Raw genomic sequence first — 60,948 nt, 5'->3', positions numbered from 1 at the left:
ACCGGTCTTGGGCCTCCCCTAGGTCGACTCAGCCTCAAATTATTACCTAGAGCGGTGTGTAAACGTCGCCACTAGAGAGACAAAGGCGGCCGGGCGTGGTGTTGGCCACCCACCCCCTCATGCGCCATGTCGCCCTTCACAGGTGCTCGCTAACAGCACTTGCCCGAACAGTCTTTTAAAGCTATACGGGGGATCTTTGACTTTCATACATATATACAGTATAAAAATAGCATTTGCTTTATAATCCGCGTATCCCTTGAAAAATACTATACGGGGGATCTTTGTCTTGTGTAGGTGTTGCTGGTGTGTTTGTATGGCGAGACCCTGCGTGTGTTGGTGTGTGTGCGTGTGGAGAGAGGCCTCGTGTCCGTGTGGGCGGAGGAAGCGTCACTCACCAGCGTGACCCCCTCTTCGTTGGGGAGGTTGACACAGCTGCCCGAGGCGACGAGCTTTGTGACGTCAGCCAGCATGGACAGGGGCCTCTGATTCCTGAGCTGCCTGAGGGCTCCCACGTCCACTCCTGAGCCGGGTGCGGAGGGGAAGGGAGACGCAAATGAATTTAAAGTAACCAGTCACCAGCCCTACAGCGTTGTGCATCCTTTATTGAGACCCCTGCTGTTGTCCCATCAAGCAGTGGGGGCGCAGGAGTGACATGGGCTGGCTAAGGAGGTTAATGTCAGGGTGCTGAGCCGAGTCAGCACCTCGGGAGCGTCAACCCTGGGGGGTGAAGAAATAAAAATAAATTTAGCCCCCCCCCCACCACGAGCCCCCTTCAGTGGGAAAGAAAATGTTACACTGTCGGATGTTGATTGATGACCGGGGGTGCATTTTTTTAATGCAGATCGCGCGGATGAACGAGTTTATTTTACAGAGAAAAGCCTTTGGATTGGACAGCGACGTTCTGAACCACAAGCCACAATCAGCGCGGGCTCCACCACCTCTCTCTCTCTCTCTCCACGGCAGCGTGGGTCGGTGTTTGTAATTAAATCGCTGGCCACCGTTCCCCCGGGAGTAAGAATGCAGAGAGATGGTGCAGAGAGAGAGAGAGAGTATGACATGCGAGAAGAAGAGAGCGATTCGCCAGCGAGAGGGATCGGTTCGCTACGCGGGGTACGAATCGACTCCGACATCGGGGCGAGTTTCCCCCATTCGTCGATTGTTCAGAGCCGTGAGCTGAGTGACATGAGAGCAGCGACGATGAGAAGGCATTGCTCCCCCGGAATGCATTTGCAAAGCTGTCGCACAATAAAAAAAACAGAAAGAATGAAACTGTGAACCCAGTGCATATGAATTGGTTTACGCACGAGGAATATGAAATAAGAATGCGGTCCATAGACGACAGTATGAAATGTAATTCTGTACTGCGTTAATAATTAAACATTGTAATTTCACGAAGACAAACGTATCGCAAGGCATTAACAGTCATCGTAACGATGGTGATCGCAATCATCATCAGAAATACTATAATGGAGCAAGTGTGAGTTTGTCTGTTACTCAACTACCTGAATTTGTGATATGTTATAGTATTATGAATGGTTAATACGTTGTTTATGTAATTAATTAAACTATTCCTTCATGTTATTGTGTATTCATTTCTTACTCAGAGTAGGAGTTTAGATTTTACTAATTCTTACTTATGAAGCCTAATTTTTAATTAGGCCCGAAGGCCCCCAAGACCTCTGCATGACCTAGGAGATGAGAGCCCGATAATTAAATTCAAAACAAATAACACAACAAAGTTAGGACATTGCACAATTAAAGTGAAACTATCGAACATAGGAGCTATATTCTCTGGCTAAACAAGCGGAACTATAATTGCATCTCCGATTAGCACGGTTGGCTACATACGGTGCGAAAGAAGTTCAACATACATAATATTAATGTTTAATTTTAGACAGGCCAGTCACAGGTAGAAGACAAGACGACAGACAGTCTTGGGCTTTGATCTGAACAGGAACTTTGGGGGTGTGGAATTGGCAGCATCACAACGGGCACGAGGAGAGAATCGCAGTAATTTGAACCAATAAGTTAATCAATATTTGTTGTGATCGGTGCCCATTACGGTTGTGAACCGCAACACCCGGTGGGTGAGTGGACAGGTCAGATCATCGCTGCACCATTCTTCTTTGAACAGCGAGAGCGTGGGTGGGGAAAACCACCATCACTGCTCGCTTAATCATGCTAAATATTAAACATTTACACTTAAAATATTGACCGGACTCTAATGGGAAATTCTTAATTTCCACATATGTAATATTAATAAGCTGAGATAAACAATGAATGAAGTGATGCTGCTGCTACCTCGTAGGTTCTAGTGGGTTGCATTGTCTGGTTCTTGAGTTGTGTTTTCGGGTCGTAACAGGGTACTGTTCAAAAACGATGTCCGACGTTTACATACCTGTCAACCCCTTATCAGTGCCTACCTTACTACAGACCAATTCAGACCGTATTGGTCACCCCATGCCCTTGTAAATCTCAACGTTCATCCTACAAAGTCCCATCACAAGGGAGAAACACAACCAAATAGACATTTTCCCGTATTTAAACGGCTGTATGCCGTATGGACCTGAAAACTCAATTTCCCTGGACAAGAATACGGGTTAACCGTATGGGTTGACAGCCATGCGTTCAGCTCCAGGTACATGGCAGCTTTTTCGGGAGCTCAGTTCCTTGAGGAATTCATTTCCTCACAAGCTCCCAGCGCGTGGAGCGGAACATTCGACATCGTGCCGAACAACACTCGGTGCTAATCTACGAAGAGAAGCCTTTAAATGGCATTGTACGGAAGAGGGGCCATTTCCAGAGAATTCCATTTATGGGGGAGCAGGTGTGAGGGCAACCCTAGATTTCGAGGGCACAACCCCTCGGGTGGTAACAAATAACCCTAAATCTCCACCGGAGCGGTCAGACAGAGACGACTTTGCTCCGAAAGGGAGTGGCAGTTTGGTCTCCACGCAAGGACCTCCCCACCGATGTAAAGAAAAAGCGTAAATGCGGGGAGGGTTTATTGCTTACAGTGACATGCCGTGCAGTCATTGATATGAACTCTATTAACTGCCACGCACATACTGAAACCCATTAACCTTTGTAAATTTCCAGAATGTAAATCTTTGCTCGGGGAAATAATTCAGTGGCTGCGCTGCTCACAAAGAGACGGAAATAAATTACGGGGCCTGCTGTTGGCAGTGGGTGCAGAAGGCACGGCCAGGGATTAATTACTCACTGAATATTTTCCTGGTCGCTGGTAGACCGGAGTGGCTGGCATGGGAATAGTGGCCACAGCAATAGCCACAGGTACATTATACTGGATGTGGTGTGTTGGGTGCAAATATATTTTCCAGGTCGCTGACCCGCACAGAACCCGGCTGAAATGAATCCCTGGGCACAGCTCAGAAAGCACTCACACAAACGTGCCTGCGTGCATCATTAACACTGCTTTACAACAGAACAATATAGTGGGCCGACATGCTGGACAATGGCTGGCTACTCTGATGGAATACTCGCTCACTATCTCACTCACTCGCTCATACACAACACTATAATATGCACTTACGTGCGCTGCCCTTTAGACGGGCCATTGCCCAACATATTCTTACATATATTTTTGTCCATGATAGAGCGATGATAATATGATAATTCATGTGGTGAGTGTTTTTTTATTCATGCTAACAATGTACACGTTTTACTGTGTAAACAAAAGCATTAATAGAAAGTTCATTCATAAAGCCTTTAAAGATTTTTAGGGGAAGTGCTGTGAGTGAGCACCGATGAAGGCCGGAGCGGCACACGAGGGGCGGTGTGGCTCGATGGTGTTTACACACCAGGCCAGCTATAGTACTCACTTAATGCTGAGTCGACCTAGGGGGGAGGCCTTTGACCGGTTCAGATAATCGTCGCCCGATGGTGGCCGGGTATAAAGCTCGCTGTGTGTTGGAGTGCAGTGTGCTAACCATCACCACTGGCCCTCCTCTATCACACACACACACACACTCTCTCGCACTGCTTTCCAAGTACTCCCAGGAATACCAATGTTGGTTTCCATGAAAATAAAAAGGACCAAAGGGAGAGCTGTTTGTTTTCCCTTCCAGCGGAATGCCCCATCAAACAAAGAGGCAATGTTTGGCTCTCGAGCGCTGGGGGAGCTGCTGTTATGGGGGGGGGGGGGGGGCACCTCCATGGACAAATGATGCACTGCAGGCTACGCTGTTTGTGTTTGGCATGTTTATGTACATTAACATCTAATGCTACTCGCGAATGGTCCCGATGTACATTAATCTGCATTAAAACGAAACGATGCACGCGCGCATCGCATGGTTTATTAAAGCTTTCGGAAATTAAACTCCGCGAATTCGCTCGTCAGTAGGTCCATCGCGATGTGGTCACGGTCCAGGCCGTCTCCCCACTCAAGCGAGCAACACCGCGTCGCTCGCCTTTCTTCGAGGCCTCTCACCACAGTGGTGGGAATTCCACATTTCCACACCGAGGAGGCCAGTCCTCTCCATTAGGCTGACAAGCAATTTCTGTAGATCTACTTTTTGTGTTTAGCTTGTTGACCTCCGACCCCCCACCCGCAGCACCACCGATTAGCACGGTTTGCTGCGCATGGTGCGAAATAAGTTCAATTTACTTCGGTGCATTGTAGCGACCAATAGACTCGCAATGATGGCTGGTGATGAGAACATAGACATTTGAAGCTGGAAGAACCCGATGCACTATGAAGAGGCAGGCTATGCTGGCGATGGTGGAAAATTGTAGAGGAAGTTACATTGTACACAGGCATACATAAACGCAATTGTACGTGAAATCGAATAAGACAAAATCATATCGAAATGAGAAACACAGCTATAGTTGTTAAAATTACACAAAGTGTAAATTAGACTTGTGATATCATAACTGTCAAACCATAGTTTGCAACAGTAGTGATGATACAAGATACACAATAATGAATGCATGACTAAAACGATGGATCTATAGCGATTATCGCATATAGTTGGCGACGATGATGACGACGAAGACACAGAGGGTCAAGCAACAACAACAACACGTCCTCGAATCGCGCCGAGCGACGTGGAGGTGAGTAGCGGGGGGTGGGTGGGTGGGTCGCCTGCGGAGCCCACCGTTCTCCTCCAGGTGCCGCAGCAGCAGGTGGCGGCACTGGGTGCCCTCGTGCGTGTAGTCCAGTGCGACATTCCCGTCCACGTCCTGTAGGAGCACGTTGGCTCCGGCCTGCGGGCAGCGGCACGGGAGGAGGGGTGGGGGGTGGCGTTACCGCAGCGCACGGGCCAGTCGCTGCACGTGGCCCGCACCGACGGAGACATTCACGGCAAAGCGATCGTCGTTGTGAGCGGCAGCAGCCACCGTCAATCGACTGTGGGATGAAGGCCTCGCCGTGCTGTCGTCTCTCGCACGACTCTGCAATCGGCGCATCTGCCCTCTTGCACATCCCGAAGACCCTCCAAAGGCCCCTCTCTCTATCTCTCTCTCTGTGTATGTTCACGACGAGTTCGTTGAGAGATTAAAAATCTGCGGTGACGGTAGTGCGGCGACGTGGCCCCGCTGTAGCGAGTTCGGAACTTGTTGCAGAGGTTCATGATTCGAACTCCAGCGGTCGCGATGGTCAATAACTGCAGTTGATATAATCATCGTACGCTGCCCTCTGCTTCACAGTGGACGTTAAATATCCTCTGATGTTATTCGTAAAAGTAGGCCATTGTGTGGCGGTGTCAGGGTCCAAAATTGCCAAATCCTAAAATGGCTCGCAAATTACTCAATCGGGATTATACACGGCAGAAATCATCGCCCCCGAACTGACAGACGAATACCCCAGGTCACTCCTGTGAATGAGACTCATGCTGATTCCTTTAGTTCTCATCTGGTGAAACACCTTGTCCATGAGCAAACATGGAAGAGCATCCTCTGCTAGAACTACTGGACTGATAGACGTGTAAACATGTCATTGTGAGCTGCTGTGGTGGAGCATGTACCATCGTCATCATCATCATCATCATGATCAACTCTCTTTTGGATAAAGCGTTCCCAAAGTCACCGCTATCCTTTATTGTTTCGTAATGCAACACTTCACCTAGCACCTACAGAGACGTTGATTTATTCGGTCCATTTCCCCAGTGGACATCCACTCGCGTACCTTTCTTTGTTTGCCAGTTCGTTATTATTTTTAATCATCACCAGCACTCCTTCAACAGTACGAATGATATCATCAACTTGCGTATTTCCCTTAATGAGCGTGCTCTCCTTTTCTGTCTCCCAACTTCATTACAACTATTCCCCTCTCCATGTTTATTGGTGAAATGTAAAGCCATGCATTTCACCAAATGTCATCAGCATCATCATCATCATCATCATCGTCGTCGTCAGAGTTATGATTTTAAATAGAAATCCGGAGATGGCCACGTGGCTCTGGAAGAACCGAACCAGCACGCCCGAGATTCTGGTTTGCACTGAGGGTGACGATGGTGTTCGGGTGTCAAAACGAACGAACGGAGGTGCCCTACCAAAAGGAGGAGGAGCAGCACGTCCGCGTGGTCGCACGCGGCGGCGGCGTGCAGCGGCGTCCACGAGTCGTCGTCCTGCGCGTTCACGTCCGCCCCGCGCTCCAGCAGCAGCTCCGCCGCCAGCACGTTGTTACTGCGCGCACTCTGGGGACACGGGGGCATGGGGACACGGGGGCACGGGGCATGTGGATACAGGGACACGGGGACACGGGGACACGGGACACGGGGAACGGGGACATGGGACACGGGGAACGGGGACATGGGACACGGGGGCATGGGGATACAGGGGCATGGGGATACAGGGACACGGGAACACGGGGACACGGGGACACGAGACACGGGGAACGGGGACATGGGACACGGGGAACGGGGACATGGGACACGTGGGCATGGGGATACAGGGACATGGGGATACAGGGACACGGGAACACGGGGACACGGGGATACGGGGGCATGGGGATACAGGGACATGGGGACACGGATATACAGAGACGCGGGGGGACATGGAGACAGGGATCCAGGGACATCGGGATACAGGGACATGGGGACACGGAGATTCGGAGACACGGGGGAACATGGGGACACCAGGATAGAGGGAGACTAGGTCAGGGGTATACAGGAACATGGAGACACACCAATTAACAATTGAGTACAACTGTACCAAACTGGGTACAACTGCACACAATTGTAAAATGTGGATTACTCTCCAACAACACACCTGTGGTGCTGAATCAGTAATACATTGACACGTTTGTGCAAGTGTCAACTTTATCAATTGTCTGTGTCGGGTGGAGGAGGGTGCACGACACATTAATTCACGCGATCTGACCCACAACTCAATTATGACTCATGATCTTAGTGAGTGGGAGCCCTGTACGTGCTGTTTCACAAGCTCTTTGGTGGTGAGGGGTCCTGAGAGCCCACACTGGAAGGCTGTGACTGATTTCTATTCAATGTCATTTGTCTCAAAGCCTTTCAAAGCGTGGTCAACCTACGCATAGACTGGCATAAAAATGTGGAATTCCCATGCCTGTCGCGGGCTGCCAATGTTTTGAGTGCAGGGGACAGTTTTATTGTGAAAGTTGAGGCAATGCATGCTGGGTAATGCATATTTAATCCCAACATGCCACTGCCACTGCTCAGAGGTTAAAAATGTTGAGGTGGTGATTATGAAATATTTACATGCCAATGTGTGCGGAAATAAATTGGTTTGTATGAATAATTAAAACCCATATCCTCCACTATTTGAAGGGGCTCTGTAGCAGGAACCTTAGCTTCCTGCTATGGGCAAATATCTGGACAGATGAATCGAGACAAGGGTATGAATAGTTCCAGTGAATAGAAATTGCACCCATCATCATCATCATCATCAGCCATTATCAATCTACCGCTGGATGAAGGCCTACAGTCATCACAATCTGTCAAGCTCCTGCGATGTAATAATGCACCTGGTACTTGCACGTGTGTGCTGATTCCATCGCTCCATCTCTACCTTGAGGCATACCATTCGTTGGCGGCCACTCCATAACCCTTGAGAGCGACTACCATGATTCTTTCTACCAAACGAAGTACATTTTTTGTCTCTGTATTGTCTATCTCACTCGTCAGCCTAAAAGTAGTAGCATTTGTATAAAATTGGCATGATATTAATATCATTCTGACAGGGGCAATTCGAGTGTGCTTGCATTCATTCCACATGTCCAGTTGTGTCTGGCACACACACTGCCCGTTCCCTTCCCAGATTTCTCCGCGCAGAGGGCATCCGTTACCTCGGCACTGTCTGCACGAGCCGTCTAGTTCGCGTTGTCTTTTTAATCAGTCTCCATCATAACGATCTCTCTTGCTTCCACTCTGCCTCGTTTTGTACACTTTCATCAGAGCCAGTCATTCACATTGCATTTCAAGCGACGTGACGCACGCTTACCAAATTATATTACACACATGTAAATTATATTACACACGTGTAAATTCAACATGACGTCGTCTTACTCTCAGATTCATTTCCTCTTTCGAAGCAAAAGTCAAAGTGTTTTCCTGCACGACCGAGCGTTCGCCGGTACGGTCCCTATAGGAGAATCCCCTCTCATCCGTGGCCCTATTACCCGCTAATCATACTCTCCGTGGCCCTATTACTCACTAATCCTATCTACGGTAGCTGTCGGGTTAACGAAATCTACTGTAATCCGCGGCCCTATTTCTTTCCCTTATCTGTGGTTATTCGCCCAGAGTGAATGTAGCAAAGTGGCCTCTTAATGCTCGCAATTTTTGTCAGGGATAAGAGGAGCCGCGTGGCAAATTCATCGCATTCTCAGCGAATATGATCAGGTTATTGCCATAATTGTGAAAAATCGTGGAGAAGTCTTCATCCACAATTCTGGCAGTCGCCACATAATGCTGGTTGCGAGCAACAGCGAAGCGTCATGCTCAAATTGTAAATGCTGTGGATTAGCGCTCCAACACACGGTTTCGTTCACGTGTACCGGGTGGAGGTGTGGTTACGACACGTTTGCATTTATGCAATCAAACACCAAAAAAAACGTTGTCATGAATGAATGTATACTATTTGTACTCTCTGCACTTACGACTCTCCTCTTTTTTGAGCAGAACCATCTCATCGGTGTTTCACCACCCTCTCTACCCACACTCAAAAACGTGTGCTTCATTTTGAAATCTCCATGTATATTGCACTCGTACGAGGCTTATACCTACACTGGAACAGCCCCGCACAAGGAGTCGTCCAATCTGGGGCGCTTTCATGCATTATTACACACAGCAACGTGCATTCTGCAAAGAGCCATTATTGAACAATCCTTTATATAGAATCGCGCGACTGTCAATGAAATGCCACGCGGTAACTCTTATCTCGGCGACCAGAGGAATGACAATGCATTGGCATTACAATCCACGTGATTTGATCAGTGAAAATTAGAAAAATAATAACAGCGCAGTTATTAGCCTTTTCGGCACGTGTTCTTCTTCATCACCGCCCTATTACATTTCTATCCATTACACTTGACCCTGACACTACGGAGGAAATGAAGATCAAATTGAGCCTCATAATGTGTAGTGATTAACTCATTGTCATTATCATCAACAGCCAATATCATCTTTCTCAACAATTACGGCCCGCCTATTGGAGACCACGAGATAGCTATTGTCAGTGGGTTGCCACGATTCACTAAAGCCCAGGACTCACAACGTCATACCTGGCCGCCGTCATCAGGCCGGTAGTGTCATCACGGTTATCGGTCGGATTTAAAACGTTCTGTTCAGCGGCGGCCGCCTGTAATTGTAGTTTGATTGGGGCAGCATGTTCACCCCGTTCCACTCCCACGTTGATGCCACGGGCTGCTGTGTTGGATGATTGGGCGGCTTACAATGATGCCCGGACATTTCGCGCAAAATCGATTCCTCCAATCCCGCCACGGTGCTACCTTTCCCTTGTCCGTTCACGTGCAAATAAAGTAATTGTGCACCCGCACACACTGCCGCTCATTTACGTCTACGTTTGGGTATATTTACGTCCCATGTTTTATAGACAAGACCGCATTCAAGTTAAGATATTTCAAATATCTATATGAAGCAATGACTAAGATTCATCGTGTAGTCTTAACAGACTGCTGGAGCAAGTGCTGTTGGCGGGCACAAATTAAGGCCGCAATGACACACTAGGTGGTGGTTTGCCAGATACCATGCCCGGCGCCTTCTAGTGCTGATGTTCACACACTGCACAAGGTACTCGTTTAAAGCTGAGTCGACCTAAGGGAAGCACAAAACTGGTTCAGATCATTGTCACTGAGCTCACGGTCGGTAACAACCATCGCGAACTCACCGTGTGAAGCAGCGAGTTTCCATTCAGGTTTTTTGCGTTGGGGTTGAAGGAGACTTTAAGCAGCTTCAAAACTGTGGCGAGAGAACACACACAACGTAGCCTACGGTCATCCGACTTGTTCACAGTGAGCAAGCTATTGATGAATTGTAAGGCATATCATCCCATTTTCATATTCTTGGTTCATTCGGTAAAGTCACGTAGATAGAAAATAAAAATGAAAAATAAACCCGACGACAAAACGTCGTGGGTTTTACTTTTTATTTATTAAAATTTTAATATTATCATGAGTCACGCTGATATTTTTGTAAATGCTCTTCATGAGTACAACGTCTAAGTGTTCATCCTCATCTTTGACTATGCTCAATCGACTGCTGGACGAAGGCCCTCCCAGGCCACCGCCAGTACCCTCGGGCAAGCATCCACCTCGCACCTGCAACGTCAACCACTGTGTGGACGCGTTCCATACCTCGTGTCGCGTTCTGCACGCATGAATCCGTCGCGGGTTTTCCCAGAGTTCCAAGGCTCGTTACGTTAAGAAGATTCAAATTAAGATAATTGTCTCATTCCCGAGGAGAAAAATAAAATACAATTTTAATTTTACTAAGTGAACACTCGCATTTCATTGCAAATGGTATTCCTCTATATTTATAATCAATTTCACACATCGACGACTCGCAGATGCTGAGCTTGTAGCAGGGAGGGGGGCATGGTGGCTCTACAGCCACATGTGTGGCCTCTTGGCAAATGGCAATGCCCAGTGCAATTTTACTAAAAATCAGAAGCTGACAGTCCTGCTTAGCGTCAACCACACCCTGGGTGAGAGGCTGCTTGGCGCAGGACAATCACAGAGACACATCAAGAGCTGCCGAGCTGACGCCGCTCACATCCACGTTAATATCACACGCAGACGCGCACGCAGGACGAGAATAAGCCGGGTTCCTACCTCATGTTTTGCTAATGGTAGGTAGCTTCGTAGTCAACGGCTACAAGCACATGACGCACAAAGCGTTGTGGCCAATGAATCGCTTGCTCGCACAACTGCTGGCGGATGGGCCGTCGCTGCAGAGGGCTCTAGAGGGGCCCTCTTCTCGTGGGTACCTGGCCTTCACCTCCACGCTGGTCAGACATCTCGGAAGAGGTGGGTTTACCGAACGTGTTACCCTACTACAGGCGGTGGCGATCGACTAACCGTTGTTGCAGGCAAGGGGAGATTTGAGATTTGGACAGAGGTAGGCATGGGGGGTGGGGGAGATTTAAGAAACGTGCCCCGTTGTGTCGACTGCCACGCCGGGTGACCGAGCCGGCGATCCCTGCTGGCTGATGCAACCGACAAGACAAGCATCCGGTGCTCAGATTAAACCGAACTTTAATTGAGAATAATACGCAAAACAAATCAATGCTGCCATTACCGTGTGAAGTTAATTTAATTGACAAGACAAAGGCTAAGATGGATAATGGAATTTTAAGTCTCGTTTATTAGCTTGCAGACTGGGAAATTAAATTGAGGGCCTGTTTATAGATTATCCAGCAAGCGGAAGACAAAGTGCGTCCCACCAGATTCAAATTCATCTCTAAAAGTGCCCCAACAATGAGACGCTGATTCTTGGCCGAACGCATTGGATTTAAAACGGCGTTTGGCTCTCGCCATCGTTACAATTTCACAATTCTATCGATTGCTTGAAATCCTCAACCTCAAAGTGAACGTTGTGCCCACGTAAAAATGTGTCTAAATTCAATAAACAAACGCTACAATTCTCTGAACACTGATATATAATATGACATTGCAGCCTGCCTGGCAAGCGGCTCAGACATGAGCGACCTTGCTAGGCTGTCACTGTCCAGAAACATTGCTATTGATTGCCGTCTGGATGTCTGGGAAGGCAAACACAATTGTTCAAGTTTATTTGGGGCACCACGGTAAAAGAGAATGCTATTGAATGGCAATCTTAGAGCAATTTAGGAAATTTACACATTTTCATAGGACCAGTCTGAAAGTTGGGGCGATTAGAGAGAAGCGTCTGTTTTGTTTAATGGACGAGGCATTCTGATAAGAAGAAAGTACATTAGTAACGTAGACTGCTTTAGTATACTTAAGGAAAGACTAAAGTTGGCAGCAATTTCTAAAATGTAAGAAACTCGCCCCATTGTTTCTGCTGCCATGCCGGGAGTTAGAATCGATCTGGCGGCCTCTGGTCGCAAGTCCCGTGGTGCTAACCGTACCGTTAGCACGACGGTAGCGTCCACTTGACATGGTTATGGATGATAAAATTAATAATGTAATCAAGATCAACCCGTAGTCTGATCTCACAACCTCGTCGCTTTGGATATCACGTGGAAGGAGCCCCCATCTGCTGCGCAGAGACAAGAACTTGCCAAAAAAAACCTGTAATTACAGAGCGGTCGTTACAATCTAAAAAAAAGACTGCAATTGTATGTCCCAAAAGTGCAGTTTTCAGGCTGTTACGCCCGGAATGCAGCGACCTCTTGACGATCAATGGTGTCACTTTTTCTTACGGCCATTTACAGCACATGATGCCACGCCGTAAATCAAAGAGAAATCACCGCGTGGCCCAAGGAATGAAACCATCGACCTCCTCCCCAACATGGATTGGCTCCGTGGTGAGAATGTACGTGGGACAGCGTGTCCGCGATTGTCCAATCGGCGAGACGTCTGGAAGTTGTGTGCTGTTCCACAATTTTACAGCTGCTATTTCAGGACACGCTTTGCCACCAAATCACCTGGAATGCACCCGATCCCATCAACTTCACCGGGCTGAGCCTGGACGAGTGTTTTCATTGGTGAGCACCGTGCACATACAGTATTGTTGTAGGGTTTGCGGAGCTACGCGGTATGCAGTAGTGCAGATACATGCATTGCTGCGCTGTACTTCTGCGTCTGTGCTGTCTGCCAGCACCAACCAGCGCTGACAGGCGTGGTGCATTGTGGTCAAACAACCTGCCCTCTCCCATGGTACTCATCCAGCAGCGGCGTGCAAATGCACATTCTGCGCAGGGGTTGAGTGAGTTTGATTCACGACTAACGTCAGTTGCTCGTAATAATCTGAAGCGGTCTTGCGCCCGCCCCTTCAATAACCTGCACTGACAGGCGTGGTGAAGTATGGTCAAACACAACGCCCCATTACCGACACGGCGTGGCGAGGTCTTTATTCAGCAACGTACCACACTGCCTTGAGATCCAATGGCCTTGAGATACGATAGCAATACAAAACTGTGGTTGTAATTGCATGCCATTTGTTACACCCCCACCTATTGCATATATCAATAATAATAATACGAAATGAAAACTCTGAACTGCCCTTGATGTAATGCGCACAATGTTGATCTCCAATGTTGTATACTCTATTCCCTATGAATGGAATAAAAATAAATGGACCATAATTTGGTGAGAGGTGGTGTAGGCTTGCATGTCCATCGCTCACGGCCAACACCGGTGAGGATTATCTGAAGCAGTCCCTGGGCGTCCCCTAGGTCGACTCAGCCTCAAATGAGTACCTGGTGCGATGTGTAAACGTCGCCACTGGGGAGACAAAGGCGACCGGGCGTGGTGCTGGCCACCCACCCCCTCGTGTGCCATGCCGGCCTTCATAGGTGCTCGCTAACATCACTTGTTCCAATAGTCTGTTAAGGCTATACCGTGGACCTTTGTCTCTGTATGCGCTCGTGTTCATATATTCCCAATAAACATGCCAACGTTGGGAAAACGTTGGCATGTGGTTGGAACCGTTGGCCCAAGAATACGTGTTCAGTGTGTTTACGTGTGTGTGTTCACGTGGGCGTACTTAAGGCAGTGTGTGTGTGTGTGCTGTATCTGCGTGCGTAATATGTATGTATTTATGCGTAAGTGCATGCGAGTGTGTGCTTGCCTCTGTACGCAATATTTGCATGAACGTGCTTACATGTGTGTGTATGTGTGTGCATGCACATGTTGAAGCGTGCGCGTGTTTGCATCCGTGTCTGCAGAACTCTCCGCCACAGTAAACGTCGAACGTTGGAGCAACGTTGGTGCGACGGTTTCGACTGCATGCCAATGTTGGGCCAACCTTGGCAAATTGCGGGTAACGGTGCATATTGCTCGGCACGATGTCCGACGTTTCACTACACATCCTGGGTGCTTCTTCAGGAACGGAAACGCCCGACGGAATGCCGAACAGCAACGCTGTATCAGCCCCCCAAGTTTTACATTAGGGAGCCCGTGCAGCGCCAAAGGCAAACACGAACGCGGTGGTGCCCGTGAGGATGTGAATTTGGGTGCTTACGGCATGCGTGTGTTTGTGTGCTCAAGCATGCGCCCCATCACACGTGTGTTTGTGTATTGAGTGTGAGCGTGTGTGTGCGTGTGTGCGTGCGTGCGCGTGTGTGTGTGCGCGTGTGCGTGCGTGTGCGCGTGTGCGTGTGCGCGTGTGTGAGCGTGCGTGTGTATGTGCGTGTGTGTGCGTGTATGCGTGTGTGTGCGTGTGTGTGCGCGTGCGCGCGCATGTGCGTGCGTGTGTGTGTGTGTGCGTGTGCGTGTGTGGGCGTGTGTGTGTGCGTGTGTGTGCGTGTGTGCGCGTGTGTGTGCGTGTGTGTGTGTGCGTGTGTGTGCGTGTGTGTGTGCGTGTGTGTGTGTGCGCGTGTGTGTGCGTGTGCGTGTGTGTGCGTGTATGCGCGTGTGTGTGCGTGTGTGTGCGTGCGTGTGTGTGCGCGTGTGTGTGCGTGTGTGTGTGTGCGTCCATGTATTTGGGAGCACAGCGGTTGGCGCATTGCGCTCCGAATCCCGTCCGCGCCAATTCACGTCTCAGCTGCGGTAAACATCGGTCGCGACTATTCAAACCATTCCTGGGCCTCCCCTAGGTCGACTCAGCCTCAAATGAGTACCTGGTACGGTGCGTAAACATCGTCACTGGCGATACAAAGGCGGCCGGGCGTGGTGTTGGCCACCCACCCCCTCGTGTGCCGTGCCGGCCTTCATAGGTGCTGCTCGCAAACAGCACTTGCCCCTGCAGTCTGTCAAGGCTACACGTGGGGCGTCGGGGGTGGGGGGGTCTTCATCCTTGTCGCGTGTTGTAGACACGTGAGCCACCGCACAGTACACAGCAGCAGCCTGCAGAGCCTCGCTGGGGTCCCGCGCCGGTCGACTGCCTCGTCAGCCCGTTGCCGGGACGACGGCGAACGACGGCGGGACGTGGTGGCTAGGGCGCGCGTAATGGCGTGATAAATGAGAAGTGTGACCTTGCAGCGGCAGCAGCAGCGGCTGCAGCAGCAGCATCGGTGGCCTCTGACTGCACTGCACTGGGACTCGGCGAACGCTCCCTTGGAGCTCCACGCCGCGCATCGCCATGGATACCTCCTCCCTCCGCCTCCATCGCCACCACCAATCTCCTCTTCTCCAGGACTTCAAAAAAATATTTTCCGCGTCTTTTTTTTGTATAGAATCATACCTCGACACGTGACAGTATTTGAATTTCAATGAGAGACGGAGTGCGGTAGATGACGAAAGAAGGAATGCCACGGACAAAATCCAGAGAAAGGCAAATGAGAGACACGTGACGTGTAAAACGTGACTGAGTAAACGTGGGCCTGTGTGTGTGGTCGACTCAGCCTCAAATGGGTACCCAGGGGTGGTGTGTAAATATTGCTACTGGAGAGACAAAGGCGGCCGGGCGTGGTATTGGCCACCAACCCCCTCGTGTGCTGTACTGGCCTTCATAGGTGCTCGCTAAGAACACTTGCCTCAACAGTCTGTTAAGGCTATACGGGGGATCTTCATCTTTGTGCAGGACACGTTGACAGAACGTGTGACGGCTGGTGGATGGAGGCTTATGGCTAAATGGAAGTCAAAGATTGAAGAAGTCTCGCTTTAAAGAGGGGGAACCCCCAGGGAGATGGAGCGAGATCATCGTGCGTCCAAGAATGGAACTGGATTGCATTGCAGGGTCCCGAGGGATGATAATGACGACGATGATAACTCGAATAGCCCTCAATCTAGCAGTGGCTCTACTATAGCTGATGATGAACATGGTTTGGATGTCTAGATTTGAAGTTTTCGTGACTGAAGGAATCCATACTCTTTGGCTCTTTCGGTAAAGTCATTATAATCATCAGGTACCTAATGGTGATTGCTTGTGTTGCAATCGAAACGTCGTGATTTAATTTATTTTCTTTTATACCTATGTGACTTTACCGAAAGAACCAAAGAGTGTGATTTGGATGTGTCTAATTCTAACCAAAAATATTGTCCAGGTATAATTATTTTCTTAGCTTTTACTGTGTTTGTTATTATTATAATTGTTGTGCCACTATGAGTAATGGAGCGATGTGATATTTGGCTGGCGTAACACCGTGTGCCAGAGTCACGTGGCGATGGGGAAGCGGCGTAATTTCAGCAACAACAACAAACTAACAACGTCAAGCAATGTCTCTGCAAGCTACATGGCATTTGTTAAGGTCCCAGGGCTGCCAAGGGTTTCAATCTGTTTCTCTGCAAGTTTCTCTCGCCAATGACAAATTGCGTCTGAAATGGCTTTCACCTTGACCCAACGTTTAATTGTAATTCAAATAAATGCCCTCCTCCGTTAGCCTCATTAAAGGTGGACGGTTGAGCTTTCATAATGCACCTACGTTAGCGCAAGTTTTTGCCACACACTCGCTAATTCAGCCACCCAGCAGTAACTTAACAATTACAACATATTTCATATTACGTGAATGGATAGGCCAGTGGAGTGTGTGGTAAGCTTGGGCCCATACAGAGCATTACTAAGGCTTAACCATCCACTTCCAAGTGTCCCTGCGTGCCACCAGTCGCTGAACCTCATCCCCCCTTAAACATTCTCACGGCTCAATTAATACACAGGGCATATCATATCCGAGTGAACGATAGTTTAAAAAATAATTGCTGATGCCCCAACTGCTAACTCGGCATCATCAGATAATTTGTGAACTGAGTTCAGATTCGTCACATTTATAAGCTTTGTTTAAAACTGTGCACTTTCAATTGTTCGTGATGTAACCAAATCGCCCGTTGCGAAAGAGGGCAATGCTACTCCACGTGCCTCGATGGCTTTATTTCATGGGCTGGTTCAATGAGGGAGACGAACGGGCTTGACCGATATTCGAGCTAGAGGGTCAGAGATTGTCCAGAAAGCAGTTGGACTGTAAATGAATGAACAGCCGAAATCAGCGTCTCATATCGGGTTGGTTTAGGTTCAATAATTACAGCCAATTTTGGCAATGTGAATGCTAAATGGATTCTTCTCGTTCACCATAATTTCAAAAAATTAAACACACTCACACGTCCTAAGTTTATCACGATGTGAAGCTTTAAATGTTTCGCAGTTTAAGACAATATAATTGGGGGTTACTTAACCAGATGGTGGCCAACTGAGATTTGTTACGTCTCTTGGTAGACAGACTCGAGTGACAGTAATTGCGTAGAAATGAGTAAACAATATTTTTGTTCTCTTACTATTACATTGCAATTTCCAAATTTGCGGAGTCTGGCTCTGTAGAAAATGATAAAATAGCCTTCCTTTGGATCACATGTTACACATTCAAATCAACCCTTTCAAAATGACTCCACAACTGCCTGGATTTAAATGTCGCAAGCTAAGCTACCTGACGAGGCAACGCTATCAGAATGAAAGTGACACATACTGCTGCTTTACCATTGCCATGGAGACAAATCAAAGATCCCCCGTGTAGCCTTAACAAACTGTAGGGGCAGGTGCTGTTAGCGAGCACCTTTGAAAGCCGGCACGGTACACGAGGGGGTAGGTGACCAGCACCACGTCCAACCGCATTTGTCTCCCCAGTGGCGATGTATACACGCCGCACAAGGTACTCATTTGAGGCTGAATCAACCTAGGGGTGGCCCAACACCGGTTCAGATAATCGTCACTGGTGCTGGCTGTGAACGAGAATCAAACCCATGTCGCCGGGTTCGTGGCGCGGCGCGCTGACCGCGACACCACCGCTCCCGACACACCCACACCACAACACACACCACAATACACACACAACAAAGAAGACAACGATCCTCCGCACAGCCTTGACAGACTGGTGGGTGCAAGTGCTGTTCGCCAGTAGCACCTATGAAGGCCAGCACGGCACACTAGGTGGGGGGGTGTGGGTGTCCAGCTCCACGCACAGGCACACACGTGCGTGACTTCGGGAAGAGAGACGTGACAACAGGGCACGGCCCAGCGCAGCCCCTGTCCGTCACCCACCGGCCAAACGACCCCCAACCGCCCCCACCTCGATCGAACCTCCTCGCTCGCTCGCTCACTGCCCTGCTGTGAAATCCCGGTCGCCGCCTGTCCAAAATCAAAACGCCACGCGTCTACTTAGCAGCGATCTCGATGCTGCAGCGGTCAGCGTGCTCGCGCCCGATCGTCAAGCGCGAGCGTGCGGCGGTGTTGCGTCGGTTCATGGCGAGCCGCATTTGTTCGAGATTTTTGTTGTCGTGAATTTTATTCCACCCCCAGTCGTGTCCTGACTGCGATGTCGGCGTCGCGTCAGGGAGACGTAGCATCGTTTCAGGCCTTTCACAGAGCAGGGTGCACGTCCCTTCGCGTCGCAGAACGGCCCACGGAAGCGGAGATCACAGAGCTACCTCTGAGATCTACGCAAGCAGCAGAGGCCAGCACTTTCACACCTGCTCAGCGTACGAGAGTGAGATCAGACTCACAACAGGCTGAACCTTACATTTTGCAGAGCTATAACAAGCGAGTGGACGGTGGCGCAGTGGTTAGCGCGCTGCGCTACGAACGCGGCGACCTGAGTTTGGCCAACACCGGCGGTGAGTGATATCCGACCGGGTCACGAGTCCCCCCCCCACCCTTCACCAACCAGCACCAACCTCCACTGGCTAGCGTGGTGAAGTATGGTCAATCTACACACGTGATGACACGGGCGTGGTGAAGACATCATACAGCAACAGATTGACGTAAAGCCATACAGAATTTGCGAAAGCGATGGATTTCAATAGGGGTGAATATTTACATATCTTATGTAGATATTTCATTTCATGCTGCTGTGAGAGAGAGAGAGATAACTGTTTCTCCTAAATTTAAATGGATAGGAAGATATATTTAGCTGGAAGGGCTCCCAATCAGAACGCCACATTCAATTAATATCTTTACACTCGTCTTGTCACTTCCATTGATGGGGAATTCACTTCCTCAGCCAAATAATTTGTGAACGTGATCGTTTTTTTTGTTATTGAAAAATGACTGAACACGAACCAATAACACTCATGCAAACAGCGGCCATAACTACAGCCTTTAAAACTGATCGTGAATCATAATCACAGCATCGTCGCATAGGCAAGCCGAACAACAACGCAAGAAAAAAAACAGATTTTTTTTAAGTGAAATTATAGAAAAAAACAAATATACAACGGTGAACGTAAATCAAAATCGGGGCGGAGGGAATTATTACAAAACCGATACAAATGACGGCGCTAAATATCAAAGTGTTTATCAGCAGGTGAGAACCAATTTCACGTCGATTATCTGTTTAACAAAACAATTAAATTGGAATAATATCAGCAATTTAGATTTAATTATCTTCCTGCATTCGCAAATAATGTTTGAAAAAAAATGTAGCAATTGGGTCCATGAATAGGCACAGCGAGGGTGATAGTGCTGTGAAACCAACACACACCAGATCTCAGTGTGCCTAACATTTGCTATCTTGTCATTCAGTGTTGCTGGAAGGTCATCTTTCTTTCAATTTGAAAATTTCAAGGACAATTTTCACGCCCATGAATCTCCCGCACATTTCGGGCCAAGGGCAATCATAGTTTGCCAGTCCCATGTGCATTTTCACAAATTTGCTCAAATCAGGCGTGGTGAGTGGAGCGGAGTTACCCCACCACACACCGAATGCTCCGCGATACTGGGAGCGTAGAAGAGACGAATCGGAGGATCACCCACGCCTGGGCCTCTGTCTGCAGTAAACACCTGCAAGTTCATGATGCAAATGTCAGTGCTTTGTTTCAAGAGGTAATACAACTCAGTAGGAATTCTGGATGATTTCCCCTTCCCTCTAAAGCGAAGCCTGTGGCCAGCGTATAATGTGTGTGCTTTGAATGGTAATTTGAAATTCCAAAGAGGATTCCCCTTCATCTGTGAACCTTTCACCCCGTGCTCTCTCTCGCAGGGACATCACAATAATTAATAATGATTTCAACTTGTAACGCTCCCGCCGCACGCTATCCGCTCACTCGTAACGAGAGACAATGACGCAGAGGCACGAGGAGCAACATAGGAATCGTGGCATCTCGTGTCCGCTGACATTTATACGATCAGCTATTGAGCGTATACATTTTATGATAAAAAAAAATGTTTATCGTATTCGAGTGGGTTGCTTAGGCCAAATTCACATTGAACAAAAGCACACATTTTGCTTTGCGTAATTTGAAACGCGAGAGAGTTAATAAAGAGTCGTGGATGCAGCAACCTCAGTGGCTGAAGAGGTCACGTGACCCAATTACACGCAACTTCTACTTCAGAGTATTCATGTACATCCGTATTGTGAACTTTTTTCGCACCGTACGTAGCCAACCGTGCTGATCGGAGGTTTAGCCATGGCGCGGTGGTGAGCGGCAACGGCCATAAAAACCCAGAGACCTGAGTTTGATGAACGTCTTCTGCTAACATTGGCGGCGAGGGATATCTGGAACCAACCCTGGGCAGCACATTCACTGACCAACGTGGTGAAGTATGGTCAAACACTTCTCCCGGTGACCCGCAAGGCGTGGGTTAGACCCTCACCCTTCAGCGGGGCATATAATGCAGTGTTTGTGCCTATTTGTATAGATGATAATCGGTAGTGTATCGGTTATCGCGAAATACTACGAATCTTGTGACCCGAGTTCGATTCTCGCTCACGCCCAAAATCGGTGACGATTATCTCAACCGATCCTGGGCCTTCCCCTAGGTCGACTCAGCCTCAAATGAGTACTTTGTGCGGTGTGTAAACATCGCCACTGGGGAGACAAAGACGGCCGGTGTTGGCTACCCATTCGTGCCTTTATCGGTGCTGGCTAACAGCACTTGCCCCAACAGTCTGTCGAGGCTATTACGGGGGGCCTGCGTCTATCTCTATATAGATGACGCGCTGCTGCTGCTGTAAACCCATCAGTGAGGTGGCAGGAGGTGCCCCATCTAGCAGCGGTGGCCGCGATGGCAGTCAGTGTGGGCGGCCGGCCGCGGCAACGGCAGTGTTGAAACTCTTTCATTTCTGCTCGATTGTAGAGCACAAAAACCGAGCGCTCGCAGCGTGACCCCCGGGTCGCGGTTTTCCCTTCGCGAGATGCATTCCTGACCCGCATCGGGGGCCTCCACCCTGACCCGAGCTGCCGCGGCACCACAACACCGGGGCTCTGGTTTGACCCAATTCAGACTGTTCAGTATCTCTCTCTCTCTCTGTGTCTCTCCACTGCGCATCATAACGACTACGGAGGCACGCAATTGCTCTTCATCGATTCAGCAATTATGTGACATGGTGGCACAGTGCTTGTGCGTTCTTCCCCTTCGGGTTCTCCGCATTCTTCCCATAGATAACCTGCCCCCATGCAATGTATTTCGTGTCGGCCAAACGTCCTATTGCTAGCAAAAAATCATCCTCAAATTATTGAATTGGAATGATTCAAGGGAACATTTCCTCGACTGTGGAAACCTGACAGGACGGTCATGAAAATGTGTCTTGAGACTCAGGGCTTATTGGGTAAACAAGAACGCTTATACAAAACATTTATCAGGCTTCTACTAAAACCACTAAATAGCATGTGTGGGAATTAATCCGTTATTTTGTAGCCTTTTTCTGTCTGCAGGAATGTATCTTAAGGAGATATTTTTCAACCAGTGCACAGTGCCAGCTATGACATAGATCTGAAGACTGACAAGACGAACAAACACTGAGAAGTACGCAAATAAGCACGGGGAGATGCGCGCCTCGTACCACACTCGCACCACACTCGTACCACACTCGGTCCACACTGAGGGACACTGAAGGGAACACGTGGACTAGGGGGCAGACACACCATCTGAGACATCTTAGCGATGAACACAAACAGGAGGGCACGTGGTGGAATGCCATCCGAGAGACGCAGGACGCGTCCAAGACAACAACGACGTCGACTACGCACTGATGTAACGGTGAGCCAAGTTGAAATTCACTACGAATAATCATAGCACTGCAATGCACTTGCTGTGAGCTGGTTTAATTTGAGTTGCGTTCACAATCGTATCTATCTGCACTTCTAATTAATAGCGCATCTGCCGACGGAGCAGCCAATGGGGGCTGACAGATGGGGCTTATGCCTATAAACATGAAAAGGCATTTGACCGAGATAAAGGAGTTTGCTGACAGTTGGATAAGGCTGTGAACGATGAGATGTCTCTCAAGAATTATTTTGTTAACCCAGGAAAGCCTCTGCTGAACCTCGAGACTTTTTTTACGAGGGTCTCGGCTAAGTTTTTTTTTTCTCTCGCAGAAGGTGGTGATGTTGGTGTGTAACCCCAAATGAGGGATTTAAAGGTAATGTTTCAGCATCGGGATGTTTGGCCAATAGCAATAACATTGTGAGTGTGTTTCTTTTGCTACAGGAAAAAAACAGAAAACTCAGAACTCCCATTCAGGACAGCGGGAGAACATGCAACGCCACATGCAACGCCACATGCACACAAAGACAAAGCTCCCCCGTATAGCCTTAACAGACTGTAGGGGTAAGTGCTGTTAGCGAGCACTTATGAAGGCCGGCACAGTACACAAGGGGTGGGTGGCCAGCACCACACACACCCCACAAGGTACTGATTTGTGGCTGAGTCGACCGAGGGGAGGCCCAGGATCGGTTCAGATAATCGTCACTGGTGTTGACCGTGAGCAGGAATCGAACCCCGGTCGCTAGGTTCACAGCGCAGCACGCTAACCACTACACTACCGCTCCCCACGCACACACTCACTCCCACACTCACACACACACACTCACATACTCACACACACACTCACACACTCACATACACACTCACATACTCACATACTCACACACTCACATACTCACACACATTGCAGAACTGGGGGAGAATTGCACACAGAAAGTCGCCCGAGTCTGTAATCGAACCCAGTTGCTTGTTGCTGTGCGGCACGAGCTTCACCACCACGCCACCACCTTGTCGCCCTCTGGAGTGTCATCTCTCTTTCAATGTGATTTTGCGACGCAATCAACAAATGTAGCCTGCAAGCCTTTAATCGGAATAGGCTTAAGAAGGCTGGGACCAACAAACCTAACAGATTTAACACGCAAAGGTGTGCTGCTCGCAATCGGCAGGGACGCACGGCTCCCACCGTGCGTGCTCACGCCACGTTCACTCGATTTGTTTCCAGCCTGCACGCGTTTTCCCCCGTTGCGATGGGATTTCGCATCACTGGCGGTGTTGCATTTCATTTTTTTTTTCAATGTTGTTTCTTTCTACGTGAGAGCAAATGTGTTGCTGGCGCGGGTTCGTCGCGACTGCGCACTAGAGGCTTCTCCGACGCGCTTTCGGATTCTTGTCTGGCGAAACATTGAGACGAATCGTTTCATCGTGGCCATTGCTCACGGATGCACGTGGGGGGTGTTGCTGTTGTTGCTGTTGCTGTTATTTTACAGCCGTGTATGCGTGCGTGCTTAATTGGCGTCGATCTCCGGCGAGTATAAACCCTCTCGGTGACTGAAAAAAACAACAACTCCAGATGTCTGTGCGATTTTACTACCGTGTCAAATAAAACAAAAAATCATGTTTAGACGCACATGGCCTGGCTTAGTTACTTCGTGAATGATACTAAAACAAGCCCAAATGATGACGCCGATGATGGCTTACAGAGACATTGCCGTGCAGGCGATTTACTGCCATTCACCGTGCCCTCACCTGTGCAGGTAAGTAAATAAATACCAAATCCACACCTATCCTCAATCGTTAGCTGTGGACAGGAATCGAACTCGGGTCGTTGGGCTCACAGCACGATACCGTACCCACTGTACCATCCATCCATGCACCTGCCTTGCAGAAGCAGAATGATCAAGATACAATACGTTGAGATTGCAATCCACAGTTACGTCCAGGAATGGATGTTGTGGGACGTTAATTCCCTTCAAGCCAAACCATCGTCTATGCACAAGTTGGGTGGAAATGCAGCTTCGGAGGTTCGCGTGATTTCACTCCGTCTTCAAAGGGCCCACAGTAACGGCAACAATAAAAACGGAAATGGAACTCATCCTCATGATTCAGGACTCTGGAGGTGGACAGGGTGGCTAAGCGGTTAAAGCTGAATTCCTTGGATTTAATGTGCACAATGAAACGATACCAAAAGGTCTTTAAGTGGCCACTGTGTGGCAGGTGACACGCGGACATCGCCAGAAACCGTCCGTCACCTCCACGCGAACTGCCCAGGCGGGGTAATAAAGTGTGGCCAGTGGCCGTCCGTCTAGACCAGGGGTGGGGAACCTTTTTCTGCCAAGGGCCATTCGGATATTTATAACATAATTCGCGGGCCATACAAAATTATCAACTTAAAAATTTGCATGTTATGTTTGGTCAAACATTTAATTAACTCACCCCTAATGTGATGGCTGGAACTGCTTCTCTTTGGTGAGGCGTGTGATGATGTTAGCTGGTATTGATGATGTTGCTACTCGCAACTGCTTATCCACGTTTGCGCCTAAATGTATTAAATTTCGAGTCCCACCTGCGGTTGCCTTGGCAAGGCAAGACCAAATGATTTCGCGGGTCAGACGTTCTACACCCCTGGTCTCGACCGTCGCTGTGAGCGAGGAGGTATCCACCGTTTCCCATCTCACCACGAAGCTGCACTCCCTCTGGTTACTCCGCCCGGTGCGATCGAGCGCCCCTCTTCGTGCAAAGCGTCGCAGACTCTGACCGATGCGTCCGTTTCGACTCGCGGAGTCTGTGGCGGCGTGAGTGGAGCGGTTTCTAGTTTTGTGTTTCTTCCCCTCGATCGTTGGGTGCATCTCGCGATGCGCCCAAGGGGGCCCCATTCACGGGTGACGCGTTCCCCAGTACTCCATTTGTTTGGGGGGTAAATATGTCGTGGATGAATTTCGGACGGCGATTGATATGCCTCGCGTCATGGGTGCAGTGATTAGCAACGTTGGTGAGATGTTAACTGTCTCGCCTGGTGTACAGGAGGTCGTGGGTTCGATCCCAACCCTGACGCCTGCTGCTGTACATTTGGAGTTTGCGTGTCTCTCTCTCCCCGTGGTCGCGTGGATTTTTCTCCGGGTTTACCCCTCCATATTTAGAAACGCGCGTTTAGACTATTTGGCTGCTGCCATACATTTCCACATGATAAGCCACTTCGTTGAGCTATCATTTGCGATAGAAGGCCTTCCCTGTAAACAAAAATGAAAATAGTTTTTTTAAAGCGTGGCCGCAATCAAAATCGTTTGCTAACCCGATTTTTTTAAAGCACAATCTTTGTGAGCAACGCGCCGGGCAATAAGAACACATTTCCTATTGTCTTGTGATCAGACGGCTACACTGCCTCCCTGTGTGCTGCCTTCACACCTGCGTTGGAATGTTGTTAACCAAATAAACGTAATATAAAGTTACATTAAAAAAAGACAAATCTAATATAGATATTTGTATTTCAGCCTGCAACGCACGAATGCCCGTTTTATCCCAGCGTGTGGCGTGCACGTGAATGCTAATGTGGCCGGCGTCTTTGGCGGCCCTCTGTGTGAGTGTGTGTGCGTGTGTGCGTGTGTGTGCGTGTGTGCGTGTGTGTGCGTGTGTGCGTGCGTGTGTGCGCGCGTGTGTGCGCGCGTGTGTGCGTGCGTGCGTGTGTGCGTGCGTGTGTGCGTGCGTGTGTGCGTGCGTGTGTGCGTACGTGTGTGCGTGCGTGTGTGCGTGCGTGTGTGTGTGCGTGTTTACGTGCGATGTAGCAAAATTGAGGCCCGATGTAGCTAAGCGCCGGGGCCACATTGCGGAATCAGTAAATCACTTAGAGCCACAGAGGAGGCCAGGACACAGGCAGTTAAGCAGAATGATCACCCGAGTGTACGTCGGCTCATTATGCACACGGCGCTCTCACGGTGAAAAAAAAGGCAATTCCGAAACACCTCCATGACTTGAATAATAACAACTACGACGACTACGACGACTACTACTATTATTATTAGAGCAACGCATTGGCTACCTCGGCAGAGATGGCATTGCCTCGTTTGCCCCGCATTTTTTTTGGTAATTAATTAGCGATTAGATTAATTCCAGCATTCACGATTGCACGGTGATTATGAAAAATAAATACCATTTTCAGCGGCGCAGTTATTATGAATGAAAGCGGTGTTTGTTATGATCACGTTCATTATTATCAGTTAAAGACCTCATGAATCATGGGTGCGAGTCTGCATTAAAGTGCTTCGCTGTGTAATGCTGCTCTTTGAAATTGAATGATACTATTGGAAGAAAGTCGTTATCGATGTGTTTAAAAAAAATAGTTTTTCGTGAATAAACGGCGTGGCCCAGATACGTCGGTCCGTAATGGTTGTTGACCCAGTGAACACATCAATTCGGCAGCATTGTCTCAAGACAAGCAACCGCTGGACCGGTTTCCAAGCTCAGTGATCGTCAGCAGAGTGAGGCTCGCTTGAATCAATGCTCGCGAGCTGCCAGACGTTCAAGGCAAGAAGGCTCTCTTGACGCTACGGGATCCGAGTTCGACGCAAATATCTCACAATACATAACTCAACGTAATCACGAACATTGTCGCGCAGTAGACAAACATTTTTTATATAATTATAAAGTTATTTCCACAATTACAAAGTTTTATATACAGTATATACGTTCGTGAAGTTATTAATATCCTCCACGACGACGCCAATGATCACTGACAGCTGAGACAGCTCCTCGTTATCCGGTCACGAGGGGCGGTGCGCCCGAGGGAGCGCGGTTGGTTGCCGAACGAGCGAACGGGCGACCGGGCGACCGAGCAAGTGACTGAGCAAGCAAGCGGCCGAGTGACAGAGCGAGTGACCGACCGAGCGAGCGACCGAGTGACCGATCGAGCGACCGAGCGAGCGACCGAGTGAACGAGCGAGCGAGCGACCTACCGACTGAGCGACCGAGCGAGTGACCGAGCGAGCGAGCGAGCGACCGAGTGACCGATGACCGACTGAGTGACCGAGCGAGCGAGTGACCGACCTAGTGACCGAGCGAGCGAGTGACCGAGTGACCGATGCCCGACTGAGTGACCGAGCGAGCGAGTGACCGACCTAGTGACCGAGCGAGCGAGCGACCGAGTGAACGAGCGAGCGACCTACCGACTGAGCGACCGAGCGAGTGACCGAGCGAGCGAGCGACCGAGTGACCGATGCCCGACTGAGTGACCGAGCGAGCGAGTGACCGACCTAGTGACCGAGCGAGCGAGTGACGTACCCTCCTTATCGTCGTGCTGCAGGATGGCGTCGTGCAGCATCTCCAGGCGGCCGAACGCCGCTCGCGCCACGGTCCGGCGCCCTCCGGCGCTCCTCCCCGTCCTGGGCGCTCCGGCCCCACCTCCGGCCCCACCTCCGGCCCCACCGCCGGCCTCACCCCCGGCCCCACCGCGGCCGCCGTGCCGCCGCAGCTCGCGCTCGCGCTGGTAGTAGGCGTGCAGCTGGGCGCAGCGAGCCCTCCGCACCAGCCGCTGACGCTGGCCCAGCGGCAGGGACTCTAGCAGGCACTGCTCCACGTCCATGTCATAGGAGCGGAAGGCATGGCACAAGCGGTAGCAACCTGGGGCGGGTCACAGCAAAGACAACGGTCCCCACGTGGAGCCTCAGCAGACTGTTGGGTGCGAGTGCTGTTCGCGAGTGGCACCTATGAGAGACCGAGGGCGTGGGTGGCCAGCACCGCGCTCGACCGCCTTTGTCTACCCAGTGCGTGGGTGAATAGGTGGGTAGGTGAGTGAGTGTGTGAGTGGGTGGGTGGGTTGCATGGTGATTGGACACAGTGCTAAGGGATTTAAGAGTCAGTCTGGTAGACCGAGTTCTCAACATGTGCGAAGATCACGGTAACAGTAACCTTGGCATGGAACTTCCTTTACAAATGTAGCCACCAAAACACGTAACGTGCATTAAAAACCCCAAAAATTCCACTATCGATTCTGCTCTCTCTCTGTGTATCGACGGATAACTGTGAAACCCATTTGTTATTTTTCCGTTCGGGCGCAGTGTAAAGTAGTCATCCACACAGAACCACTCGAGACATCGGGGGGTGGGGGGGGGTCTCTCATGGCGCATCACCAGCTGTTCATAGGAGCCGTTCACTCCGCGAACCGCTCCACGGCTGTAGCTACGGGCATCGCCATCACAGCACGAACGAAGCCAGCCGCAGGCACAGGGGTGATAGCACGCGGATTGCAAGCGCAAGGTCGTGAGCTCAAATCCCTGGTGAGAGGTCAGCTCAGCCTTACAACCTTCTGGGGTTGACGGAACGAGTACTGATCTTGCGGGGCAGTTGTCAGCAATTAGTCTGTGTAAAGCCTCACCCCCGGCATAGGAATGTGGAATTTTTAGCACTTGCCCGGGGCTATAAACAGGAGTTGCGCGCTGCTGGACGCTCAATTGAGCGGGGGAACCCACTTGGACTTTTATGATAGTGGGAATAAACTAAATTAAATGCCAAGCCCAATTTATGGGATGGTTCTTTTTGTGCAGCCATTGGTGACGGAGTCTATTTGTGTGAGCTGGCTACAAGGGGGGTGGTGAATTACCGATCCGGCCACCTGGGGCGTGAACCCAGAATCTCAGCGGTACTGAAAACGGCGTCAAGCTCCCCTGAGCTCCCTGACTCAACTTTAGCGGTCAACGCTATTTTCATTATCATAATCTGTCCGTGGGAATTTGTGCAACACTAATTCTGCTTGTTCGTTTACCAAAGTCAAGTATGTCAATGCTCAAAAGCCATCGATGAGCAGATCACTGCGAACGCGCCCGCTCTAAGTCGGATCTCAGCAGAGAAGCTGGGCTGATCATTGTTGGGCAGTTGAACAGAACCCCAGGGCTTGCCAGGTTTTGTAGACGTGGCGCTGTGAGGTGTAACCACGAGATGACAGTGCCGAGTGTTCACCCCTCACACGCGTGGGGATTTCTCTGGGTTCTCCGGCCGTCGTGACTGCAATGGTATTGGCCAAACGTCCAAATGCAGGTCTCGGTCTCTCCTGCGAAAGTGTCTCAAGATTTCAGTGTGGCTTTTCAAGATAAATAATAATTATAGACGTTATTAATAGTGTCTACGACGGTGGAGGGCGCAGGACTGGTCCAGATCTTGCTCACAACTGATGCTAGCCATGGCCCTGGATACAACTCAGCTCGATGGATTCTTTGGGCAGAGTGTTAACCGCTGTGCCACCACTCCACCCCATCCTGCTCGAACCAGCGTTGTGAAGTACGGGGAAACAGCACGCACGGTATTTGGTGACGGGATGCCTTCATCCAGCAGTGGATTGACAAAGGGCCGAAGCAGGATTATCATAAAATGAGGGTGTGAAGTGTTCTTCTCTCTCCATAGGTGCCTCTGAGCCAATGTTTGAATTTTCACATTCCTATGACGAAGGCCAGCTTATCCAGAGGATCCCATGGGGACGATGGGCCACGTCAATTGAACTTTCAATTCACATCCCTCCGCGTAGGAGTTCCGGGTGGTGCTACAGCTCTCCGCTGTGTTTTCGGGCCGTGCCTCGTGCTGTTACGGCAGCTTGTCCAAAATCTTGGCTTCTTCAAGAACTGGAAACATTGGACATCGAGCCAAGCAGCCCCGATTTACGACCCCGGTAAAACGCGGTGACTGCAGCACAACGCGTGCACATTTTGGTTTTACAAACGAGTCATCTATAATGCAACGCTCTTGGGCATTGTTTCACTTGATGCACGTGTATTCGTTGCGTGTGCTTGCTCGCAGATTGCTGGGCCCCGGTAGAATTGCTCCGCACGTGCGTACACCAGTGCTTGTGTTGTCGCGCCAAGGGAATAGAGAGGAGGAGACGTGGGGCATTGATTCCCGGTTATTGAACACTCGCCCATTGCTCTAATCACTTCATCCAGCAATTACGATTGCTCAGATTTTAACAAAATTATACGAAAAAATATATGACGTTACACGTGGCGCAGTCCTTATTAGCACACTGCGTTGTTAACTTGGCGAGCCAACAAATCAGTTGTGATTGACATCTGAAGTGGCTATGAGCCGCCTTTCTCTAATTCACACTGACCAGCAAGGTGAAGTATGGTCAAACAGCCCCCATGAACAACACGGCTTGGGGAGGCCTTCATCCAGCAGGAGATTGACAAGGGGCTAGACATTATTATACTCCAGAATTCACATTGCAGATCATGTCCTTAAATTAGTGAAAACATCGCATCACGTGTGTAATTTCAATGAAGATAATGCAGTGCAGTAAGAAGCAGTTACATAAGGCATAAACTCAAACACGGGACTCTAAACCCTGAACCATAATTTGAACCCTGAAGTTTTGCCCTGACCTTCACCTCCTAATGTGGAACCCTGGAACCGTTGAATGTGAACCCTGAACCTGAACCATAATTTGAACCCTGAAATCTACCCGAACATTCGCTTCTTGAGATGGAACCCTGGTACCGTCGAATGTGAACCCTTGAACCCAGAATCTGTGAAACGAAACGATCAATCTGAATTTTGAACCGTGAATGTTGAGCTCTGAAGCTGGCCGTGGCCTCTCCCTTGCAAGCGAGATGAGTCATCTCAGTGGCCTGTTAACTTAACACGTAGATGGTCGTAGCCAATACAATGACAAGATGTTGCAGGCAAGAGCACGTTCACAAATGGATGACCTTACACTTGATTATAGCTGCACAGGAGACGATTTAGCCAATTCCCACGACAAAACATGGCCCTCTCAGCTGCGTCACACACACACACTTCCCAGTATTATATTCTCCTGCACGAGCAGCGTGTGTTGATTTTCAGATCCGCTGGGAGACTTTCAATGAACGTGGCCCCACTCTCAATGTACAGCGGTGAGTGGGCCGCTACAATCCTATTGATTTATGCTGGAGACACTTCTTTAATTTCAGATAAAACGCATGGAGTTAAACTGAGGAATCTAAGCTATTTTATCCCAGACCCTAATCCCTTTGAGTGACACAGCCACCCGTTTATAATCATAATTAAAGCAACAGTAAACTTTTTTTTTATCAGCTAAGGCCCACTGAGCTACGTAGCTCTTTTTCAGAAGCGACCTGGCTATCACAAATAACAGCTCAACGAAGTGGCTCATCACGTGGACATTTCCAGCAGCCGAATACTCTAAACGCGTGACGTTGATTCTAAATGTGGAGGGAAAACCCGGAGGACACGGAGAAAAATCCACGCGATCACGTGGAGAGAGACACAAACTCCAAATATACAGCAGCAGGCGTCAGGGTCGGGATGGAACTACGACCTCCTGAATACCAGGCGAGGTAGTTAACATCTTGCCACCATAGTAGCGGCAGCAAACAGTAGCAGCCAGCAGCAGCAGCTGATGTTGCGTTGCCAGAGCAGGTGAGTAATCAGTGCTCCCTGTAGGGTGAGCGGTGTGGCCGTGCTGCTGCTGTTGCTGAGGTCAATTCTCCGAGGCCCTCCAGATCAATCACAATGTGGCGATCGCACTCCGTGGCTGCTAGCGGGAGCTGCCGCACCGAAGGGCACTTTGCTGCCAGTGTGCTTGGAGACTTAGTGGGGACGCTCGCCAGCGAAAAGGGAATTCTGCTTTGTGTTCTCTGAAAAGGGGCGAGCAACGGCGTTTAGCCCTTGAGCCATCGGGCCAGAACCGCTTATCGGTACCGGGCAGGGGTGGCAATTGCAAACAATTATTTTCGAAAAGCATGCTATCTGCAGATTACAACTGTGGACGATAGCAAGGTCACCGTGGTAGCATTTTATGGGCTAACGGTCGTTAAAGAAGGGGTTTTGTAGCATGTTTGACGGAGAATATAACTCTGGCGGTGGGGGGGGGACGCTGCCCATGGTGCTGCATAATTGTGGCATTTCCCTCCCCAGGTGGAGCCAACCAGCTGGGTCGTGGGTGAATGGGGGAAGTGGCCCCGGGGACTTTGGGGTCTTGAGCCGTTGCCAGAGCAATCGGCCGACACAGCGGAGACTCACGGGTTCAAATGTGGGTCTCAGAGCCACGAACTAAGTCAGACTTCTCCAACACAGTGCCTGGAGGGAGCTGTGCTCCACCTCCCACTAGAGCACACCCCACAGGCACCTTCCCACTCAGTCTCTGCATCACGACGTTTGGTGCCGAGCTGCCGATTATTTACGATAACCTGACTCGCAATAGCAGCATTCCCTTCGCGCGACGCTTCGAAATTGTTCACGTCCTGGGGCGGACGATTCGGTTCACGAATCGTTCTCGCGTTTAGTCTCGATCGTGACGCGCGGCCGGCACCGCGCGTCTCTCGTCTGTCTGGTTTGTTTTGCCTCGTTAGATTCATGAATTCGATTGCGACGTAATTCGAAAGAACTCTACGCGTCTGCTTCTGGCACGCACAACTTGACGCACGTCTCTCGCGAAGATGGGATTCAAGTGCATTCGAAAGATTTCGACGTTTCTAACGCATGTGTCATTCTCCCTCCTCGCCCCCCCCACCACCGGTGTGACCTCCACAGACTGTTGGGGCGAGAGCTGCTGGCCGTCAGCACCTACGGACACCGTTACCGAGGCACGCGATGTGGCGGTGAGGCCAGCACCATTCTTGGCCGCTTTCTCGCCACCATCGTGATGTTTATATGCTGTGCCACGTGCTCATTTAAAGCAGAGTCCACATGAAGGATGTCCAGGAACACAGTTCGGATATTCACCAACTGATTGTGCACCCATGAACTGGAATCAAACGCAGGTGAATGGTTCGTAGCACAGTGCGCGCTAGCCACTGCGCCACCGCTCCGTTCTAACACAAATACACACTCACAATGACAAAGGTCCTCGTATAGCATCAATTTACTTTTGGGGCAAGTGATGTTCATGAGCACCTACGAAAGCCGTCACCAGGGGGTGGGTGGCCAGCACCACGCCGGGTCGACTTTATCTCCCCAGTGGCGACGTTTACCCACGATGCTTACACATTGCTCTAAGTACTCATTTGAGGCTGAGTCGACCTAGGGGAGGCCCCGCACCGGTTCAGATAATCTTAACTGGTGTTGACCGAGAGCGATAATCAAACTCGGTTTGCTGAGTTCGTAGCGCCGCCTGCTAACCGCTACACCACTCTCCCCACGAACACACAAAGATCCCCCATATAGCCTTAACAAACTGTAGGGGCAAGTGCTGTTAGCGAGCACCTATGAAGGCCGGCACGGCACACGAGGGGGTGGGTGGCCAACACCACGCCCAGCCGCCTTTGTCTCCCTAGCGGCGATGTTTACACATCGCACTAGGTACTCATTTTAGACTGAGTCGACCTAGGGGAGGCCCGGGACCGGTTCAGATAATCGTCACTGGTGTTTGCCGTGAGCGGGATACGAACCCGTGTCGCCGGGTTCATAGCGCGGCGCGCTAACCGTTACACCACCGCTCCCCACACACACACACACAGACACACACACACCGGGTCGCAGCAGCAGACAGCACACAACCCCGAGCGTAATGTGGAAATGGGCCTCTCAGGACCGTCACCACATCACGGAGCACACCACACATTCTTCAAATTGCGTGCTTCCTTCTCGAATCTCACGGAGCCCAAGATAGAGCCGAGCTCTGGGACAAAACGTCATTAAAAGAAAAAAATCACTCGCTCTCCGCAGCCCAGCACAGACACCGACTCCGGATGCCCTTCGAGTCTGCCGGGTAGCGGAGGCCACGGCTATTTGGCGAGAAACTCTATTCTGGTCACGTCCGACTCCGCTTTGTATTCCCAGTGCTCTTGGGCACGTCCGTAGCCTGTGCCAGGCGCTCCATTCCGAGCGAGCTGACCGAGAGCCACCACGCCGGGGTTGTTGTTTTTTTACCGGGAGGCTCTGGGGCAAAGGGAAGGGGGGGTCTAAATGGTGGCAAGGGGTTCAAAAGGTCGCCCGCTGACCGCCTTTCCACTCTCTTGCAGAATATGATCCCGCCGGCGGCCTTTGGAGAGCGGTGAGGTCATTGCGGCGGCAAGAGCGGTGACTGCTGCCGCTGATTCGCCAGAATCGACAGATTAGCTTCCAAATCCGCTGAATGTATCGCCCAGAGAACAAGTAGCTGCTATTTTGGAAAAATATACAGAAGCGTGACGTGTCTCGGGTTGACAATGCACCCTAACCCGCTACTCAAGGTCGTCACGATTCAACTTCTTTTATCCATATATCTGCTACGCTACGCATCCGAATCCATCCGTAGAAACTCTTTTCCACGTTATATATTTTTTATTTGCATTATCATCAACGCCTACGCATGGTCGAGGGGAGGTGCCGTGAAGTGGCAGTAACATTGCACCTCTTAGAGCAGCCGCGACTTGTAAGGCGCCGCTGGTAGCCCCTCGTGGCTCTCAGACAGAGAGCCGCCACTCGGGGGCGCGAGGAGGAACCACAGACAAGCCGGTGAGCTGGCGGCAACTTTCCCCCAGAGCTCTGCAGTCCTCTATGTATATCAATCTGTTATTGGCAATTAAATGAGCATTTACATGCCTATTAATACATCGTACTCGAATTGTACATGTTGTCTCTCAACACACCGGTGTGCTGTACTATTAACGAGTTGCCATGTTTAGTTTACGTGACAAACCTTACTCATTGGCTTTGTCGGGTGGTGGCGGGTTGAACAACACATTTATATTTACGCCATCTAACCCCAACAAAACCCTGTATTGTGGAGCATTTACATGTTAACCGAATCTGTATAGATGAGATCAGTGACCTACAATTGGTGACAAATTCATCCAATCACCGAGTTCATCTGTGCTCTCGTCATCTCGATCCACGGGCAGATAGCTCGTCAACGGTGTCCACTGCACATTTCGTCATTTGTTGTTCCAAACGTTCCCCTCTCTCTTCGAGCGCCAATATCCTCAAGTGGTGCGTCACACCTTCCAGGCACCAATCTCCTTTGTCGTCAACATGGTGCGACTTTCATCGATAAACACAGATAAAGGATCCTTCCCCAGCACCTTCCGGATGAAATCAGATCGGTGGGCACTCCGTTGCTGTGGGCTTCGCCAGAATGCAGTCAATCAGCCACATTTGATAATTTCCACGTTGACATATGAATCGCCATACGTGCATGCGTTTGACTTTTGTCGTCTCCGCGATGGTTGTCTACGAATGGAAAAAATATTTACGTGACAGTTAATTTGTCAACTTTTTTTTTAAAATGCCCTCCCCTCCCCCGCTCTCTGAGAGCACCCGCAGAGAAAAGTGCGGTCTCCAATTACAAGGGCAGTCACTGCCGCTGTCCTGCATGTTGCTGTGCTCTGACCGATGCACTGTGCAATGTAACAAATAATTCGGTGCTCCAGTGGCGCACGAAACACTCCGTGTGGCCTAAGTTGAAAAAAGTTAACAATACGTGACGTTTCCGGCAATGGCAATTCTTCATCGTACATAAAAAGAGAGACCAGAGAGCGAGAGAGAGAAAGAGTGGATAAGAAAATAATTTGTTGCGTTGATGGGCCATTCAGAATGAATCCGATGAGTTATAAAGCTCTTTTTACAGATGTCTAGTCGTGCGCTTTGAAGAAGGACTATTACCCGAAACGTCACCTATAACAATATTTATTTTTCTATTTAAGACCACAACGTTATTGACGCACGTGTTTGAGTTTCACCGAATGCTTAGTTGACCGACGGTATATTTCTGTTCTAAGGCAGCGTTCACGACGAACGTGGGATAATTTATATATTTGTCTCGCCTGTGAACCACTGCCAGACGCGGTCTAATAACTCTCGTGGCGTTTTGTTGCTGTCGATGTCCGATGTGAGTTTTGAAGCTTCGTTAATGGGAAGCGAGACATTCAAATTACGGGTCAAGAGCTTCTGCACCGACCCCTTTAGCGGCGGCGTCACTCCCGCAGGCGTCGTGTGCAGGGGAAGCACCGCCACGGTGGGTGACGTCGTCGCTGCTGAGAAGCATCGACAGGCGAACACATTTGGAGTTTTAGCAGCCGCATCTCCTTTAAGCACATTAGCGGAATATCCCCTTGGGTTTGATCTACCACGAGGCTCAGGGTCCACCCTAAACCGCATCCACAGCGCACATCGTGGCAGTAGATGCGGATACCTGATGCACAATTGGGAAGTTAAAAACTCTCCAGTAGTAGTTGGCGACTGTGGTCATCCGGAACAGACCGTACAACGTACAACGACGCAATGCCTGATCCACAAATATACGACGGAGACATCACGACAATACACTCCGCTGCTCCTCACGCGGTTGTCTGGCTTGTCCACCTGAATGTGACATTCTAGTGGTTGCTCTGCATCTACATCAGTCATGCAAAAGGAGAAGATGAATGCACTTACAAATGTAAACAAACATTTCGAGGTGCAGCCCTGGAATTCCCTGCTCATGCCACTGCTGGAAGAAGGGCCTCCCCAATGGGGAACTCGAGAGTGCCCCTCGTAGAGGGGATTTTGGCCTACTCTTTCACGCAGGAAGACCAGTAAAACCCGGAGAAAAATCCACAAGACCACCGGGAGAACATGCAAACTCCAAGTATATATCCGTCAGGGTTGGGATCGAACCTACGGCCTCCTGTATACATGGCTGGCGAAGTGGTTAACATCTCGCCACCGCATCAATGTTAGCCTGTGGGCACAACATCGACCTGATGAAAGTGCATGAACTCACGACGTTCAAACATGCCAGCTTACAAACGCACAATTCGCTTTTAGTGGCACTGTAAAGAAATTGCTACCTTTACATTTTTGGAATGTTGAGGAGGGCAGGTGACCAAGAAAGGTACTGGAGTAGCACCCAGGAGGTGTGTGACCAAGGTGAAGACCAGATGTGCCATGAAAAGGGCCATTGCCCGAAATGTCGTCTATTATATATTTCGGATTATCAAGGCCACAGTGTTATTGATGAACGGGTCCGTTATTTTTGCTTGCGCATCACTGCTAACGCAGCAGCATCACCAAATATTTAATTAAGTTTTAAAGCCAGATGTTGGGGGATACCGTGAAGACAGCCTGGGTCGGTGTGATGTATGTACGCATGCACGTTGAACTTCTATCGCACCGTACGTGGCTAACCGTGCTAATCGGAGGTGGGGGGTGAGACAACACGGCGGAGGCTGGGCGTGTTGGCTGTGCAGCAGCTGTGGGATTTGCCAAGCGGGAGGAAGCAATGGCACACGGTGTGGCGATATCTCTTGCTAATTGGTCGTGATGACCCCTTGACCTTGCTCGCTCGGCTAGCCAATTAGAGGGATGCTTATCACTGCAGCGAAGCGGCGGGTACTCGTCTCTGTGCCGTAGCTCGGTAGATTAGGTTCATTTCGACTTGAGATCCAAATTTATTAGGCGTGAGACCCTGCTCCCGATGAATTTTGTTATCTTTTTTATTATCCATAACAATGTTAAGTGGATGCTACCGTGGTGTAATGGTGAGCATACTCGACTCCCAAGCCAGAAGCTGGTGGTTCAATCAATCCTCCAGCGTAGCCTTTGAAACATTGCGGCACGTTTTAAATACCCCCTCACCTCGTCTATGTCCACCCAGTAGTATCAAGTAAATAACATCAAAGTTAGTCGATCGGGAGTTCATTTGTGGTGGGGAAAAGTGTGGGTAATGTCACTCTTCCATGATGTCTGGCCACCGTGGAAGATTATAAAAAAAATCCTTCTTTGTGAGGCTCTCCGGAGCTCGCTGTAGCGGAGGGCCTTCTGCTGGCAGCGGTGGCGTGAGTGAGCGATTGCAGCGCTGCACCTTTACCTTCACCTCACCTGAGTCATGCAGTGCAAACAGCCAAGCTTCGTCTATGAGGAGGAAGCTGGGGGTGCAGTGACAAATTGAGGTGGTGGAAACCGGTCACCTAAACATTCTGTCCGACAAATCTTCATGTGTCGTATCAAAGTAAATTATGGGTTATAGACAGCGGGAAGAGTGATTTCAGAAGGGATTTAAGGGTGACCTGGAGTCTGATCCACATCGAGATCTATAGCCTCAGACACTCTCCTTTAATCCTATCGTTCCACACCTGTCACCTGCCAACCCGTGGGACCGCGTCCCGATATTGCAGACGCTGATTTTTTTAGGCAATGATTGTGCATTAGCTGAGTTAAATTGTCGTCAGTACGGCGCGTAATGTGTGTGTTCATGTAAATAGTGATTTAGACAAGATGCCAAGATTGCATTATTGGTGCCTCTAACACCAATTACGACCGTTACACAGGAGGGCTCCCTCGCTGAATGGCATTCGCCGTTATTTGTTAATTGGTGTTACAAAGAGAGCCATCACAACACGTGGCCTAATGGTTAAAAAACACCGCTCTCTCTTTCCACATGCCTGCACATTGAGAGCTGTGTTGTGATTTATTATTTAACGTGTATTTAATATATAATATATTAACATATTATTCGTATATGTTTATCTTTCAAATCGTTGTACTGTTTCCGTGATGCCATGCGACAAAAGTGCCCATTAAGATTTTCCACAGAGCAGTGCAACCCATTTGTGCTAGAGAACGGCCCGCAGAAGTGGATATCACAGAGCTGCTATAGATTCCGTCACGTGATGTCTCTTTTCCACACGGGAGAGGGCAGCACTTTTCCACCCACTCTGCACGGGAGGGTGACAATCAAGCCAATACGTAAGACTGCTAAATTAAATGCAGAACTAACCTGAATGCCACGTGTTTTTTTGTGCGCGTGCAGTCATTGGTGACCAGGCTGAGGTCACCAACTCACTCCACTGAAAATCCAGTTTTTAAATTATGGGCAGCTGCCCTGGATTTGAAACCCAGGACCTCAGTGGGTCCAGCTCAGTGCTCTGACCTCTGACCCACCCGGTTCCCCTCTGAACTGTGTACTAGAAATGATGATTTACGATAACGACTCAACACATCCTTATGGTAAGCTGCACCGCTATGAATTTAAACGATGAAAGCGCAGCACCTGTAGATCATCCCGAGAGTACCATATCCATCATCATAATGACAGCTCACATCGCTGGAGGTGCAAGAAAGCTACTTTACCAAGCCCACTTCATAACGGAAATCACCGCCGGGCATCCCAGGGGCTCCTCTCGACCATTCATAAGCACCGTTGACCTCCGTGACCTTTCCACAATCCTCTCTGCCCCCATCTGGCCCTTTTCTCAAAGCAAAGTAACCTTTATTTTCTATAACAGAGCAACCTCCCCCTTTGCCTCTTGTAAAGGAGAACACACACAGACACGCACGTGCACACGACGATACACATCTCACCCCGATAGCCACACAGGCTGTTGGGTGCAAGTGTTGCTAGTGGGCACCAATGATGGCTGGCACAACCCACGCTGATGTCTTACACACGACAACAGATGCTCATTTTAAGGCTGAGTCGTCCTAATGAAGGCCCAGGACAGGTTCAGATATTCGTCACCGATGTTGACTGTGAGCGGGAATCGAACTCAGGTGGCTGGGTCTGTAGCCCAGTGCGCTAACCGCGACGCTGCCACTCCACGTGCGTGTGTACACAAGACAAAGATCCCCCGTGTAGCCTGTAACAGACTGTAGGGGCAAGTGCTCTTAGCGGGCACCTACGAAGGCCATAACGGCACACAAAGGGGGTGGGCGACCAGCACCACGCCCGGCCGCTTTTGTCTCCCTAGTGGCGATGTTCACACATCACACCAATGTACTAATTTGAGGCTGAGTCGACCTAGGGGAGGCCTATGACCGATTCAGATAAATCGTCACTGGTGTTGGCTGTGAGCGGGAATCGAACTCGGGTCGCCGGGTTCGGAGCGCAGCGTAGCGCTAACCGTTACACCACCGCTCCGCGTGCGTATGTGCGCGCACACCTACACACACATGCACATGACATTCAATAAGGGAACATATGTTTGCATCTTAGAGTGGGGAGAGTTCAGTGGGGTTAGCTCCTGTTCTAATGAAATGAGAAACAATCCCCCATCCTCCGCTACCCCCCCTCCATCCCGCGGTCTCAGCTGCAAGTGACATCACGCGTCAGTCGACACGGGCACAAAGCCGAGTTGGTGGCTGGCGCGCCGCGTCTGTGTATAGGTGTGTGTGTAGGTGTGTGTGTGTAGGTGTGTGTGTAGGTGTGTGTGTAGGTATGTGGGGGAGCGGTGGTGTAGCGGTTAGCGCACTGCGCTACGAACCTGACGACCCGGGTGCGATTCCCGCTCACGGCCAACACCAGTGACGATTATTATATAAACTGGTCCCGGGCCTCCCCTATGTCGATTCAGCCTCAAATGAGTACCTGCTGCGGTGTATAAACATCGCTACTAGGGAGACAAAGGCGGCCGGGCGTGATGCTGGCCTTCATAGGTGCTCGCTAACAGCACTTGCCCCAGCAGTTTGTTAAGGCTACACGGGGGATCTTTGTCTTATGCATTATCCAGTTTCTCTGCCGCTCGCTCCGCGCTCGTACAACGAATTGGCCAAAACGTGCAAATTCTGAACCACATCGACGAGACGACTCACACTCGGCGTGAAGCTTTCATGCTTAGATACATTTAACCACTATTTTATTTTAACATGTAAATTATGTTATTAAAAATCAGGACACGCAGGAACGAGTGTGCCCACAACCCCGTGGTTGAACAATGCATCGTGTGCACAAATATTGTGGATAATTAATCTCAATTGAATCTGACCTGCTCCTCGGGCAAAAGGGCGTTGGAATTAACTGAATTAATTAGCACGTTTATTGGACGTGACAGATTATTGCACGTCCTCATTTGTGTCTTCCCAAAAAAACAATACCCCACCCGAGTTGTTGATGCGGTCGTGTTCGCTGGCAGAGGCATTCTCCATCAGCCGTGACGCATCCACGCGACGTCTGACCTTCAGGACCTGCCTAGCCAGAGCGCAGAAGAGCGACGCTCACAACAACGAGCAAAGCGCAGGGCGGCTAAAACGCAGCACGTTGGCACAGTAGGGGACACAGCTGGGTGCATCTTTGCCAGTCATCTCAGTCGGTCAACCCATGGCACCTGCTGGGTCTGTCCCGTCACCTCCTGCCAGCAGAGAGCCTTCGACACTTCACGCGGCCTCAAAGTGCACCTGGCCTGGCACTGGCGCCGTGGTCACGTCACCGTCACTTAGTGGGAAATTGTGGTTTTGTTGATATTGTGTATGGGCCTAGCCAGGGTTTGGGTTTGTGGCAGGGTCTCGGGGTGGATCGTGCAGATTTGTTTAACTCCCAAAGCCCGCTCGGTTGCCCAGTGGATAGGAAAAGTCAACACAGCAAGTGGAGGATCTTGAACCCATCTGTATGGCTCTTCGTGTGTTGTCGTACGCTGCCAACTAGGATTGCTTTAGGTTACACGTGTGTTTGCCAAGGTGAGAACTAAAGAGACCACGACAGTCTCATTTGCTACCGGAATGGAAAAAACGGAATGGAATAACGAATATAGCAAAGGAAAGTAAAACAATGAATCTCATTAAATCAATTGTGTGACCAAAGAAATATCAAATATTCCACGAATATATGTCAATCTTAAATAAAACACAATTTCCGAGTAGATAATTTGGCTCGGTCCAATTACTTTTAATACGATACATGTAGCGTAACAGCACACGTGAGAATCAATTATTTACAATTATTTATAATACGGAAATAGTTAGACTGCAGGCTACTGAGGCAAAAGAAGAACACTGTACAAGACGAGACAGACAGCCGAGCAATAAAAATGCGGTGGAAATAGATTTAAAAAAATGGGATGAAAAAAATGTTAGCGTCGTCACGAATTAATCATCGACGCAGAGTCGTGGCAAACCCCGTCACGGCGTTGGGGCGGTGTGGTGAGGGCGATGATTGCGCAACACGTAACCAACTCTTGCAGGTGTCACACTCAGGACTCTAAGAAGCCTCGTGATAGAGGAAGACCAAAGATCTCTGACTGTCGCCTGATGATGCTGGTTGTAATTACTGGCAGAATGTCGAATTTGAATTATACATGGTATGTGTTTACTCGACAACACACCGGTATGCTGTACAAGTAATCAATTGGCATGTTTTTTTTTTTTAAGTGACACATCTTACTCAATGGCTGTGTTGGACGGTGGCAGGTTGAACGACAGATTCATATTTACGCGATCTGACCCGAAAAAACCTCTATCACGGAATATCAAATAACCACCACAACGCAGCATGGCATGTCAAGGCCCTCATCCAGCAGTGGACTGACGAAAGAACGATAGTACAGAAGTAGAATAATTATTATTAAATGTCTATATTCGGTGATGGCTTGGCCAGTGGTGTCTCGCTGCTATGAACAACGGCCATTGAACGACGCATTCGAGTCAACACACACGCAGCACAGCCACGCGAACTCCCCCCTGAAGCCCTCTCGTGGCTCGCAGCGGACCTCAACGTTGTCATGTAGCTCCCGAACATATTGCCACGATACGCAGGAAAAGAATAGAGGCAGAGACGAAGAGACGAAGAGGAGGAGTGGACCGTGAGCAACCTGTCAATGTGAACGGATTGGAATGAGATGATCAGCTGTTGACTTGCACACCACGAGTCATCGATTGAGAGAGAGAGGAGTGTGTCATCCAAGCAAACTGAAACTTAACTTTTCCACGTGTGTATTGAGTGGCACCCGGATATTGCACGGTATGTATACATAGTGTGATTACACGTATATACGCCAAGCTTAACCAAAAGAACATAGCTTATTTAGTTCCAAGCCGGTTATGAAGTCAAGATTAACGAGCATGGGTAGATGTGCTTCAAGCTTTGTTCCGTTTGGAATGGAATGCGATGATTCTAAGAAAAGCATTAAAAAAAGCACGAGGCAAGTGGAATTTCTGGCGTATTTAAAAACGGCGTTCGACCACTAAAAATAAACGGTGAAGACAAACATTGTACTCTGTCGCGAATAGCAGCCCGATGCAAGTCTCCTCCGAGCTATAAGAGGTCCGAGTTATGGACATGTCTCAAACTTAACAGGCTTGCCTATGTTTATATTGCTGGAAAATGTGCCAAAACACGATCCCAGGGTTCTAAGATCTGCCAGCGTGCTAATGACAAATGGTTTTTTTTTTAATGCTTTCAACAAGCCGGTATTTAGCCGGCCGTCACATCATCTGCTGGGACAGGCAAGCCCACCGCTGTGTTCGGTTTCAAAGCTCGTTAGCGTTCTGCGCAAGTGGCAGCGTGTTTGGAGTGCGGAGTTGCGAGCCCAAGGAAACTCGAGCAAACACGTGCGAACAACTTCCTGACAAATGCAGCCCAATCGTAAGCTCATTAGTGCACAGTCGTTAGCACAAACGCCGCACACATTGCCCAACGTGTCTATTTAATCGCGTTAACAATTGCGGCGTGCTGTGCAGAGGGAGACTACCGAGGAGATGGTAGAGACGAAAGCAACAGAGTCCGTGACCACTGCCTAGGCAGCAGCAGCGGGAGAGCGAAGCAACGGAGGAGAACGTGTGGGTGGGGGGGTTCCTTACCCAATAGGGCGAAGTTACAGGCTGACATCAAGAACAACAACATGAGTCTATAGATCTTTGTGCGATGAGTCTATGGGTATCTGTGTGATGAGTCTATGGGTCTCTGTGTGATGAGTCTATGGGTATCTGTGTGATGAATCTATGGGTCTCTGTGTGATGAGTCTATGGGTATCTGTGTGATGAGTCTATGGGTATCTGTGAGATGAGTCTATGGGTGTGTGTGAGATGAGTCTATGGGGTTCTGTGAGATGAGTCTATGGGTCTCTGTGTGGTGAGTTTATGGGTCTCTGTGAGGTGAGTCTGTGGGTTTCTGTAAAACGAATCTATGGGTCTCTGTGTGAGTCTACGGGTCTCTGTGTCGTGGTCTCTGCGTGAGCCTAGGAAACAAAAGAATGAAACAGAATGGGGGAAGCATGTCCCCAACAGTGGGAAGTTACATGCTGACAATAACAACAACATAAACAATGTCAGACCAAAAATTGGGGGATGAATTCAAACAAACTTCCACAACTGAATTAACTGCCCTGAAATGAACAATAAATAATAAAAGTATAGTAGCAATGCTCCACTCCGCCTATGACATATTTAATTATTTTCATTTGTACGTTGGTGCGACTGCATCGGCCACGAGTGGCTGCAGTTGTTTCGTGAACCCCATTGCACGGAACGTACACAGCCCCAATGGCTTAATGCAACATACAGCAATATTTTAGAAAATGTGTTTACAGGAAATATACAACCGTTGATAAGGTGCATTGTCTTAAACCATCTTGCTCACTCCACCACGAGCGCGGGACCACAGACGAGCAGGAAGGCAGCAGCACCTACACAGTGAGCCGGCACCAACAATTGCCCCAAGCTCTGCAGTTCTCTATGTATGAAAGTGTTATCAGCCAACTAACGAAACCAATGTTTGGAGAAAACCCACAAGTGCGAGGGGGAAACACTCTATCCCATAGAGACGGAACAGGTGGGGGCACACTTTTTGCTGCACCAGACGGCTCCTCCTCGGCTCCCACGGGCAGCGAGTGTCACGAAACCTGTGCAGTGATCCACCAGCCCTCGCTGCCTACCCAGGGCTGGATTGCAGGCCACGTTCATAGCCACCACAAGCCGGCTAATGACTCCCGGGCGCTGTTCGTTCGTTACCTAAAATGAACAACGTGCTCTCTATACTCTTTGATTGTTTCGGTAAAGTCACGTAGGTAGAAAATAAAATGCTTTCCCACGTCGTGGTTTATTTTATTTTCTACCTACGTGACTTTGCCGAAAGAACCAAAGAGTATGGATTCCTGCAGTCACGAAAGCTTTAAATCAAGATTGTGCTCTCTATAGTTTATACACGTTTTGATGTGGGTTGTATGGCCCTTCTGGGGAGCGATGTTGTCTTGTGTGCATACGTACGGGGAGCGGTAGGGTAGCGGTTGGCGCTACGCTGCGCTACGAACCTTGCCACCCGAGTTCGATTCCCGCTCATGGCCACCGACACCAGTGACGATTATCTGAACAGGTCCTTGGCCTTCCCTGGGTCGACTCAGCCTCAAATGAGTACCTGATGCAGCGTGTAACAACATCGCCACTCGGGAGACAAAGGCGGCGGGGCGTGGTGGTGGCCACCCACCCCCTCGTGTGACGTGCCGGCCTTCATAGGTGCTCGCTAGCAGCACTCGCCCCACAAATCTGTTACAAGCCATACGGGGGGTCTTTGCCTCTGGCGTGGCCCTCAACTTAGAAGGGGTGCCAACAAGCGGGGCGCCTCGGAAGGCTCCCCGCAGGTCCCCGCGTGCAAATCCCGAGCGACGCCGGAAACAATCCCGCAAATCCCTCCCGGCACGGCGCGCACAGCTGCCCTTGCCCACGCGGCACAGCTGCGCATGCGAGCGGCACAGCGAAGGACTCTTACAGCACTGTTAACCGTTGCAGCTATATATATTATATTTAACCAGGTGAAGCCCACTGAGCTATGTATCGTAGCTCTTTTTCAGAAGCGACCTGGCCACCACAAATGATAGCTCAACGAAGTGGCTTGTCGTCACGTGGACATTTCTAAGCGGCCACATACTCGAAACGCGTGACGTTGGTCCTAAATGTGAAGGGAAAAACGGGAGGACCCGGAGAAAAGTCCACGCGACCACAGGGGGAGAGACACACAAACTCCAAATATACAGCAGCAGGCGTCAGGGTCGGGACCGAAGGAACCCACGATCTCCTGCATACCAGGCGAGGTAGTTAACATCTCGCCACCGCAGACGGGAATGTGAACAGAACTTCAACACGTGGAGGATTTAGAGAGATCTGTGGGCACCTAAAAATAGAAATTGTCCTCCCTTCGTTGATTTCCCCAACGTGGTGAGGGTGTAAACAATGACAGAGTCAAACAGGTGGCCTGATGCTCAAACTGATCTTATAATAATTATTATAATTCTTGTCAGTAAAGTGGCGCATTTCGTCCATAGATCCCAACGCACCACCGTGACTGGAAAGCAAGGAAATAAAGATAACCTTCAGGGTAAATGGCCAGAATTGGCAAAAGCACGATCACCCCAAGGAACAGAGCCTTGACCTCAGAGTATTTAGAGGAAGGCGATCCAAATATGTGACTCTTATTTTCCCCATCTGTATAATCAGCCCCACTTTGCAGCTTCGTTTTTTAAAGTTCTTAAATCATTGCCTGCAGTTAATAAGCATTGCTTGTTATGGTGGCTTTGTTTTCAACTGACGTGATATGGTAATATCTTCACATTGTGCCTTGATTTTTCCAATCCAATATTCATCAGTTCACGCCTTCTTCTATAAACAATGTAACAGAGGAATTTGACACAGTGGGCGCCACAGTGGCGAGATATTAACTACTTCGCCTGGTATACAGGAGGTCGTGAGATTGATCCCGACCCTGGTACCTGCTGCATATTTGGAGTTTGGATGGCTCTCTTCCCGCTGGAAGGGTGGATTTTTCTCCAGGTCCTCGGGTTTTCCTTCCATCTTTTCAAACACGCGTTTAGAGTATTTGTCTGCTAGACACTGACACGTGATAAGCCACTTCGTTGAGCTATCTGAAAAAAAAACTCCATGGCTCATTGGGCCTTACCTGGTAAAATTAACAGGACAAATACTGCCATCATTCAAGCTCTCAGAAACAAAGGCGCGCCTTCGTACAATAGGTAAGGGAAGTATGATGAAAACCGTTTATAAAGGCTGTAACAGCCACGTGGAGTTTTTACGTAAATAAAATAACTATATATGAATTACAAGTGCAGTCAGAGCAGCAGACACGCTCTTAGCAAGGCTATTGCGCATAGAGCTACTCCACAGCAAATTACATCTTTGAGTATAATGTTTCTGGGTTAGCAAAGGAAAAGCCACACACACACATATTCAAACAGGATAAACAGTTATGGCATAATCGGCCAGCTAAATCGCTTCCAATTACACATTACTGTGCTGATACGCGCTTCCTTTCAGTCTCAAATATCATTTTCTCACTCAGTGTTAAATTATGCATTACTTAAGCATTCTCATTTTCGGCTTTGTCATGCAAAGGCGCTATGACTGAATATCTGGCACAGAGGCAAGCCAGCATGCACGGCAATTGTTGTGCTATGCATCGAGGCGGGGGGGGAGGTGCTGGAGAAAGATGCAAATTCTCGCTATCTTTGGAAGGTAATGAATGTGATAATGATGGTAAAAATTATAGTGGCGTGTTATTGGAATTGATAAAGACAATGATAATGGTGATTGATCGGCGGTGTACAGAAAGCTGAAGGTGAAACGAATCGCAGAGTTTATCAGCGATGCCGCCGCCGCTGCCGCTGCTGCTGCATACGCTTAGTGGTGTAGAGTAATTAATGACAATCACGAGCATTAAGCTAATTTGACTAATGTCCGTGTCACATCAATGTACATTACCGCGACTAATCGCATTGCACATTGCTCGTTGAGAAGATATGCAAATGACAAATGCAAATGCACAGGTATTCGTGCGCGCGTGCGCACACGTAAAGCACACGCACACACACAGATGTACGTGCAAAACTTTACACGCGCAGACACAAATATCACCCTGAACACAATGTCTGGAAACTGATGTTAGCGAGCCGCGATTAAGGCCGGACAGAGTCCACGAAAGGGATGGGTGACCCGCACCATGCCCACGAGTCTTCGTCTGCCCAGGGCTCACGTTTACAAACCTCACAGCAACTCGTTTAGGTCTGAGTCAATCTACGAGAGGCCCAGACGCGAGTCGGATATCACCCGCCCGACTGATGTTAGCCGTGGCTGGGGTCGAACCGAATCCAGGCCGCGGGGTTCGCTGCGGAGCGGCGCCACCGCTCCCCCCACACACTCACGGGTACAATTTATTGAATGCGACATTCCTCGACGATAGCGTGATCCATTTCAAAAGTAATGGGTCCGAGTAAGCCGGTTTTAATAGATGTACCGTCACTGATGTAACAGAAATAGAACGAAAAAAAAGTGTCGGAACCAATTACATTGGCGTTGTACTTACAGCACTTGATAAAATCATAGTGTGACATCTCAGAGAGCGGAGTGGCAGGCGTAATTATCAAATAACTCCCGTCTTGCAGGTGAGCATCTCCCGGGCGAGCGAGAAGACACCACTGCAGCCAGGCCTCGAGCTGCTCCGGCACAAGCACGCACACACACACACAACTCTGCACTCTGGGGTGGCAGCATTTATTTACACTTGCATGTTTTATTCATCGGTGGGTAGCGATACGGCGAGTGGCCGGGTTTGTCACGCGCGTGGCCTGCTGAGAGAGAGGTGGGTTGGTGGGTGCGGGGCTCACAGAGGGCTTTGAGAGCACGCAGACCTATAGCCCTGCCTGCCTGCAAACAAATGACAAAGCTCCTCCGTATTGCCTGGACAGACTGTTGGGGCAAGTGCTGTGAGCGAGCACCTGTGAAGGCCGGCACGGCACACGAGGGGGTGGCCAGAACGACGCTCGGCCGCCTTTGTCTCCCCAGTGGCGATGTTTACACACCGCACTGGGTATTCATTTGAGGCCGAGCCGACTTAGGGGAGACCCAGGATCAGTTCAAATAATCGTCACCGGGGTCGTGGCGCTGCGCGCTAACCGCTACACTACCACCCCCACACTACTACTACTACACACTACTACATACACACACAAACTACTACACACTACTACACACACACACTACTACACACACACACTACTACACACACACACTACTACACACACACACTACTACACACACACACTACTACACACACACACTACTACACACAACTACTACCACACACGCTTCGTTGTGTCGCTGGTTTTTATTCCCAGTTTTTAACGAAACATGTACATACACACAAACACATTATTTAGCAGCAAAGCAAATACCTGAAAAGGCAGAACATATATAGTTGGTTGCCGTGTCCGATACACGGACATATGGATCTAGAGCAGACCACAGTTGTGATCTCAGGCGGGATGGAGAGAGAACGCAGAGGGTAGAGACAGTGGGGAGATGGAGCGTGCAATAGAAGAGCCGGGAATGCCACGAGCTTTTGGAGGAGAGTACATTTGAACGGTGCTGTAATATGCAGCAGGGCATACACACGTCGTGTGCACACTCCCTACCAATTTAAATTTGCATTCATCAATTATTGTCATCGCCTCACTTATTAATAACAGCAATATCACCACCGAATGCTCTGCTGTTATACTTCATTATAGTAACATGCTACAGAATACAGAGCGTTACGATTGCAAATGATGTCATATCAATTTGAAAATCAATTAACCTTTGTGTATAATCGTATAATATTCAAGTAGAGCAGAACACGGCATCATATACACATGTACAATACTTAACAATTCTAGATTTGAAGCTTTCGTGACTGCAAGGAATCATCTTCTTAGGTTTTTTCGGTAAAGTCACGTAGAAAGTAAAATCAACCACGGTTGATAACCGTGGTTGATAATGTTATCAACCACGCAAAAAAGACTTAATCACAAATTTTTTGGACCATCTTATCTGACAGGCACTATTTTACTGTACTTTACCGAGTGTTAACATCCTCAGTTATTTTAACAGTACTCTCTTCATTGTTCAGCCAGCATTGGTATAAACATGGGCATTTTCGTTATTTTGTCTATCATGTGTATGAGACCCCCCCTCCCCCTCTCTCTCCATTGTGTTGGCGTGTGCAGTAATTGGCCGCTTGCGCACAAGCGCTTCCACGTCCATCGGCCACCCTTTTGGCCTCGCCCCCCCTCCCTCCCGATACGTTCCTTTCATTGGCTACCATAGTCTGATGAGCTCCCCCCTCCCTCTCCCTCCCCCCTCAACTCGCTTTTAAGGGATTACATCTTGAATCATTGCCTCACTTGATACAGCTAATCTGGCTGTGACGGTCCCACCTGATGACGGAGACTTGTGTTGCCTCCGAAACGTCGTGATTTTTTGTTTTTATTTTATTTTACTTTCTACGTGACTTTACCGAAAAAACCTAAGCAGAAAAATACTTAACAAATAAACATAGCTTACAACCCTTTGAAAAATCCAAAGGCCATATCAGTCATGGGAGTTTGTATTTTTTTTACAATTCTTCACCACGCTCATCAAGGGTCGGTTTGCTATAGCGGGGAGTCCCACGTTTCGTTCAGAACTTCACACTTCACTTGCCACTGAATTTAGCCGGCCACGTTCATTCAGCTCTGTGTGCTAACCGCCGTGTCATCACTCCACCCCCATTCCTGTATACACTATGATAGTATTATTAGTGGTATTCGCATGCAAGATATGTCGCGATACAATGCTCGTTCCTTCCTGTGGGCGCCTAGGTGCCCTACCATGGCACATGTGGACTCCACCTGATCCATCTCCATGAGATAGAAGTGTTGCCTCCCTCCCATGCGTGGCGCTCTGGTGTGCTCCACACAAGTAAATACCCCTTAATCGACAGGAAACACCTTCCTATGTAGAGGACCCGCAGAGCTTGGAGGGAGTTTGGTTGCGGCTCACTGCCTGCCTGGCGTCTCCGTGGTTCCTCCTCGCGCCGCTGGGTCGCTGTCTCTCCTCGAGAGCGAGTGATAAACACTGTGAGGCACACGATGTGGGCAATTGCCTATGCACGCAGCAGTGCCATGATGAGCATTTGCAGTTCAAATATTTAAAATCCCGCAATAAGCCAATGTGTGATAAAATAGAATAATAACTCCATATGGAGAGCGACATTACATGGAAACAAAACTAATTCGAATGCGTTAAGAGCATCTATCCAAAATGAACAAGTTCAAATTATTTTAATCAATGAAGTTATCTCATTGTCATGTGTCATCTAAGCATGTGATCCTTTTTGAAGTGGACTCCAATCGTTCAACAAATTTGTCAATGAACACTGTGGCATTGAAATAAAAAAGATATATTAGGCGACATTATGGTCAATGGCCATTCTTCATCAAGCCAAACAAGAGCCATTGGCGTTGTGAAAAAGGTCCGTGGCCTGGAACGTCGCCTATTTTAATCGTGTTTCTTTCAAGGCCACACTTACTGGCGACTGTATCGAGTTCGTGTTGCTATTTGCGCTCATACACCGCTGCCAACGCAGCAGGAGCGGCATCACAGAACAGTCCCCACAGCTCTTCTCCGCCACCACCACCAGCACCCCCATCCCTTCCCCGGCAGCACGCGGGGCCCAGACGGGGCTTGCCAGCCCGAACGCGCCGCGCTCTCTTGTGCCGACACAAAAGAGGCGCGTGTCACCAGGCTGTCATCTTATCTGCGCCCATAAAAGCAGATGACACAATGCATCAAGCCTCTCTCCAGCCGCAGCCTTTGTGCTCCCCTTGAACAAAAAAAACCCACACACACCGTGATAACGATCAGGAGTGAGCCGGTCCAATAAAGACACTGGAGGGAGTCAATGAACCCATCCTCCCCCACTCCCTCCCACACTCTCCGCCCCCCCCGAACAGTATTCACCTGGCGAATGCTCTCATTACAGGAGAGCAGTAGCCTCGCACCACCTGACTAATTAATAAACCGTCTCCCTATCAGGTTTACTCTTAAACTTAAAAGTGAGCGGTTTGCCGGCCTCGACAAAATAGAAGCTGTCGACAATAGCCCCCAACGAGGATCTGAATTATTAAAATCCGCGGAAAATGGCTTCTACGAATTCAGAACGGGGTACGTAAATGTTTCGCAGACTTTCCAGGGACAAAAAGAGATGATTCACTAATTGTAGAGGCCCTCGTCCGGAAGTGGATTGAGAATGGCTGATAATGATGATGAATAAGAATCCATCTGTGGAGAAATTCCCATATATAGAATCGGTGGTACTAAAATAGGAGTATTGGATATTAGGGTTTCTGTTAGGCCGAGTCTCTCTCTCTCTCTGTATCACAGGAGGATAGGTGTATATTATGGTATAAATCTGCATTATCCCAAAGAACCACACACCTGGAGATTATCTCATCAAACTCCTGCAACAATTTACTATCTGTCACTTGAGAAGCTGCTCATTATCATGAATATGGGCAACAAGTTTCTCCACACACTGACCAAACTTGGCTGCCAGCTCTATGCCTGGCCAGTAATTACGCCAAGGCCAATCAGCAGTTACGTCGATCAGCGGGTCGCATTTGTTGGGGTAAAGTGTGGGTGAGCCCAACACGGCAGAGTACAATACATATCCTCCAGAGTTCGCTCGAGTGGAGGTCTTTCTGCCACCAGTGGCGTGAGCGAGCAATTGCAGGGCCGCACCTTTATCTCAATAAGCAGTTGTAGTTAAACAGAGAAAGGACACGGCGTTGCTTTCTCTCGCCTCACCCGAATGTTTCAAAGACGAAGTCGCCGTACCGCCCGAGACATCGTTTCAGCCTTTTAAAAAAAAAAACATTCTGATAATCCATTCATTGCAAACATTGCTTTGAAAAAAATAAGTCACTTATTTATAGATCTCTGATTGGCAAACCCGAACATAAGTTCATCGGAGGTCAGGCACGGGTTAATGATTTTGTCAAGAGCTGCTAATGGAGTGCCGGGAAGGGCATCCCTCTGTGCTTAGAAGCTATCCATCAACACGGGGAGTAGGGCTGACTGAGACTAGCTAACGCATGCCTTGGTACCAAGAGAATCGGGCTAGCCCAGAGAACTGTGGTGCCGCAAGGAGTATTGTGTGTGCGTGTGTCATGGGTCCAATTTGCCGCGCAGCTGTTATAAGGCCCACAGCAGCTACAATATCAGTGTCCCACAGATACAGGCCAGTGAATAGAACATCGCGACAGTCCCATAGTTTGTGTGGAATCGCACGGAGCGAGTGACACATGCTCCGCCACTTTGTTGCAGTTGGTTGAATTTGAAACGCGCGTGCCAGTTTACATTCGCCGCTCGTTTTCTACCAGAGACGATCCCGGCCCGAACCGAGGAATTCACATATGTAAGCTTAAGGTAAAGAATGTTTCTCTTTATTTTACCAGCTAAGGCCCAGTGAGCTAAAAAGCTCATTATCAGAAGCGACCTGGCGATCACAAATGATCGCCGTCGAGTCCATGTGGAAGAGTCGGCTAAAATACCCTCCAGGGAGGGATCTCTTCCGTCAGCTGTGGCATGGCTGAGCAATTGCAGGGCTGCACCTGTACCCTCAACATCCGTGTGAGTCATGTGGATTGGCCAAGTTGCCAGTTCTCGATATATTTGCTATTAATATTGCTTCCTCGGCTGAATATATCATTACGATAAGAACTATGAAAATAATACAAACAACACAAGCAATGCTCCAGATCACAGAGGTGTGCGTAGCGTATATTATAGTGGCATTAATACACCATAAGAAATTACGCTGCGTCCAAAAAAGTGGCAGTCCTTTGCCCAATATAGATTCCAAGGTCAGCGCGGGCCGCTGAGTGTTAATCACACGCTTCTAAAGGGCGGATGTTAATAACTGGTAAAGGTTTTTTTTTTCCTTTCATATTACACCAATTTCTGCTTCAGCGGCTACCATTAATTAAAACTTGATAAATGAACTGGCTCCCAGTTAATCTCTCCGCATCAGTCGCCCGTAAGCCTGTGGACAGATAGGCCACAGGAACCCCATTGCAGCTGTGGGTTTTTGTCGCCCGGAGGTAAAAGGAAGGTCTCCCCTAAAAAACGACAGACACGTGGCCTCGACGGCTCTCACCTGGTTTAAATAAAGGAACTGTTCGCGTGTCTACAGCTGTGCGGCTGTGACATTTTACATTTAAATATTTGAGAGAGAGAGAGAGAAAAAAATCATGCACAGACGAATAATATAGACCAAGAGCCTTCAACAATATTCACCACCACCATCATCATCATCAGCCATGGTCAATCTACCGCTGGATGAAAGTTGCCACCTACATCTGTCACGATCCTGTGATGTAGCTATGAAACCGATTTTGAATAAAAATTGCTCCCCAGATTGATTCATTACCGTTTTGCCCTGACGTGCAAGATTCAAGTTTGAGGTTTTTAAGACTTCCACTCAATGCATCCAAAGTCAAGGACGTTGCATTTCCTTTCGGGCCACAAATCCAGACGACAAGAAGGCTGATGTGCGTATCACGGGTGTGTGATTTCTAGCGGCAAAACATTTTAATGGCCAGCTCACTTGCCACACTAGATCGGTTTTACAATGAGCGATGGTTTAATTCTGCCATTTGGTAATTTCTGCTGTGTGGGGTTATTACCAGAGCACTCCATCTCCTATAAAGTGGACACAATAGCCACCGTGGTCATTTGTAAGGCGTACGCCATTGTGTTATTGGTGTCAAAGCTAAAAATTCTAATTTAAATCCCTCGCTATACAATAACAATAATAAATTGGCCCTAAAAGAAATGCTACGACCCAGATCTCCATGAGAAAAAAGAGAAAGATTCTCAATGGGATCGGTCCCGGTAACAATAATAAGAAAAATGGACAAATAAATGAAATATTGTGCATATTCTAATATGTGCAATTTGCATTTATATAGCACCTAAACACTGCAATATATGCAGAGACTGCACAGCTAGGAGGAGGGGGAGATAACACGTGTATTAGGTAGTGGGGTCAGGGAATATTACCTGCACTCATTTAACGGCAGCGTGAGGATTACAAATTATGCGCAGCTGAATTTACAGGGCGGTGAAGTGGAAATATTGTGCTTATTTACCACGGTCGGGAGACAGGTTCGGAGAGGCATGAGTAGGAAATGTTAATTCGGAGGTTGAGTAGGAGAAGCACGGTTGGCTACGTACGGTGCGAAAGAAGTTCAACACGGAGTGAGTAGGCTTTCGCGACCAATATTTTCTGAAATAGAGGTTTGTTTGGGTCAGATCGCGTCATAGTTGAATGGTAAATGTTGTCGTGGGTTTACTCTCCAACACACAGCCGAATCGTCATGTTTTGTCTACGTGACAAACCTTACTAATTGGCTGTGTCGAGTGGTGGCGAGTGTAACGACACATTCATATTGACGCGATCTAACCCAAAACAACCTTCTATTATGGGTGCGAAGGAAGATCAACTTACACACAAAGACAAAGACCCCCCGTGTAGCCTTAACAGACTGTAGGGGCAAGTGCTGTTAACGAGCTCCTATGAAGGCCGGCACGGCACATGAGGGGGTGGGTGGCCAGCACCACGCCCGACCGCCTTTGTCTCCCTAGTGGCAATGTTTACACACCGCACCAGGTACTAATTTGAGGTTGAGTCGACCTAGGAGAGGCCCAGGACCGGTTCAGATAATCGTCACCGGTGTTGGCCGTGAGCGGGAATCGAATTCGGGTGGCCGGGTTCATAGCGCAGCGCGCTAACCGCTACACAACCGCTCCCCACATACACACACATACACTCACATACACACACATACACACTCGCATGCAGAAGCAGGTGTTCCCACCGGCCTTCAACAGGACGAGAAATTCAGCAGCGTCGACAATCGCCGGGAGGGATTTCGCAGACTGACCGCACCGGTGGTGACCAAGGAGAAGGGCTAATCTCCTATTGATGGCAGATTTGGAAAAGGCCGTGGCTGCTGGTGCGGAGAGTGGGTGGTGGGAAGTAGGGCGAGACGAGATTAGAAAGCTAAGCAGAGATAAATTAAATGAATGTACATTCGTGCGTGTGTGTCAGTCCACTGCTGGATGATGGCCTCCCCATGCTGCCTTGCTTATGGAGGCCTCTGATCATTTGTTTTTTTAAACCATACTTCGCCCCGCTGGTCAGTGCGGGTTGGTGAAGGAGAGGGAGTACCCAGAACGAGTGTAAATGTTTGCCATGGCCGGGTATCAAGCTCAAGTGGTTGGGTCTGCAGCCGACTCAGCTGCGATACTGCGCGACCACTGATTTGTGAATGAGCCCAGTGCCATGAGCCACGCCACTGCATTAACAGCGGGATGGGAATGGAAGGGTGATTGGTGATGGATTCGGGGTGAGGCGTGGGCAGAATCATGGTCAGGGTGGAGTGCTTGGAGACACTGGGAGGAGGAAGGGAAGTCGAAGCAATGCTGAGTGGTGTTGCTAGCCCATTGGGTGCCCTCAGCAATCATTATTTTAGTTGAGAGAAGAGATACAGTTATAGCGAGATAAAATAAACACAGTGTAGTCACAGAGAGAGAAATAGGTGAGAGAAGAGAGGTGCGCACATAATAGAGACACAAGCTGCTTTAAAAAAAACTTAACTAACGTGTTGTGTTTTTTCTAACTTGAATTTGAGCTGATATTGGAAGTTTTTTTTCTCTCTCACGAATCTGGAACATTCGAGCTACTTGGAGCCCGACGCACTTGCTTGCTTTTCTTTGTGCCTCGTGCTGCCTCTGGCCGCGATGGGGGTGGCTACGAGCTGCGGCGATCGGGGCTTCGGTTTCAGGCGCCACGTGGAAAACCGCGAGCGCCGCTGTGAAGACCAGCGGATGGGGAGAAGAGGGGCCGTGCTAAGAGATGGGCAGCGAGGGCTGCGTTCGGGGCTGAGAGCTGCGAAGTTGTGGGAGAGTGTAGATCCACAGCAGGAGGTGCTGCCGAGCGAAGCTGTTGTGAGGACGTGGGGGAAAAACACGTTTTCAACTAGATCGCGTGAATTCGCACGAAGGGCACACTCCGTGTATACACATTATATCTAGACACATATCTAGACACAGTGTATATATGACTGCGTAGAAAATTAACGCACTGCTAAAAAAAATATCATGAAGGCCAATTTAAAAATAAAACAAAAGCCGAAGGACGTTTCGCGGAGTCATGAAGACGGCGGCTCACGTCTCAGCAGACCGGGAGTTTAAGCTGCGGACGCTCTGTCGAGTGATGATGCACAGCGCTCACAGTTGTGTGATACGTCATCCCCGTGACGTGTGGGCCACGTCACAATTCGGAGGGGGGGGGGGCGATGGGTGGGGATGTTACCAATTGTCAGCCGGTGGCAGCCCCTGCCATCAATTCCTGATACAAAACAAAACCCATCATGAACGTTTGTGTGTGTGTATGTTACCATTATGAACATGTGTGTGTGTGTATGTGTTACCATTATGAATGTTTGTGTGGGTGTGTTTGTTGCCGTCACCGTGTCACCAAATCCATGAAAACACGCTGACCCCACTTTCACTGCCACACTGAGGAGCAAATTCTCATGATTGTGTTAAAAGGCTCCGCACAGGGGATCACCGTTGTTGCGCTCTCTGTCCGTCTGTGGGGGAATTAGCAGAATGTATGCTTCGTCACCTCGTGCCATAACTCCAGGCACGGGCAACTGAGATAATGCATTTGTTGATTACGTTAAAGATATATCGTACAATACGTTTCATATATATTTATATTTGTATCATGAAGGGGAGAAATTGCCAGCCACTGCAATTTTCCCCCACGCTATGTCATCTGTAATAGGGTACACTCTTAGAATTCGATACGTAATATATATTGCTCACATAGTGTATTGTATTTTTTTATTTTTCCACATTCACTTAACGACATCAGGTCACATTGAGACTCGTCCATTTTGTTTTTGCAACCGAGATAAGTAACGGTGCCTGCACTGTCAGGACAAATACGACCTTATCAATATTACTTCGCAAAATGTTGGCTTTTAAATTGGAGATATGGTATTGGCGGCACACGTTACCCTCTGCCACTGCATACGGTGTACCAGGGTCTGTAAAATCCAAATTACATCAGACGATGCACTTCGATAATTCCCGGAGAGAATGGCCAAGGTGTCTGTGCGAATCAATCCATGGTCTTGATGCACACTCACTTAGTATCGAGCGCCGCTGATCGCCACGTTTCTCAGACGCTGACGGTCCAATTCCCAAATTTCATAATTCCAGCCAGCAGCAGCTGCTGTGAAAGGAGCGGCTGTCAAGTGGCCGTGAAAGATGCGTCCCTTTTAGCTCAAGGGCAGGAGGCTATCAAATTCCGGTAATATCGCAGCTCGCTAAACCTGTGGGACCATTGGTACCCGTAAATAATGATAATCGTTCATTCCTCTCCCATTAAGGAAGTTAGCTGTCGTTGCTGTCCAAGGCGGTGTGCCGCACCGTGTTGTTGGCACGATGTCCGACGTTTCGCACAATGGGAAGGAACCGAATAGAGCAGCAGCATCAGCAGCAGCAGCCGCCGGCAACCCCTGCACAATAGAGTGAGCTGCTCAAATCAGTTCCCGAATAAGCTCTCATCACGTGGAACGAAACGTCGGACACTTCACCAAACATCACGCGGTACAACCCGAAAACACGTTGCAGAGAGCTAGACAGGCAGCACAACCACAAACACCTGTGCCGTTTGCTCTTTCATATAAACATCTTTGGCGGCTCTGTCCATCAGAAATGCGTGTGAATTGATTCTGGAAGCTAGAGGCCACACTGCCTTGCCCTTGTCCATCTGTGTTGGTATTTTACCCATTGCACTCGGGCGGAGAATGCTATTTTCATTACAAACCAGCACGGCGAACCCTGCCATCCTGTGCGACAGATGGAATTCACTTTGTTTAAATGTCACCGGCAAACAATAAAAAAAGTGCAATGGGAAAGAGAGTGAGCGGCGCATGTTTGGTTTTGCACGAAACCCCAAAAAATAGACCACAAAATCAATGTACTCGTGGCACAACACAATCAACGGAGGTCATGGCTTTGTCCCTCGCGTTTGACCTCCGACCCCTATCCGCTGTGATTTTGTTAATCTCGATGTTTGCTCGACGTTGTAGTCGGACATTGTGAATATGTGGTAACCCCGGCCGTACGCATACTCTCTGTATACATATTAAGGAACTGTGATGATTCATGAATTTAACAGTCCAGGGAGCACCTCCATTGCTCTGCTGTGCCCACTGTCTGGAATTCTCTCCCACCCTGAAGCCATGTAGACTTACTCTTATTCACTATTAACAGTTTTTGTTATTTTACCAAGTAAGGCCCATTTTTAGATCTTTTTTTTAGAAGCGACCTCGCCAGATTATTAGCATTTTTATTTTTTAACTCAATTTGCAATCCAACCCATAAAACGTGAAATAAACTATCACAGCATCATTCTACACCGTGCGCCGTGACAGCTTGCATCGACACGAGGAGGCTGGCCTGATATAAACAGGTGGGACACATTCATAGAAACACGTGAGACACTCATAGAAACACATGGGACAGATTCATAGAAACACGTGGGACACATGCATAGAAACACGTGAGACACATTCATACATTTATAATCTCGGAGATGCATAAGTAACCACGATGAATAAACGCATCACGACTCCGTGCATGTGAATGTGGGGCACAGCAGCAGGGCAAGAGGCTTTGCGCCTCGGGAGCCGCCCGAGTTGCTGCTGCCGGCTGCTGCTGCTGCTACGGCTGCTGCTGCTGCTGCCGGCTGCTGCTGCTGTTGCCGGCTGCTGCTGCTACGGCTGCTGCTGTTACCGGCTGCTGCTGCTGCTACGGCTGCTGCTGCTGTTGCCGGCTGCTGCTGCTGCTACGGCTGCTGCTGCTGTTGCCGGCTGCTGCTGCTACGGCTGCTGCTGCTGCTGCTGCTGTTGCTGCTGCTGCTACGGCTGCTGCTGCTGCTGTTGCTGCTGCTGCTACGGCTGCTGCTGTTGCTGCTGCTGCTACGGCTGCTGCCGGCTGCTGCTGCTGCTGTTGCTGCTGCTGCTGCTTCACTCCGATTCCGAGCTCCAGGGCCCGCAGTCGGCAACGTCGCCTCAAGTCACCCGATCTGACTCACGGACTCCACCGTCTCACAAATTCTGAAGACCCCCAAAGCCCCCCCCCCCATTCTCTCCATCTCTCTCTGTGTCTCTCTCTATATAGACTCGCGATGAGTCTGCGTGTGAAATATTTGGCTTTACAATGAGACACGGGAGTGGGCCTGGTGAGACATTCGCTGACGGGACCGCTGCACTGACCAACTCGCCGTGCATAGCCCGCACCTCCGGTTGGCGCGGTTGGCTACGTACGGTGCAAAAGAAGTTCAACATACACACGTACATATTATGGTTCATTTTCGTCGTCATTATCATCATCGTCAGTCATGGCCAATCAATGCACTGCTGCTGGACGAAGGGGTCTCCAAGCTCCTGCCGTCTTTCCCGATCCTATAATGTAATGATTCCCCTGGCGCCTGCACGCAAACTGATTTCATCGCTCCATCTCTCGGTGGACATGTTCTCAGATGCGTTCCATTTCCTTGGCCCCCACTGCGTTATCATTATTATCATCAGCAGCATTAACCATCGGTAATTGTCTCGTCTAGCCGTCACTTGTCTGCCCAAGCCCACGGTATTAAGTGCCGACGATGCCTTTAGCCTGCCTATGCTCTCTACTCGACGTGCTGATCCCCATCCTGCCTCTGGGTGTTATCTATGAGCACGCAAATCTCCCCCCACGCTCCCTTGTGGGATTTTCAGTTTTCGTTCCATTCTTTGCGTCGATGAGCCGTGTTTCACGACAGGTAGCAGGCGATGATGAAACACGTTGTTATTCTTCTGCTCACCGCATTGGTATTATGCTACTGGCTCATGGGTAATTAATATATACCATT

The 60,948-nt window shown here is 49.3% G+C and overlaps 1 protein-coding gene across 1 annotated transcript; it reads right to left on the bottom strand.

Annotated features, from left to right (window-relative positions):
- Window positions 1-266: 266 nt before the first annotated feature.
- LOC144950118 (unconventional myosin-XVI-like) lies at window positions 267-27,921 on the bottom strand (the record flags this gene model as incomplete). The annotated part of the gene is made up of 5 exons (XM_078880179.1): window positions 267-520; window positions 5,118-5,226; window positions 6,513-6,656; window positions 10,345-10,415; window positions 27,780-27,921. Coding segments are annotated over 5 exons (720 nt in total), but the record flags the coding sequence as incomplete, so codon positions are not given.
- Window positions 27,922-60,948: the final 33,027 nt, after the last annotated feature.

The sequence above is a fragment of the Lampetra fluviatilis genome, chromosome 56 (genome assembly GCF_964198595.1).
Source record: "Lampetra fluviatilis chromosome 56, kcLamFluv1.1, whole genome shotgun sequence".
NCBI classification, from domain to species: Eukaryota; Metazoa; Chordata; class Hyperoartia; order Petromyzontiformes; family Petromyzontidae; genus Lampetra; species Lampetra fluviatilis.
The sequence above is the reverse complement of the archived record's forward strand: the minus strand, read 5'-3'. Positions and strand labels throughout refer to the sequence as shown.